Source organism: Callospermophilus lateralis, unplaced genomic scaffold, assembly GCF_048772815.1.
Source record: "Callospermophilus lateralis isolate mCalLat2 unplaced genomic scaffold, mCalLat2.hap1 Scaffold_116, whole genome shotgun sequence".
Classification (NCBI taxonomy): domain Eukaryota; kingdom Metazoa; phylum Chordata; class Mammalia; order Rodentia; family Sciuridae; genus Callospermophilus; species Callospermophilus lateralis.
This window is the reverse complement of record NW_027511893.1, coordinates 1,543,789-1,615,877: the sequence shown is the minus strand read 5'-3', so window position 1 is coordinate 1,615,877 and position 72,089 is coordinate 1,543,789. Positions and strand designations below refer to the sequence as shown.

Below are 72,089 nucleotides of genomic sequence, written 5' to 3'. Positions count from 1 at the left end.
ACCTGGACTGGCAGCCATGGATTTTAGCTCACCAAGTAACACCTTTTCTTTAAGGTATGGTGGAATTCATTCACTCATTCATTCAATCACTTCACCCTTATTTATTTCAGGACCTGATCTGTGCTAAGTATTTTTAGCAGCAAGGACATAAAAGGAACCAAGAAGAATGATTCTATTTAAGGGATGAAGAGAAGCGAAGGAAGCAAACAGCTAATAAATAAATGACTCGATAATAAGAAATCTTCAAAGGACAATTACAAAAATGAAGCACAAAGCAAGATTGTGGGATAGACTGGAGCTGGTGAGGAACTTCTGCAGAAGAGACACTGGGGCAGAGATGGGAGCCATGACAGACAGGAAGTCCAGAGGCCTCACAGCAGAAGAAGCCTGGAAATTTTCAGGAGTGCAAATAAACAAGTCTGCTGGAGTAGAGCAAGGAACAGAGACAGGGGTTAGAAGGAGGGCTGGGAGGAGACACTGAGGCACTGGAGTTGATTCTGCCTGCGCTGGAAGTTCACTTACTCTGCATCTATCCATCACTGGTTCAAATGTGAAGGCATCGAACAGAAGAGTAACATACCAAATTCCCTTCAGAAATATATAGATTCCAATCCTCAATGTTGGAAGATCCTCAGTGCATCTAGAATTATAGAACAAAGAGTTTATTTTGCATAAGAGGAAAATGAGACCCAGAAAATTCCTTCAGAATGCCTCACGTATAACAAATAATCCAAGAATGAACCTTCATTTCAAAGGGTGCATTCTCTGATTTAAATCTTTAGGAAACTGATACTGAACAATGACTTCATGCCTGTCATGTTCAAGGCAGTGTGATATAGAAATTTAATATGATCGAAGAAAGTATAATCTAGTTTGGAAATCAAGAATGGAGACACATGAGAAATTATATAAGAAAATTGTAAAAATATCTATCTTTTCTCAGGTATCTTCCTGTATTAGGTGATAACATATTTCTTTATACATTCAGCTTATTAAATTCAGAGGACTTCCAGTGAGGCAGGGGCTATAATCTTTGTTTCATAGAGGAAGAGACTGAAGGTCAGAGAAATTTGGTGATTTGCCTAAAGTTTCACAGGAACTAATGGAATCAAGATGGAAGAGATCTGTGTGTCTGATGTCAGCTTTTCTCTCCGAGCCCACTGCACAATGGTAAAAATACACCATGTCTGATGAACTTCCAACTGAGTAGAATTGAGGAAAGTATCTTGTTCTCAGAGCTAAGGGAACTCTCAGGCCTGAACTACAGCAAAGGGTGTCTGTGTCTGTGTCTGTGACAATCTGGACAGGCAGAACAAAAGGGGTTAGTATCTCAGGGAAGTGGGAATGGTATAATCGGGTGAGCAAATTGGTAGCAAAGGGCAGTGGACAAGATCCAAGTGCACGTGATTCATCTGGAAGGGGATTCCAGAAGCAGCACTAGGTATAGCGAGCTCGTACGAGGGTACCACTGGCACCTAGAGCAACTAGCTGCCCTCCCTGGATTGGTGGTGACATCTTTGATTCCAGTGGTTGTTCTCTTCTCAGCTGCAAGGACCCACTGACAACAGGGGTTACGTTATCAACAAAATTGAGATTTTTTTCCTTTCTCAGAATACCCACCAGCAGCCAAGACGGAGGATGGTCCTGTGTGCACTGTGGAAGGGACGTGTTTAGACCCCAGCACATTGCATGGCCTGTACACTTTTCAGGGCAGGATGGGTGTACACCCAGTATGGTCTGAGGGACATGGTCCTAGGAAAACTGTGAAACTGTCATAAGAAATTTTACCTGAGTTCTAGGATACCAGGAAGCAACTCTGGAAACCACATTCATTTCTTCAGAAAATCAAACACCCTGATTTCTTCCAACCCAGTTTTCTTACATTTATTTGTACATGTGCTCAGCACATTTGGAAAGAGCTTGTGTCAAAATGAAGATGTTTAAGCTTGTTGCTGGGGTGCGTGCCTGTAACCCCAGTGATTAAGGAGGCAGAGGCAGGAAGATCCCAAGTTTGAGGCCAGCCCAGGCAACTTGGTGAGACCTTGCCCCAAAATAAATAATATAAAGGGCTGGGGGAATCGCTCAGTGGTAAGGCACACCCTGATGTTTAATAAGCTCAACAGTAAAAAAAAATGACATAAAGCAGAAAAAATTTAATTTTCCTCAAGAAAAAGTTTTTCTTGCCTTTTAAAAATGTTATTAATGGGGCTGGGGTGGTGGCTTAGCCGTAGAGCACTTGCCTAGCACGTGCAAGGCCCTGAGTTCAATCCTCAGCACCACATAAACATAAATAAGTAAATAAATAAAATTATAAAAAAGCATTAGTGAAAAATACATAACAGTGGGGTTGATTTTCACATACTCATAAATATATAACATAGTTTGCTCCATTTCAATCTCAAGTACTTCCTGTACTTCTCCCCTCACCCTTTCTGGCCTTTCTTTACACAAAAATATTACTTTTTAATATGCTTACAAAAATAATACCTGTACATTAAATATATATATATCACACATAAATAGGAAGAATGTAAGATTTTCAAGTTCAAATTCCCCACACTTGCAAATAAGAGTCACTAAGATCAACCTTATATTGTTCATTGTGCACTTAAACACACACCCACACACACACATCTGTATCATTTAACAAAAATGGAATCACATCATGCATGTTAGTTTCATCTTGCATGCTTTTTTAAATTTGTCTTTTTTCCTAATTAGTGCCCCACCCTTGTTCTTCCCTCAATCCAGTGTTAGCCACTTGGCCTGGATCCCCTCCAGGCCCATGTAGTCATGAGCACACCCACACATTCACAGGCACACAGCCCATGGTACACTTTCACCCCTTTTGTCCTAATACAACTGATAGTCCTTAAGAGTTGTTTTTCCCAGATCAGTCTCGAGCCCAGGGTCACTCATGGTCATTAGACCTAAGTCTCTTCTAGGGTGGAATGGTCCCACCACCTTTGAGATGCCTGATCTTGACATCCTGGAAGACTACAGGACTCCCACCAGGTTACAGCCGGGTCACACAGGCAGGGGTGGTGTCATTGGGCAAAGACACCATGTCACACAGGCAGGGGTGGTGTCAATCGGGCTGCATGGCTGAAACTGGGCAGTGCTGCCCAGGTGCTCCCCTGCTCCTCCTGGGCCATGGGAGCACTTTGAAGAAGCCAGAACCAAAATCACCACTGAGAACACAGATAGTTGTTCCTTGAGAAGACAAAAAGCATACACTTGGTATTCAAGAAGCAATTATCACAAGGAGATAGAAAGGCCCCCAAACTGTTTTGTAACTTTAGTGCAAAGTGTGCAACTGAGCAGCACACGATGGCAAAAGGGGCAGTGTCCCATGAGCGTGGGATGATTCTGCCACTGCGCATCAAGCCAGTCCTGGAGCCTGGTGCCTATCTCTGCGCCTGCATCCCCACACCTAGGTCTTCACCGTCAGCGCCCACTCACAACTCAGAGGACAGCAGCAAAACAAAGACCCTCTTCTCCCTTCCAGAAATGGGGCTTAGTCACAATCCCCAAAGAATCCAAAGTGGATCTCAGGTCTCCTCTGTACAGAATGGATTTTGAAAAATGTCTGTTGCTGTTAGTGAACTAAAGCTCCTCCGTGGAACAACTTGTTTCATTTTATTTGCTCCATGAATACATGGAAACAAGATGCAAGGACAAGCTCTACATGACATTTTTGCTGGCACTTGTGGGGAATAAAACCCCACTGGAATGAATAACTGAAACTGCCTCCCTCCAATGTTGGTTATGAGGTCAAAAAGTTATGTGAAAGTGTCTTGTAAATAGTAAATTCACAAGTGGGTGTTAATTGTGGTAGTATTAGTTCCCCTTTCCAGTTAGCAGTTCTCACTGTTCATGTTGTTTTTGTTCAAAAAGAAATTAAAATCTTGACAAGAATGACTGCTTCTCTGGAGGATTTCTTCCAGGGGGGTCAGTAGTCTGATTGCTGAATTCCATCTGGAGATGTCCGTGTCCTTGTTTTCCCACAAACATCTGACAACTACACATTAGTAACATCAGAAGCTTGTTCTTATTTTGTGGTTTGTTGTAGTTATTGATTTAAGTACTGAGGATTGAACCCAGGGTTACTTTACCACTGAACCACATCCCCAGACCTCTTTCTTTCTTTCTTTCTTTCTTTCTTTCTTTCTTTCTTTCTTTCTTTCTTTCTTTCTTTTATTCTGAGACAGAGTCTTCCTAAGCCACTGAGGCTGGCCTTGCACTTGCAATCCTCCTGCCTCAGCCTCTAGAGTGGCTGGGATTATGTTCCAGTGTGCCCACCTGGGAATAAAAAAATATTTGTGATACAGGTGATTCCACAAGAAAGAATATAAATAGACTTTCTAAAAATGTTCATGTTTATAACATTCTATCTATCATTCCTACAGTAATTAATGTTTCACATTGAGAGATATTTTAATTTGTTCAAATATAGACTCATTTCTGGGCTTTGAATTCTTTCAGAACAAACATAGTAACATACTTTACTTATTTATATTGTTTTTGGAACAACACTTTCTTTTTAATAAACCAGGACTTTTTTCTACCTTTCTATTTAGCTTTTTTTAGCTACTTAGAGGGCAAAAATCAGATTATGCATCTTTGGTAGGAGTGCCAGGAAAATGAAGTTGTGTCTTTCTTGGTATCATATCAAAAGGCACATAATGTTGGCTTGTCCCAGAGTTGGTGATGGTGATTTTGTAATTGTTAGGATAAGATGACTCCACTGGGTTTTTCTAATATGAAGTTACTATTTCTCCTTTGTAATCAATAATTACAAAAACTATAATGTCATTTTTCTTCATCAAATTTTCACCCCTTAATTTTATTGTGCCTTAATGATTCCCTAATTCTGTCCTCCCTCTTGGCTTCCCTCTCTTCCTTCCTTCCTGCATTCCTCCTTTCTCTCCTCCTCCCTCTCTCTTCCTTTCTTTCCTTCTTGGCATTTTATGGTAAGGAAATGCTTTCCTTTATTCCCTGTTTATTATCTACTCGTTCAGTACATACCAACATATTTAACCCAGCACGGCCTCATACAACTTATGTTACTCAGTGGGTTCTACTCTATTACTGTGAATAGTTATTTTGACATTCAAATTGCTCCAAATGTAGGTGGGCTAGCCTCTTCAGCTAGCTCTGTAACTTGACATTCCCTCAGCACTTGCTTCCCTGCTGTCTGATTCTATCGGCTGTTCCAGGATCGTGGTATTCTTTCCCTGTCTGCCCTGCTACCTGTTATTTCTCCAAGTGTTCTAGTTCCTTTTAATGAGATGTTAGGTGCATGAGTATCTCTGGTTCCTTTTAATAGGGTGTGCATGTGTTCGTGCTCCTCTATTTCCATCTCTATAAAGACACTCAGACATGTTTCTGTGTTCATTTTCTTCAATGTGACAAACCACGTGTTCATGCTGACACTCGTAATTCCAATCCAAACTACAGGCCAACTTCCCTGCTTTTCATTTTCCACATTTGTGGCTCCTTCCTCTGAATCTCAGTATATTTACTGATTTCCTCAAGCCTAGAATACAAAAAAGGTTTCAGAGTTGCTAACTCATAACACGAGGAAAAGTTAGGTACTTATTTAAAGCCCTTTCTTTCTTGTTTAAAAAAATAGTAGACATCTTCTATGGTTTCTATTGCTATGGCTTCTTTCTCATTCAATCTCAAGGTCTCTGTTTTGAGAGTGGCCAGTCTGGGAAGACCGCTTCCCAGAAGTCTGGCTGGAAGGAGGTGTGTCAGGCAGGTGAGACACAGCAAGGGACGTGGATCCCAAATGCATGAAGTGGAGGAAATTAAGCACCCAGAGTTTCCAGAGTGGTGCGGGGTGACGACAGGAGGCCCAGGGAGCACCTGGCAGGGATGAGGACTTCAACCAGCAGGTGCAGAAGAGAAAAGGGAGGAGAGACTGTGAGCTGTGCATGTTGTCCCTTGGGCTTTCCTGCAGGGCTGTGGGTGGGCTAGTTAAACCACACACACACACACACACAAACACGCACACACACACACACGCATGCACACAAAGGGGAGAACTCGTTGACTTGGTGCTGCTGACCCGGAGGTTTTGTGGTGGTCCTAAGCTGAGGATGAGTTGAGTTCTCCCTGTGAGATGAGGCCCACGAAGCTGTATGGAAGCCCACGTCATGGGGAGGGGGAGTTTAACTAAGCTTGAGGGGATGGGGTACCTCGGGATTTTCACACCTTATTCGAGGACTAAAAATGGATGTCAGAGTAGCAAGTCCACTGAAGAAAACCCATTGCACCCTGGGATTGGGAGCGGGGAGCCTGGAATGTTTCATTCAGGCTGACATTGCCCCTGGGATTCTTGCAGGTACCATTTACAGGCTGAAGGAGCTTCCTCTCCTCCTGGTATTACAGCTTGGTCCTGAACTTGGTCAGAGGTGCTTTCCATGCTTGTTGACATGATTAATTTTCCCCTTCGTTCTATTAATATGGTTTATTACTTTGGTTGAAATGGAATGCTAAGAAACAATTTTACATTTCTGAGGTAATCCTCACTTGCTCAGAATGGATTGCCCTTTTTCATAGATCGCTGGAATTGAATTGCTGACACTCACTGAAAATGAATTTGTATCTATATTCACGAGTTAATTGTGCGGTGATATCTTTTGTTTTCTCTCTTTTTGATGGCTGTGCCAAGTTTCAGGGTTCTGGCCTCACAAAACAGGGTGGTAATAACCTCTTATCTATTTTTAAGGTTTTTTTTTAATATAAAGATTGTTGCTATTTCTTTCTTAAATGTTTGAAAGGATTCACCTGTCAATTCATTTAGTCATGGAGTTCTATTGTAGACAATGTTATGATACAAAATTCTATTTATTTAAAAGACACAGAGTTATTTTCTATTTCTTCTTGAATTTGTCTTGGTAAATTATGTTTTTCAAAGAAGTTTTCATTCAATTTAAGCTGCTAAATATATTTGCATAAAATTATTCATAGCATTGTGTTACTGTCCATTGAATGTCTATAAGATCATTTGTTTCAAATATCGGCAAATTCTCAGTCTTGTTGGGGTTATTTTATTAATTTTTTTCCAGAAAACCAGCTTTTTGCTTTGTTAATTTAATCTGTTACTTGTTTTCTATTCCATTTATATTTACCCTTATCTTTATAATTACATTACAGCCATTTGCTTTGAGTTTAATTTGCTCCCATTTTCCTACCTTCTTTTAAGCTTTTACATTTTGTAAGTATTTAAAACTCTAACTTTCCCTCTAAGGTCCACCTTAGATATAGCCCACACATTTTTTTTTATAATTGTATCTCCATTATCAGAGTTCAAAGTGTTTTGTAATTTTCCTTGTGAATTCTTCTTTTATCCTTGATTTATAAAAGTGGGTTGTTAATTTCTTATTAAATTATTTTGTGGTCAGAGAATTTGTATGATTTCAATCCTTTTAAACTTATCAAAATGTGTTTATATTCCCTGTCTTGAAGTCTGTTTTATCTGATATTAATTTAGCTGTTCCTGATTTCTTATATGTGTTATTTGCACAGTATAGGTTTTTCCCTTTTAGACTTTCATTTTCTCTGATACTTTATATAGGGTAACTCCAAATAGCATGGAAATAGGTCTTACTTTTTTTTAATCTGGTCTGGCCATCTGTTTTTAATGGGAACATTTGTACATGTAATGTGATTATTGATGATTGGGTTTAGATTTTTCATTTTTAAAATTTTGTTTTCTATTAGTCTGATCTGATATTTGATTCTGATATTTACTCATTTCTTGACCTCTTTTGGCTTTTATCAAAATTTTCTTCATTGTCCATTTTATTTCCTCTACTGGCTTTTGAACTAACCCTTCTGCCTTTGTGTGTGTGTAGTTATTCTCTGAGCTAAAATATGCACACTTATCATGGTCTTTAGAGTTTAATATAAGTTTAAAAATCTGGAAACAGTATTGCTCTACTTACCCCTATTTCCTGCAATTGACGTCACATAACTATGTTATGAATCACAAAAATGATGATTAATTTTTGCTTTAAATACTCCTGGTTGACTTTCCCTCCCTCTGGAGATGGCCCACCCACATTCTCCCTTGAGTGTGGAATGTGTGGTCCTTGCTTTACCCCAAAATGTCTCTCTCAAAACGTGGCTGGCATTCTCCCTTGAAGATTTCCAAGTAAGTCTGTGTCTCTGAAAGAACAACAACAAACTCATATGTCACTTAAAGACATCACAAGAAAAACCCTTTTATATTCAGTCCCATACTTATCACTCTGATTCTCATTATTCCTTTCCATAGCTCCACATTTCTATCTAGTACCAATTTATTTCAACCTAAAGAAATGCTAAAGAAAGGTTCTCTTTATCTGGGGCTGTCTTGGTGCCTTTACTTCCTAAGGATACTTTGACTGGATTTAGAAGTCTGGGTGATGGGTGCTGTCCCCGAAGTATTATTTCAAAGGTGTTAGGCCTTTTCTTCTAGTGTCCATCAATTCTGATGAAAAGCCAGCTCTCACCTGTGCTGCTGTCCCCCAGTAGGCCATCCCTCAGAAAAAGGGCCTCTCAGGACTCTTCATTAGTTTGATGTAGGACAGAAGAGGCTGGGCACCCAGGGAATTTTCAGGAAGCAGGTTTATTGGCTGCAGGGTCCAGAGGGGCTATGGCCTAAAATTCTGTGGACGCGAGTCTGGAAATTCTTGAAACTTTATACCCAAGTCAGGGAGGGGTTTGAAGGTTCACATGATAGGTTCTTTTCCATTTTTTTTAGGCCAGATAGAGGTTTTGTAAGGTTTTTTTTTTCCTGCAACCCTGGCATCTACAACAAAGAGGAAGCTACACACGACAGTGCCCTCTACAGAAGTTTTTACTGATAACCTGTGTAAAAAGCTTTTTGACAAGAAGAGTAACTTACATGTTACAAATATGGTGGCAGTTTCTGCTTAATTATAGTAAGGGCCTTCTGGGTGGGGGTCTCTGGTCTGCTTCAAGTTTGACTGTAAGGTGTCCAACTGTGGTTTCTTTTTATTTATCTTGCCTAAGCTAAGTTTCAGAACTTCCTAGATCTGTAAGTTTGTATTCATTCTTTATTCAATATGGGAAAATATTGATCCTTGCTTGTATATGTAGTGTGTGTGTGTGTGTGTGCGTGCGCGTGCGCGCGCACAGTACACGCACGCAATACACGCACATATATTTGTATATAGTCCACTCTCTCCCCTCTCATTCTGGAACTCCAATACCACATGTGTTAAACCGCTTGCTATTGCTCCACAGATTAATGAGGCTCCATGTATTCATTTTTTAGAGTTTTTTATCTTTCTGTTCTTCAGATCAGATGGCTACTGTTAGTCTGTCTTCAAGTTCACAGACTCTTTTGATATCTCCAATTTGCCATTAAACCCACCAGTTGCATTTTTATATTTTATTTTGCAGCTACCAATTTCCATTGGGTTCTTCTATGGGGTTTTCCTTTCTTGCTGAGCTTTGTTCATCTCTTGGCTGATGATCATATTTTCTAAGTCCTTGATCGTATTTGTAATCACTGTCTTTTAAAGTTCTTGTCGGCTCATTAGAGCATCTGAATTACCTCATAGTTGCTTCCTAGACCTCGGTTTTTCTCTTGTTCCTGGGTCAGGTTTTCTTGCTTCTTTCTATGTCTAGTAATTCTCCACTGTTGCCAGACATTGGGAATGCTACACTGTTGAGAACAGGGATGTCTGTTATTGCTGTGGCTGGGGTAAGTTTCCACCAAAGGCTCTCTGTTGAAGGCTTAGTCCCCAGCCTGTGGGCTACTGAGAGGTAGTGGAATCTCAAGAGGTAGGAAGAACTTAGGTGACTAAGGAGTGCTCTTGAGGGGATGGTGGGCTCCAGCCCCTTCCTCTCCTTCTTTTTCTTTGCAGTCACCATGAGGTCAGCAGCTTCTCAGCCACATGCACCCTGCCATTGTGCTCTGCCTTGCCACAGGCCCCAAAGCCACAGGCCAACTGACCATCCACTAAAACTTCCAAAACGGGGAGCCAAAGTTAATCTTTTTCTTTCTTATGTTTATTATTCTGGGCATTTTGTTACAGTTACAGAAATTGGACTAGCACGTATATTTAGTTGTTTTTGTTTCTTTGTTTGTTCCTATTGGACAGTCAACTCACTGCTGGAACAGCTTAAGCATTTCAAGTTTTGCTTATAAGGTTTGTGATTTGGGTCAAGAGTGGTCTTCACTCCAAGACTAGAGTAACAACCAATCCCTGTAACATTGCCCTTTTGGCGTGATGAATGTCCAGGGTGTGCCAGGGCTGCTTCTCCTTGCTCAAAAGTCCAGAAAATTCCCTTGGGCAAACAGCTGAGGTGATTGTAGCACTACCCTCATTTTCTGCCTGTTGTACAACTTCTAAAAGCTGCTGCTTCATATATTTTGGCTCATTTTCTAACCACTGTGGAGACAGGGTCTATTCAGTCACCAATTATTCTGTGATAGCCTGCAGTGGAACTCGCATGACAAACTTTTGTCGGTGTCCTGTGATCTCTCCTCGGTTGTGTGCTACCAGGGAAACCGCTGTGTTGAGCGCGGCCTTTACTTCCATGGGTTGATGGACTTCTCAGACCACACCCGCTCCCGGAGGCCCTTCTGATGCTCATCCAGAGTCCCCCACCTCTGGTTCCCAAACTCTGCCACCCAGAAAAAGAGGGCCTACTGCTGGGTTCTACCTGGACCTGGAAGGGTTGGAGGCTAGCCCTTATCCCTGGATTTCAGCAATGTTCTCCCTCCAGCTTGGGAGTAGAAGTTGCAATTAAAATTGGGAGAGGACAGTGTAGACTTATTCAAGTTGTCATTTTTCTACTGAAGTCAACTTAAATCTCTCCAAGGGTAAATACAAGAAGAAAGTTTATTGAACTTAATTCTTCATATTTTTTATTCAATTTCATTCATGTAAAACCTCTGTCCAGGAGTCCTTTTCTTATATAAACTTAGGAGTAAATATTTGAATCTTTAAATATCTCTATTTTAAAGATGGCATTTGAGTGGTGTAGGATTTATTTTTATTTTTTTTTAAAGAGAGAGTGGGAGACAGAGGGAGGGAGGGAGGGAGAGAGAGAGAGAGAGAGAGAGAGAGAGAGAGAGAGAGAGAATTTTTTAATATTTATTTTTTAGTTCTCGGCGAACACAACATCTTTGTTTGTATGTGGTGCTGAGGATCAAACCTGGGCCGCACGGACACCAGGTGAGCACGCTACTGCTTGAGCCAAATCCCCAGCCCGGATTTAGATTCATGTTTTCTACTGAACATTTGAGTCCCTCTCAGAACTCATGTGTTGAAATCCTGATCCAACATTGGTATTTGAAGATGGGCCCCTGGGGAAATAATTAGATCATAAGCCCCTATGAATGGGCTTAGTGCCCTTATAAGAAGAGATGTGAGAGAGCTTAGTTTTTCTCTCTCTCTCCATTTATATAGGGAGATATGTATGTATCTCTCCACTGCCATGTCAGGATTCAATAGGAAAATGAGCATCTGAAAATCAGATCACCTTCTCCAAGAACTGAAAGAGCTGGTACTTTAATCTTGGACTTCTAGCTTCCTGAACTATGAGACATAAATCTTTTTTTCTTAAGTCACCAAGTTTATGATATTTTGTTATAGCAAATTGAACTAACACAACTGTTGATGAAGCCTGGTGTCCTCAACCCCTCCTCCTTGCTTAGCATAACATTCGGCCAGAAATAATGGTAATAAAAACGACAGGTGAGGCAATTCCTCATGTTGGTGAGAAAGTGAAACAGTGGAACTATCACATATCACCTCCACCTAGGCCCTTAGTGCAAAGCACAGGAAGACATGTCCCAGGGCAATCCCAGAACCATTGCTTTAAAAGTAAAAAATCAAAACTAGAAAAAACCTAATGCCCATCAGTGGGAGACTATTTCAAGAAATTGTAGACATTCACACCATAGACATTATATGAAATGAAATAATTAGTAAAATGAAATTATTAGATCTGTAAGAATAAACATGTAAATTTTATTCAATGAAAAGAGAAATTTGCTGAAGTGTGAAAATATCATGATAACTTTTGTGAATTGTAATAGCATATATTACTTATGGTTAAATACATACATACTAAAATTTAAAAGAAAAACCCAAAGGGATGCTAAATACAAAATTGAGAATATTTGTTATCTCTGCAAGGGATGTAGTAGGGGAGATGAAAAAGAGGACACGACTTTAAATGAACACAAAATATTTTACTTCTTAAGCTATGTGATGGGCCCAGGGAGATTATCATGATTTCATTGTGCTATTTTCTGTAATAACTTTTGTATTCCTCCAATATTTCTTAATATACTTTTGAAGGATGAAATTACCATATCACTTTCATACCCCAATTTGTTCAGAAATGAGTAAAAGTTTTTTTTTAAGCAATACATCATCTCAGATAGAAATCTATCCTCTGGAAAGCACCAAATACAAGGAAACTTCCCTTTGACATTTCCTACTCTGAAATTAGCAAGGCCTTTCCTGGGTTGATGAGAAAGCTCTGCAAGCACACCCTGCAGTAGCAACAGTGCCTTGTGTGCAGTGTGAATCTCTAGGGTTAGACAAAATGCAGAAGCTGTCAAGCACAGGTTAGAAGGGATGCCTGAAGAGAGGGAGAGCATGCCTGGTTCACTGGACAAGTGGAAATAAGGTGGAGCACTGAGTCTCACCCACACAGTCAGCCTCCACGGCGGCCCGTCCTGTATGTGTATAAAATTAACACTGTAAGAAAAACTCGCCACCAGCACTCCTCCACTAAATATTTATGATCTTACTGGCAAAAGGGAAAGGGGTAATATAAATTCCATTTTCTTGGCTTTGGTGTCTTAACAATCAAAGAAATGTGGCTATCTAGATTAACACAGATGTTCAGTAAGTTTGAGGCAAACCTTTGGACAAAACTCTCTTTAGACTGAGATTTTAAAAAAGAATATGGTAAGAGAGAAACCAGAAACAGAGAGAGAGAGAGAGAGAGAGAGAGAGAGAGAGAGAGAGAGAGAAAGAGAGAGAAGGCACCTAAGCGACATGAGCAATGTCAGGTTAGGTTCCCAATCATGGGCACCAAGGCAAATCTGGGTATGTTGGTGACACCATCCTTCCTGTTAGCAGGTTTTCCATCTCGGTGACTGACAGAATATATGAGATGGAGATTTAAAAGGAGGACAGATGTATTCGGGCCCAGTTTCAGAGGTTCCAGTCCATGGTCACCTGGCCCCACTGCCGTGGGCAGAACATCACAGTGGGCAGAGCAAAGCTGTTCACCTCGTGGTCACCAGGAAGTGGAAATGAATATACAGAACAAGGAAGAACACAGCTAAGGGTATAGCCCTGGGGAGTGCTGAAATTTAAGGGTTAGAAAGTAGGAGGAGCAAAGGCAAAAAGTCAGCTGAGAAAAAGCCAGAGTGTGGCTCCAAAGAAGCCAATAGAAGGTTCTGTGTTTTTGTTTTTTTAAACCAGGGATCCTTCTGTCCCCAGGGTTAACCACTGAGCCACATCCCCTACCCTTTTTATGTTTTATTTTGAGACATGTCTCGCTAAGTTGCTAAGGGCCTCTTTAAGTTGCTGAGGCTGGCCTCAAACCTGCTATCCTCCTGCCTCAGCCTCCCAAATTGCTGGAATTACAGACATGCACCACCACACCCTGATATAGGGCCAGGTTTTAAAAAAGCTGCATCCTAAACAGTGTTAAAGTCTGCTTAGAAGAGCAGTGTGGAAGTCACAGAAGAATATTGCTTGTGGAAGCTAGGCGGTCTCGCTGTCCTCAACTAGGGAGCCCAGTCTGAAAGGGCTTGTGGGAAGAGTGGGCAATGGGGAAGGCAGGCAGAAAAGCCATAAAGAGTGAAAGGAATTAGAGACCTCCAGGTACAGAAGCAGACTGGCATCTCATATTAGCAACAGCCTGAGCACAATCTTGGGCCCGTTGAGTCAGCACCTACCCTAGAAACCTGGGAGGAGACCTTAGCAACCAGGAGTGACCTCTCTGGCCTAGTCTGCGGGGGAAGATGTCCCTGGCCCATTCTGACGTAATCTGTCCATGCCTGTAGTCTTTACTTAATGGGAAAGATCTTTCTGTAAACCCAAGGCCTTCTCCGTGAAGTCACTTAGCAGCCCCTTGGTGACCACAAAGGAAATGACAGAAACCTATTGGAGAGGTGCCATAATGTGCCAAGAAGCAGCGCTTTCGACTGCTGGGAATGTGCTTTCCTGTCTAACACCACCCTCACAGCCAGCTTCTGTTAGCGTGAGGACACTGTACAAATTAAGCAGAAGGGGGACATGTATTTAGAAAGTGTGCAGGTACTGATTTTTTTTCCTTCACCTTTGCCACTAGCCATGGAATAATGTCACAGGTAGATAGAGAGATTGATGAGATATAAATACGTAAAAATATAGGCTCAGAAATGATCTTTTATTTTTATAGGTAGAAACCAAGGCTTAGAAATTACTCCCCTGTTTTTATTCCCATGGTCTTGTCATTTATTTCTTTTGGGATGTTGCAATTCTTTAAGAATAGCAGATAGAACTGGGCATGCTCAGATGCCAAAGCAAGCCCTAATTGCTAACAGCTCTGGCAAGGATAACCTGGTTATAATGGCGTCAATAGAGGACAACAGCCACTTTCCCTTAGATAGGTACCTCTGAGTGCTGTGTGCACCAGCCACTAAGCAAGCTACCCTCTAAGGCCAGCAGAAGTGACACCCTGGCCATGTTTCTAAGCACATCTCTGACCCATCATGAAGATGTATTTGAAATCAAATTTTATTGCTGTCCAAATTCTAAAACTGACTTTTTAAGATTAAGAATAGCAGTCTTGTCCCTCACCTGAGTGTTGATGGGCTAACCCATTTGACTAGGTTTTCTTCCGGGCTCCCAAACACTGGTGACTGACCCCGCCTCCTACAAATCTCTCATGGGCTTGGTTGCACGACCAGTTGCAAAAAGTGATTGTTAATAAATCAATTTGTCAAAATATCCAAAGCTTGCTTTCTGTTTTTCATAACCCAATGTTATGAATGCTAACATGACATCTGAATGCTACCATAACTGGAAAGAAAGACACATTTAAGAAAGTTTCTTCAAGCTGGGAGCAACTTCTCGATACTGATGAAAAACATGTCAAATATACAGAAGAAAAATTGCAAAGAGTTCTTGCAAAATTCTTTCTTTCTTTTTTAAAGAGAGAGAGAGAGAGAATTTCAATATTTATTTTTTAGTATTTGGCGTACACAACATCTTTGTTTGTATGTGGTGCTGAGGATCGAACCCGGGCCGCACGCATGCCAGGCAAGCGCACTACCGCTTGAGCCACATCCCAAATTATTTCTTAAGAGACAAACTCATGATAGTTGGTTAATTCAATCTATTAAAAGAAACCTCAAAAATTCATAGTGGACCAAATATGCTCTCAGCGGACAAAAATGGGAACATCTGGATGTTGTGCCAGACTTTCATGTTTCTAAGTAGAAAAGGCTGAGGACATTTCAATAACCCCCTCAGGTGCAAGGAGGACACCCAAGGAACAAGCATTTCCGATTCAGAATAGGAGGGGCTGTAAAACTGAAATAGCTGACTCTGAATATTTCCTCTGTTATTTTAAATTATATTAAAATCTGGATACCTAAGTGTAATTGCTTTAAAATTAAGGCAGTTTTTAATATTGTTTCCTATGGAAACCATTCCCTTAGGCCTGGCAACAGCCTTAGCTTAAGAGGGAGTTATTGAGCTGTTTTCCTTCATGGAGGTTTTGATGACACAAACCCATCTTTCATCCCAGTGGATTTATCAAGGCTAAGTCCAGTCTTGGAAAAATCAACCAACACTGCCATAACCACACTCCCAGCTCCTCAACAGCTCATAAATACCTTTCTGTTTCTCCCAGAGATAAGTCTGATGAAGGTCAGGCCCTCAGAGTGTGATGGAAAGTTACAGAACATGTAACCCAATTGTCCAAAGTCTCCAAATCTGCTTAAAGTCAAGTGTCAAGTGGTGAACGAGGCTGAGAAGACACAGAAGCATCACAAGAAGCCTCCCACACTCGAGTGAAGAGCAAGAATCCTCGCTTCACTAGAGGCAGGTTTCTGAGAGCATGTTATTTGTCTTTAAAAATTAAGGAATGAGAAACTTCTACTTCTGCCTGTGAATGAGTAGCTTGTATCAGACTAACTCTCCCACAGACCCAACCAAAAAGGCAGGATAAAACAATCCCAAGTAAAAAGCTATAAACACAACAGATATTCAATAACCAAAGAGCCAGAACTAAATAGGGCCCAAGTCCTGGGACAAGTAAAATGTATTGGGGTGAGGCAGAAGACTCCCCTGAAAATTTGTTCCAGGGATTTTTCTGGGGCTTAAAGATGCAAATAAATAAATAAACAAGATGACCTAGTGGTGCTAGATTCTCACTGGGCTAGGGAGAAGAACACTAGAGTTGGTGGCTAATCAACTGTAAGATTTTGAGAAACTGGCTTACTCGAGAATCGATCCCCACATTCTCTGTAGGTTCCCCTCAAGGTCTTGCCCTACTTCTCAGCAAAGCATGCACAGTCTAATCGGCAAGAGGCCAATAAACCACCTGACAAATAGCTTGCTGATAAGAGATTTAGTGGCCTTGTGGTGCTGGAAGACAAGAGTTGGAGTACAAGAATTCAAAAAAGAGGATTCCTGGCCAGAGTGCCCAACTGTGGGCAACCCCTAAAGATCCACAGCAGAGGAACAAGGGCAGGTAAGAGAGACGGTAGCCTTTGTAAAACCTGAAACGCAACTTCAAACACCTCAGTTCCTGACCAGACCGGGGACCTGCTGCCAAAATAAATTTGAATCCTCTCTGAGAAGGCAGTCTTGATCTACAGCCTCTATAATGTTTATAAGAAATGTCCAGCAGTCAATCCAAAGTTATCAGCCATGCCAGAAAACATGGAGGGTGACCAAAATTTCAAAACAACAGAAAGAGAAACACATACAATCTGGACATTGCGTTCATGATACTCCAACTTTAGGATAACTATGATTGTAATTGTCATGAAGACAAAAACATACAGGTTTTCACCAAGAACTGAAATCTATAAAAAAAATTAAATGGTAATTCTATAAAAGAAAAATATAATAACTGAAGTAAGAACTCAAAATATGTATTTAATAGTTATTAAAAGCAGAAGAATTAGCAAACTGGAAGATAGGTCATTTCAAAAAAAAAAAAAACAAACAAATTGAAGCACAGCGAACAAATTCAAAAACAGACAACGGAGTGAAAAGATGTATGGGACATGGTAGAAAGTTCTAATGTACGTGCAGTTAAAATCCCAGGAGAGGAGAGAGAACAGGGCAGAAATTATTTCCCAAACAGACAAGAACTGACAAAATAACAACAACAACAAAATCAAGACACCATTTTTTAAAGTTCTGTAAACTCTGAGCAAGATAAAGAAAGAAAATCACTTGTAGGCAATGTCACAGTTATATTGCTGAAAATCACAGTTAGAAAATTTGGAATTAGAGAAAAATTATTACCCTCAAAGGGCAACAATAAGAAAACTCTGAGGGCGGCACTGTGTTTCTATATATTAGAGAAAAAAATTAGAAAACAAGACTTAGAAGAAGGGGATAGGAAGGCCATCAGAATATAACAGACACTAGTATGGCAGTATGTATAAACGTGGCTGTATAACCAATGTGATCCTGCAATCTCTACACGTGGAAAAATAAGAATTCATACCCCATTTGAATCAAATGTATGATATATGGTATGTCAAGATCAATGTAATGTTTTGAGCAACTAATAAATTTCTGATATTTTCACAAAAAAAATGAAGACAACATTGTATACAATAAAGGAAAAAATTATCAAATTGACGGGAATAAATGGAATGGAAGATGGGCAAAGTCTCTGCATTGAACACTATGAAACTTCTTGAATGTTGGAAAGGCTTAACTGAAAGTATGTATGATGCTCAAATTCAATGACATCATTCAAATCAACTGACTATTAAATATTGAACAATGATAAATATTTTAAGGGTTAATTTTATTCAAATCAATTAACATATACTATATAATTTGTAGGTTGTTGACAAATTGATTCAAAAGTTATCTGGAAGTGCAGAGAGCCGAGAAGAATAAAAACAATTTTGATGAAGAAAAAAACTGGAAGACATATTGCCAAATATCCAGATTTTTTCTAACATCAAATGAAAAAACGATGGTATATGGGAACTAGGTAACCATGGTAATTATGAATGGAAGATCATTGACTAGTGAGACATTAGCAAATGTGACACAAGAGGCTTGAAAAGAGTTGGTCTGTTGGAGTTTCCCTATTATCAGGTGAGATCAGAGATCAGGGGGGAAAAAGTGGTCTCTTCAATAGAGATTTGGTTTCTAATGGGAAAAAAATGAACCTTGATCTCTTATTTCTTACCCCCAAATCAATCCTAGATAGATCAAAGACCTAAATGGAAAAGAAAAAATCATACAGCTTCTAGGAGATAACACAGGACAAGATCTTGATTACCTTGATATACACCAAGAGCTCTCAAACAGGACATCGAAAGCACCACATGTAAAAACAAAGTAAGAAACTGGATGTTATTAAAAGTTAAGAATTTCTATTTATTGAAAGGCACAATTGATACCTGTAATTCTGAAGCCAGATTTAAAGTTAGGTAGTCAGTGTAGTTAGGTAAATCAGGTCTAATATTGAGTGAAATCTAAAATGGAGGCCATGCTGGGAATGACTCAGGGATAACGCAGGACAACTCATGGAATGTTAATGAAGTCCTGAAAAGGCCCTAGTCCAAAGTCCACCTCAAAGAAATGTTAATGGAGCCCAGGAAACAGCCCCCAGCAAACTTGAAGGTGCTTACTCAGAAGTCCTTCCTGACCAGATTACTTCTTTGGCCCACCTGTGTCCCACCCCTCGGGCCTCCAACTTACATTGAATCACTGAAAAAACTATAAAAAGGGGAAACAACTGCACTTCCACGGATTCCACCTCTTGGGTCCTCTTCTTCCCCCGGGAGAAGTCTTTTCTGCTGTCATTTAATAAACTTCTAATTTCTATTCTGACCTTGCCTAGGCGTGCTTCTTTGTTGTTATTCTTCAACATTGGGGAAGCAAGAACTGGTCACCGGTCAACAGCGGTATCAATTCCAGTGACTCTGGATTTAAAAGGATCACAGTTTGAGGTCAGCCTCTGCTAACCTACTTACTACCTCTGCAACTTAGAGAGACCTTGTCTCAAAAATAAATTAATTAATTAATTAAAAGTGCTGGAATGTAACTCATTAATAAAACCCCCCTGGATTAAATTCCCAGTAACCCCACAATAAAAAAGTACCATTAAAATAATAAAAAGGCAAGTGACAAACTGTGAGAATACACAAATAAAGTGTGTATCCATACACACCCACACACATACATATACACATATACATATGTATAAATGTATATTTTATATATATATATAGTAAATAATGTGTATGTGTGCATGCACATATACTGTTAGTGCATCCTACAAATAATTGAGAAAACCGGTGATCCAATTAAAAATAAAGAAAAATCTTGAGTAGACTCTCCAAGAAAGAGTATATCCAAAAGAACAATAAGCACAAACCGTGTTTGATAGCATTAGTCATTAGGGAAACGAAAACTGCAAGTACAATAAGATGTTACCACTCACCTGCAACAATGGCTAAAATGAAAAAGACTGATAATACCAAGTCTTGGTGAGGATAAGAGAAACTGGGTCACTTATCACTGATAGTAGGAGCATAAATCAATTCAAAATATTATAGCAAGTTAAAAAAATGGCCACAGATTTTCACGTTGTGTATACATTTGCAATCAACACATCCATTGGCTACTGACGGTGCATTTCTCCCTCCACAGGGTCCATTGATCCAGTGTTGAATCTGGGTGTGGCCCTGAGACACGCTTTGACCAATGAGACATTAGAAAATGTGACACAAGAGGCTTGAAAAAAGTTGGTAGGTGGGAGTTTTCTCTTTTGCTGGTCTCCGGAACCATGCCGCCATCACTTGTAAGTGAACCCAAGCCACACTGACAGATGACGAGTGACCCACGGTCCCCAGCTCTTAGCGGCAACCTACTTACTGTCTGCTGGACCTGTGAACAAAGCCACCAACTGCCAGCTGACTGCACATGCAGGACTGAATCCAGGGGACACACGTGGAGTACGAACGAACCTTTCCAGGTGAGTCCAGTCCACTATGCTGACCCAGAGAACCACAGGCCGTTGTGGTAAACCTCTACTTTTCAGGAGACTTACAATGCAGCAAAAACTAACCTGCAATATCAATTTTGAAAATTGTTTGGTAGAATCTGCTATGCGCATATCAAAAGGCATGCACAAGAAGAATGGCCATTGTAGCACCATTCTTCTAAACTGAAAATAAAACAATGACCCATCATCAATAGTACACCAAATAAATTGTTGAATAGTCATGGGATGGGATGGGTAAGGTAATGAATGCGAGCAAATTTTGTGATCCTGTGACCTGCATTGACCTCACAAACACCATGTTGACTTAAAAAAAGATACACAAAAAGAGATCCTGCTATATTATTGTATTTACATAAAGTTCAAAAACAAGGAGAAATCTGCAGTGATGGTGATGAGAGTAGGGTTGCTGTTGTGGTTTGAAGGTTGTTCCTCCCCTTCAAAGCTCATGCGGCAGTTGGCCTCTGTGGTGTTGCTAGCAGGCACGCCTGTTAGAGGTGATGGGGTTGCTCTTCTCATGGAAATTGGGTTCATTCTTTCCAGAGCAGGTTGTGACTATTATTTCCTTGGTCTTAAATATCTTCCCAATCTGTCTTAATAAAGATCTTATGGAAGAACTCATCATGAGTCATAGTAGCTAAAGGTCAACTGCATTTAGAAAGAATGGTCTTACCAAGGTATTTTATTTTATTTTTTACATTCAAACTCAAACTTCAACAAAGTAAGCTAACAATTGGAAATCTTAAGTTTGCCTTTGAAACTTAACAGAGGTGTGTGTGTGTGTGTGTGTGTGTGTGTGTGTTTGTGTGTGTGTGTTTGTGTGTCTGTGTGTTCCATATCCATGGGTGCAAGATAGTACTTCTAAATGATGTGAGTATGGCTCATATGCATACTATTCCATTCCTACTTTGTTCACAGTCTAGAATACTTTTATCATTTATAGAGGAAAACACCTTTTACTCAATCTGTGGCTTGTTTCATTGGAATCTACATAATCTAGGTTTCAGTTTTGTTAAACTCCACTAAATCTTGTCCCAGAAGACATTAGAGAGTTGGGTACTTGGGACCCTGGTCCTTGCTTCATCACCAGCCAGCTTACAGAAAGCAGGTGCATCTACTTGTCTGTGCATGTCAATGTGTTCTGATTGGGTGTCTGTCATATCCATGAAATATTTGTCCTTATCTGTCTTGTGGTGGATCTTTCTTTGGACATGCTGTTTGGAATGTCTGAAGGTTAGGATCCCAGCGGAAGACTGAGATACAGCCCATGTCTCATTCTTATCATTACTAATTCTTCCCTTTGAGGTTGCTTAATTCTCTTTTAATTTTTTTTGTAGTTGTAGATGGACAGAACGCCTTTATTTTATTTGTTAATGTTTTTGTCGTGCTGAGAATCGAACCCAGTGCCTCACACATGCTAGATAAGCACTCTGACATTGAGCTACAGCCCCGGCCCCAGAGGCTGCTTAATTCTTTGAATCAAAATGTTCCACCCCATTTCTAATTACTGCCAGACAGATAAGAGCACTCTGTCTTACACTGTATCAAGTTCCACTGATGCTTCTTCTTTTGGGGGGAGTAGGGTGGGGAATAATGTTCATTGAACCCTGGGGGCACTTAACCAGTGCTACATCCCCAGATTTTCTATTTTTTATTTTGAGACAAGGTCTCACTAAGTTGCTTAGGTCTCATTAAGTTGCCAAGGCTGACTTTGAACTTGCAATTCTCCTGACTCATCCTCCCCAGTCTCTGCGATTACAAGTGTACTTGGCGATAGATGCATTATTAAAAATTGAGTAATATTCATGTTTTGTCTTCATTTTTATTTAATTCAAAATATATTCCAATTTTTCTTGTGCTTTCTTCTTGGACCCATGGGTAATTTAGAAGCATGGTGTTTAAGTTTCAAGCATTCAGGTATTCTCTACATATATTTCTGTTACTTTTTTCCAATTTAATTTCATGATGATCATAGAAGATACTCTGTGTCATTTTAATCCTTTTAAATATATTTAGGATAGTTTTACTTATTTATTTAAAAACTCTTTTGAATTTGAATCTCATTTCTATTTTTTATTGTCTTTAAGAATTATAATTCTTTGAAACCAGCTTCCACATAAAATTTAAATAGAGGTAAGAGGTAATGGTGTCTGTATAGCACTGGAAGTTAGTAATAGTAACAGCCAATCTCACTCCAGGACCATGTTATAGCACAGGCTCGTGGGAAATGGGCAAGCTTGGGCAAGAAGGTAATCCAGGCTCTGTCCAATGGGGTCTGGTTCCATCTGATGCTGACGCCTGTCACTGACAATGTCTCCTTCTAGGAAGTGTGTGTGTGGCTCTCTTGTGATGCACTATCCCCCAGAGGCAAAGCCAGGTCTCTCTTTGACCTTGTAAGCAGCAACGGTCCCTGTCCCTCCTAGAGAAGACAGCAGCGTCTCTCTCTGCTTGTCCCAAGACTTCATGGGTGGCCACCAGCTCCCAGCTCCCCACTAATCTCAGAAAGCACAGGGACCCCTGAGCCTCTTAATCAAAGGCCAAAGGAAATTGGAAAGGAGGAAGATCATGCCTTTTTTTTTCCCTTCAATGCTGAGGATGAAACCCAGGACTTTGCTCAAGCTAGGCAAGTGCTGTGCCAGTGACCTATACCCCCAGCCCAGGGCATGCCAAATTTTAAAACCTAGTTAAAGTGGCACCTGGCACCACTAAATTCAAATTATAACTCTTTGGTTATACATCTAGTAAAACAAGAATGATTCGTTTCAGTTTTTCTTTCAGCAATGGCTATATCAAGTTGAACAGACTGAACTCCTTAAACAACCATTCCCTTTTACATGGTGGTTAATTAAATTCCCTCAAATATGTTAAATTGCCATTATAAATTTAATATATTCAGTTTTCTTTTGAACCACTTTAAGTGCCTATCCTAAACAGCACAGCCATTCCAAGTACTTAGACAATAGTAATAAATCTAGTAAATTAAACCTATAAATAATAGTGAAACTCATATGCACTTGAACATTCAAATACTATTTATAAATTCAATCAAATTTTAAATTTAATTTAAAATCACACTGAAAATCAATTACTTAATTACCCATTGTACATAGGTTCACAAGGAAGGCTGAGCAATCTTTGTTCTAATGTGTCCAATTCTCAGTCTCCTTGAGCTTTGGGCAAAAACTTGAATAGCATTATTTGGTTTGCTTCAGCACCTGTATTGCCTTCTCAAGGTGCCTGAGTTACATATTGGTCAGATGGCCAAGTCGTAGCTGAGACTCCAGTTCTGAGCTTGCTTTTGTCCCAGGTCACCCTACCTGCAGCAGTTATGGATCAGTGCCCAACACATGTTAAGTGTTTTCAACAAAGATGCCAAGAACATGCAATGGGGAAAGGGCAGTCTCTTCAATGAAGCATTGGGCAACTGAATATCCACATGCAGAAGAACAAAATTAGACACATTATGCTATCCACAAAACTCAACTCAAGACGGATTAAACACTTGTGAAACCACTAGAAGAAAACACAAGAGAAAAGCTCCATGACATTAGTCATGAATCCAAAACCCAGGCAACAAAGGCAAATGGGCTAAGGAGATTGCATCAAACTGAAACTCTCCTGCCAGCCAAGGATACAACCAACAGGGTGAGGTCAAAGCCCATGGAATGGAGAAAATATTTAAAACAAATATATGAGAAGGGATTAATATCCAAAATATATAAGTAACAACTCAAAATCAAGAAAAGAAGTAATCTGATTTAAGATGGGCAAATAGACATTTCTGAAAAGAAGACATACATGTGGCCAACAGGTATAGGAAAACTTGCTCACCATCATCAGGGAATGCAAATTAAGGCCTCAGTGAGATATCATTTCATACCTATCCAAATGGCTATGATCAAGATGATGAAAGATAGGGTTGGGGGAACAGCTCAGGGTGCGAGGCCCTGGGTTCCATCCGCAGCACTGCAAAAAGAAATGAGAAGGAGAAGAAGAGAAGTGGGGGAGAAAAAAAGAGGTGGGTGAAGGAGGGGGTACCCTGAACACCATTAGTGGGAATGTAAACTAGTGAAGCCACATGGAAAACAGTATGGAAATTCCTCAAAAAATTAAAAAATAGAACTACCATCTGTCCCAACACCCCCACTACTAGGTACTTAACATCAGCACACCCAAGGGACACCTGCACCCTTATGTTTATTGCAGAATAGCCAACACAAGGAAAGAACCTAAGAGTCCATTAACAGAGTAGATAAAGAAAATGTATACACAATGGAATACTTATTTGCCTTAAAAAGTAAAGAAATTCTGTCACTTGTGACAACATGGATGAACTTGAACATTATAGGCCAGGCACAGAAATATGAGTACCACATGATCTCATGTATGTGGAAGTGAAAAAAGTCTAGCACAGAAGCAGAAGAATGTTTCCGGTGGTCACCAGGAGGAGGGGCAGGGAGGGTGGGGTGCTGGCCAACACAAGGGATACGTATTTCAAAATATGATGTTGCATACATGTTGTATATTTGCCAGCTTACATAAATAAGCAAGTTTTGTACTGAGGATGGTCATCAGCTCCAAGAAGCCAGCGTGTGGGTAGGGAAGCATGGGCCCGGATGTGGTTGATGCTCAGTGAACTCAGCCTCTCTGTTCTTTGTCCCCTGGACCTGACCCTGAGCTGATCCAGTGGTCTTCCCAGGGGGGCATCCCTTCCTCAGTTTCCAGAGTATCTCATCCCTGTGCTCACGCCCACCTGGCTCGGGTGCCATGCTATAGGAGACTACAACATTTGGACCTGAATGTTGAAGCCGTCTGTCTAGCTTTAGTTTCCAAAATGATCATATGGGTTCAGCTTTTCCTTAGGTAAAGAAAAAATAAACAAATTCAGATCAATGGCAAGTAATAGTAATAATTACAAATCAGCGAGACTTTCTCATAGTCTGACACTGGGAGAAAATAAGCCTTTACCTTGCTGAGGGTGTTAATTTTGAAGACTTTGTTAACTGGGTTTGAGGAAGAGCATTAACAAATCTTTGAGAATTTCTTTTAACATTCCTGCTTGATGGGGGTGATGGGAACCCTCACTCCCTTTAGGGTTTTAGTTGACCTCCTCTAGTCTCTCAGAGGAGTGCTGGGTGACTCTTGTCACCTTCCTGCAAGCCAGGCCTCACCCTCACAGGCATTTACATGACATCTGGCCACATACCTCTGTGACTCTCTCTTCCCATCACGTCAGCCTCCTGCACAAAGTCCCTCTTCCACACCCCTCTCTGGTGAGCTGCTCCCCTTAGCAAGCCAGACCCAGGGTGCCAACCAGTTTGTATTCAAACACACACCTGCCGACTTGGGTATAAAAAAGTGTCAGTGTGTTTCCCCTTGTTGAAGATGAGTTTTGCACAACAAAAACGCACCATCAAGATGAAAGAATGTAAGTTACAAACATTGATTCTATTAGACCCCAGTCATGTATTCACTTCACAAACACAGTGTGCCTTACTTTATGCCAGGCAGGGTGGTACAGTGACGAACAAGACCTACCAGCTTCCTGCTGTGAGAGTCGTGACAGTGTCCTGGTAAGAGGAGCCAGACTACAAGCAAGTATGTCCTACCCCTCCCCTGCCACACAAGTCAGGTCTCGGGTCCTCAGGGGGCTCCTGTGACCCAGGACCCCAACAGCAGCGCCCCCCTGGGGCAGCATCTGCTGCCAGTTATAGCAACCTGTCCACCAAGGATGAATGCCACCACCCTGGATGGCTGGGGACCTGGGGAAAAGATGGACAATTCCATGGACAACAATTTTCCTTTATGTCAAAGGGGACAACAGTGTTTACCCTGCCAGTGTGGGTGTTAAAAGAGCCCATGCCATAAGTACTTGGTGCAGTACCTGGAACCAGACAGGTGCTTGGTGAAGATGGTACTGTCTCCAATATGCGCATGTTTCATTTTAGGTGTGGGACTTGGTCAGCTCAGGCTGCAGCAACGAAGTGCCATAGACTTAGAAGCTTAATCAACTTATTTCTCAAGTTCTGGAGCATAGAAACTTGAGATCAGGGTGACATCAGAACTGAGGGATTTTTTTTAATCTACTTATTTTATGCAGTGTTGAGGATTGAACCCAGGCCCCACACATGTGAGGCAAGTGCTCTACCACTGAGCTACCTCCCCAGCCCAGCATGGTTGAGTTCTGATGAGGACTTGCTTCCTGGCTTGCAAATAGCCCCCTCCCACAGTTTCTTCACATGGGGTAAAGCACAGGGGTGAGTGGCTCTTCTGATAAGGACACTAATTAATCATTTTGTGAGGACCCCATCTTTGCCCTCGTGACCTCAGCTAACCTAATCACCTTCCATAGTCCCTGCTCCAATGCCATCCCACAGGCCTAGGGTTCAACATGTGAGTTTGGAGGGACACATTGGTCTATAATGGTGTGTTTCTCTGGGCTGCTCCTGGGCTTTGTTTTGTTCAGTCTCTCTTGAAAACTCTAAATTCCCAAAACCCCACATAGGTGAACTCTGAGGAAGCATGGCTGAGTATCGCCAAAATTGTACTTGAAGTCTTGTTATCTCTGTGTGTCTCCTTCTTTTTTCCTTTTTCTCTTTCTCTCTTTTTTGGTGGTGCTGGTTGGGAATGGAACCCAGGGCCTGGAGCATGCTAGCACTTGCTAGGCAAGTACTCTACCACTAACCTTCAACCCCAAGCCCTGTGTTCTCTCTTGTAAAGGAACAGAATGTTCCTCCAGGGATCGAGAGGGTCCCTCTCCACGGGTGGCCTCACCCATTCATCACTCTCTCTAGCTTTCTCCACTCCTGTGAGTTCTCAAGGGGTCTCTCTCAGCTGGTTTCTGCTATAATTTTGTCAATGGGAGGTAGTGAGGTGCCACAGTCTGGCTGGGCTCAACAGTGAGGGGTCATTAGAGGGCATCTATGTCTGGTTCTGGGGGTAGTGACATTCTTCCAGGACTTCCCCTGTGCAGGAAGCTCCCCCTGCTGGCTCTGGGAAGTCACTGGGCTTCCAAACGCTCAGCCCACCCGCCACCTCGGGCTAATGACAGCTTCCCACTACTGCTGGCCTCTGAGTAGCCCAGCCTCTCATTGCTTCTCTGAAGCCTGCCAAGCCTCTGTAAAGAGTCCCTTCATTAAGGAGACTTCTGTGAACCAGCTGAGGGAGTTTCCATTTCCTTCTGGGACCCTCGGTGCCAGACATCATTATAATAAATTTCAATATTTTCCCATCCAGCCTACTTCCTCTTATCAGTCATCCTCTTAGTTCAATAGAATATTTTTCCTTCTTTAAAAGAGACATTCTGGAGAGTTTCCAGCTGGCACATGTGGCTTCTGCAAGGTCATGATGGTTTAGCCTCAAGGGAAATAGTCATTTTTAGTTTTATGTGGAAGCGAGGTTGAGAAATCCTGTAAAGGAAACCTGATCCTTGCTCGTGCCTTGAATTAAGAAACAGGAAAAATGTTGAGTCAGAAGTCGTCAGCAGGACTTAGCAGAATGGAGCTAATCCTCTGTCTCTAGGAATCCAGCACTGAGCCTCTCTCATGCCCCTTCCAAATCTTGGAAATAAGGGAAATAAAATTACTACCTGAGAGTTCACTTGTACTGAGTCATAACAGAAACACAGAGTGCTCCTAAAACATAAGGGCGCGCAGAGCTGTAGGGCACGGCTTCAGCAGCAGTGACTGCGTCAATGAGAGGAGGCCAGGGAAAGCTGAGCTGCAAGCCTGGCTTCGATGGTGCTCAGTGAGTTTCCCGGAGAGGGAGAAACACACTTAGACCAGCTTAGAGTGTTCTGATACCCTCACTGTAAGTCCATGCCTCAGCTTATCTCAGCCTGATGCATTCAGTGATCAGCTCTTCTCCATCTTTGTGCTCACCATGAAATACTTTCAGAGTAATGATTTTTTTAGATCAAAAGTCATTCATGCCCTGGGTGATGTTAATGCCTTGATAGAGCTGTGTCCATGCCATTTTGGACACACAGAAATACACAAATATACTCATTAATGAAAATAAAATTGTTTGGACCTTATGGAGACTTTTTAACTTGCTACACATTTAATAATTAATAACGGGAATCTTGTATATAACCAGATAGACCTGGACTACAACTAATGGAGACATAGTTTTTGTAGGAGGCAATCCTCTGACACATAAACAAAGCTCGATTACTGCACATTCCTGCCATTTTCATTATTTTGTAATCACCAACACCACTGTTGGAGAATCCTTATACAAATCTTTGCACTTCATTCATCATTTCTCACAGATTCCCAACAGGTCTGGATTCCAAAACTTAACACATTTTGTCAGATTGCTTTCTGGAAGATAGATTGTAATTCTCCCAATGTTTGTCAGATTTTTAAAATTATTTTTTTTAGTTGTAGTTGGACACAATGCCTTTATTTTATTTATTGTTATGTGGTGCTGAGGATCAAACCCACACCTCACATGTGCTAGGTGAGTGCTCTACAGCTGAGCCACAGCCCCAGCCAGTTTGTCCGATTTTTTAGGTGGTAAATCATTATGCTATTATTTTAACTTGTATGTTTCTGATTACTAGGGAAGCTGAAATTTTTAATGAACTTATTCAGGATTTGAGTTGCTTATTCTTTATCTTCCTGTTCATATTCTTTGCCTTTCTTAAAATTAGAATATTGTGTTAGCTTTCTATGACTGTGACAAAATACCTGAGAAAATCAACTTTGAAAGCAGGAATTATTTATTTTGACTCATGTCTTCAGAAAGTTCAATTCAAGGTCAGATGGCTTCATTGCTTTGGGCCAGAGGTGAAGTAGAACTTCAAGGCAGGGGAAGCATGTGGAGAAGATGCTGCTCACCAGATGGCCGGGAAGCAGAGAGAGAAGGAGTGTGGAAGTCCAGGGATAAGATGCACCCTTTCAGGGTAAACCCCCAGTGCTTCCTCCAACTGGACCCCAACTCCTAAGCTTTCTATCACCTCCCAATAGTCTATTCAATCATGAACCTGTCAGTGGATTAACCGGTGGATGAGATTAGAGCCCTTGTGATTCAGCCACTTCTATAAAGCCCCACCTCTGAACTTCACTGCTGTGAAACCAGGCCTTCAACACACGAAACTTTGGGGACCCTCAGATCCAAACTACAACAGTTACCTTTGCCTATCTTACTTACTTACAGAGGTCTTATATTAATAGGGACATTGACTTTTATGTTGTATTGCAAATATTTGTTATTTGCCTTTTTAACAATATGGTGTCTTACCATAAGCTCAGATTCAGTTAGGAAGTCAAGTAACAGGAAACTCAACTCCACAGTCTTAAACATGGTCGACTTTTTATCTCACATAACAAGCATCTCATAAAAAGGCAACTTCTGAAAATGACTCAGTCTTCCGCTTTTCACTTTATAGTCACTAAATAGCTGCTATAGTACTAGCCATCAGGTTTGTGCTCCAAGCAGAAGGAGAAGGGAGGAAGAAGAGACAATGCCAGCTGACTCCTGCCAATATTCTATTGTCCAGAACTGGTTACATGGCCACCTGTAAAGGAGAGGCAGACGAGGATGAAGGGGAAATAGATTGAATGAGAAAACACACTCCATCTTCCATAGAAGAGTTTCTCCCCCTGCAGAAATGAAGATTGAACCCAGGGCACTCTACCATTGAGCTACATCCCTAGAACTTTTTATTTTATTTATTTTATTTTGAGGCAGGGTCTTGTTAAATTGCTGAGGCTGGTTTTGAAATTGTAATTATCATGCTTCAACCTCCCTAGTAGATGGGATTACAGGTGTGTGCTACCATGCTGGACTATGGAGAGTTTTGAGATTGAAGTCATCAAATTAATCTATATTTATTTCCTTGGTTTTATGTTAGAAAGTTCTTGCTCAAGTGTATGTTACGTTAGCTATTCATCTATATTTTCTTTCATTACTTTCATATTTCATTTTAGCATTAGAAAGAAATCAAACACCACCCGCCCAATAATTGACCAAAATAATCAACAACATGCACAGTTCCATCTTTTGGACCAAACACGTCCTGGAATCAGGTTGGCTTGGATGTGTCAGTTACATTTTTGCGATCATCACAGAGTGGGATCTATTTTTCTCTGTTTTGTGTTTTAATTAGTTAAAACTAATAGGTAGGAAACATAAAGATTTTTACAAGACTTCTTTTATAACTGGCCACTTTCCTGGGCCCTCACTTCACCCTAAAAGTTTTTCTTTCTTATTATTTGTTTATTTAATTCATCAGAGCTTCAAAGAGGGGTGGGTATCACACGTGGCTTTCTGATTGTTACCTGGTTTCCCACTAGAGCTCTTTAGCCATGTTTTTCATGACACTGAATTAAACTGGCTTCAGTCTCAAGAGCCTGATGAATGTAGTTTTTCCCTGAGAAGTGAATGAAAACAAGCTCCGAGACAGAGCTGATCTGGTCCATGTTATGGGATGTCAATCCCCTATAAGTTTTCACCTGTCACTCAGTGAAGGAATTTCTTCTCTATCACCTCCAACAAATGATAATACAACTTTCCCTCAGAAAGTCTTTGTGACAGGAAAAAGTATAATTCAAAGTAGTTAATTCCATCGTGGGGACATTTCAGATTTTTAGAAGGTTCCTAATTTGGAGATCAATTCCACCTGTCTAATTTCTGCCAGTGCTTCTGGGTAGATCCTACCGCCTTACTTAGCATCAGTCTCCCCATTGTGCTCTCCTCCAGCCTAAATATCTCTCTTCCCCTCAACCATTTCTTCCCAGGGAATGAGGCTCAGCCTTCCCACCCCCAGCACCCTCACCTGTGTCTTCCTCTCTCTGAAGACAATTCCTCTCATGTTACCCCAGAAGAGATGGGCCTGAGCAGGAGGTGCTCTCAGGTGAAGCTGCAGAGTGACCGCTGTCATTTCAGCCTTGCCAAACAACTCAACTGCTGCCTGTCACAGGAACCCTGCAGGATGAATTCTCTGAACCTGGGTTTGTGTGTTTTCTTGTATGTTTCCCTGCTGAAGTTCAATTGTTTGTTTCTTTCAGTCTATGTAGTGAGGTGACTTTGAGACATTTCTCTTGTTCATCTTGTTCATTAGGTAACTGTGCCTTCTGGAAACTGTCACAGGCATGTCTCATAGGTAGAAGGTGCCTAGGCATCTGTTGAAACAGCACTGCTGAGGACAGAGACCTATGAAATGTCCTTGTTTGTGTCCTTCCAGGTGATACATAAATCCCTCTTGGGGCCTGGGTGCTCAACCAGCTTCAAATACAACCAACTTTTTCAATAATGCTATGAAAGGTGGGACTTTGCAAAAAGGTCTGCTGGAAAAAGTGTAGGACATTGTTCAGGTTATGCTGTTACTCAGAGTTCTGTCTGACCCGTGCGGGATGTGGTCAGTTTGGGGGTAGCACCACAGTGGAGCAGCATCTAAGGAGAAACAGAAACAGGAAAAGGTGACTGCCAAGAGCGGAGTGTCCCGCGGGCCGAAGACAGGCTAGGGTGTTAGAACTCACCATGAGTCATAGTAGGAAGGAAAACCCTCCCCTCCCCTCCCCTCGGTGTGGTGGACCTTAGCTTTCAGAGGGTGTGTGACTGAGAAAATTGGTGGCATGTGAAGGTACATCAGCTGCCTGCTGCCATAGGGCCACCATGTATTTAAGTGATGATCTATTCACATAAAATAATTTATGAGAAAGGGGTGTGTTCCCCATCCACTCCTATTCCAGCAGAGTGCCACAAGGGCCAGTGACATCCACAGCAAGATTGATCTAGTGAACTAGGCAGCCAGAGAAAGCAGGCCTGAGTAGGAGACCCTCCAGGACAGTGAAGGAGCATCAGAAAGAGAAAGCAGACAGACAGGGCATGGCAGATCGGTTGGACCATGCAAAAAAAAAAAAAATGAATTTGCTGGGTGACAGATGACCATCCTTGGGTCTGGTGATGAGCCTGGTGAATTTGCGTTGGCCAGCATAAGTAGATCATGTGACAGGAAACACAGAAACCTCTGCAAAAGCAATGGCCTATGGCTTGGAAGTTGGGAGTATGATTGGCATACAACACATGGTGGATGTCTTCAGGGCATAGGGCTCCTGCTGCAGCACTCTGGGCTACCTGGTTCCTTTAGGAGAACTGTGTCTAAAGCACAGTGTGATCTGAAATCAGGGCTCATAACACACCTGCAGCTGGATCCGTAATTAAGAGGACTTGAGAGAAATTCTTCCTGGATACAAGATGATCAGCTACGTGATTCAAGGTCGCTCTTATTTCCATAGTCATGCAACTCTGCAAAGGCAACCAAATAAGGACAAACATAAAGCAGGGCTTGAAATAGTAAATCTAATTCTACTATACATCAGCTATTTTGGTTTCTCAACTCTACCAACTCAGAATGTGTTTCGGGAACTGCATCTTTCTTCCTAATTGATTGGAATGAAGTAGATTAACTGTGACCATTTTGACTCACCCCTGCCTTCCTTCCACAGCAAACAGTTCTCTTCTCTTAGAATATGAAGAAAAGCTCTAAGCTCCACCTAGGGAAGGGAGCACTGACTTAAGGAGAAGGAAAATTTCCACTCCCTCCATGAAATCCGGTCCTTGTTATTCCTGCTCACCCTCTGGTTCAGAGAAACTGCTGAGTGGAGATGTCACTAAATTTTATTTTTTTTAATTTTTTTATTGGTTGTTCAAAACATTACAAAACTCTTGACATATCATACTTCATACATTCGATTCAAGTGGTTTATGAACTCCCATTTTTACCCCAAATACAGATTGCAGAATCACATCAGTTACACATCCACATTTTTACATAATGCTATATTAGTAACTGTTGTATTCTGCTACCTTTTCTATCGTCTACTATGCCCCCTCCCCTCCCTTCCAATCTTCTCTCTCTACCCCATCTACTTTAATTCATTTCTTTCCTTGTTTTTTTCCCATTCGCCTCACAACCTCTTATATGTTATTTTGTATAACAATGAGCGTCTCCTTCCATTTCCATGCAATTACCCTTTTCTCTCCCTTTCCCTCCCACCTTGTGTCTCTGTTTAATGTTAATCTTTTCCTCCTGCTCTTCCTCCCTGCTCTGTTCTTAGTTTCTCTCATTATATCAAAGAAGACATTTGGCATTTGTTTTTTAGGGATTGGCTAGCTTCACTTAGCATAATCTGCTCTAATGCCATCCATTTCCCTGCAAATTCCATGATTTTGTCATTTTTTAGTACAGAGTAATACTCCATTGTGTATAAATGCCACATTTTTTTTTTTATCCATTCATCTTTTGAAGGGCATCTGGGTTGGTTCCACAGTCTAGCTATTGTGAATTGTGCTGCTATGAACATCGATGTGGCAGTATTCCTGTAGTACACTCTTTTAAGGTCTTCAGGGAATAGTCCGAGAAGGGCAATAGCTGGGTCAAATGGTGGTTCCATTCCCAGCTTTCCCAGGAATCTCCATACTGCTTTCCAAATTGACCACACCAATTTGCAGTCCCACCAGCAATGTACAAGAGTGCCCTTTTCCCCACATCCTCACCAGCACTTGTTGTTTGACTTCATAATTGCTGCCAGTCTTACTGGAGTGAGATGGGTTTTGATTTGCATTTCTCCGACTGCTAGAGATGGTGAGCATTTTTTCATGTACTTGTTGATTGATTGATTTTCCTCCTCTGAGAAGTGTCTGTTCAGGTCCTTGGCCCATTTGTTGATTGGGTTATTTGTTATCTTATTGTTTAATTTTTTGAGTTCTTTGTATACTCTGAATATTAGGGCTCTATCAGAAGTGTGAGGAGTAAAAATGTGTTCCCATGATGTAGGCTCCCTATTTACCTCTCTTATTGTTTCTCTTGCTGAGAAAAAACTTTTTAGGCAGGAAGTGTGATTCAGGCGGCATAGCGATACCAGATTTCAAACTAAACTACAGAGCAATAATAACAAAAACAGCATGGTACTGGTACCAAAACAGGAGGGTGGACCAATGGTACAGAATAGAGGACACAGAGACTAATCCACAAAGTTATAACTATCTTATATTTGATAAAGGGGCTAAAAGCATGTAATGGAGAAAGGATAGCATCTTCAACAAATGGTACTGGGAAAACTGGAAATCCATATGCAACAAAATGAAACTGAATCCCCTTCTCTCGCCATGCACAAAAGTTAACTCAAAATGGATCAAGGAGCTTGATATCAAATCAGAGACTGCATCTGATAGAAGAAAAAGTTGGCTCCGATCTACATATTGTGGGGTCGGGCTCCAAATTCTTTAATAGGACACCCATAGCACAAGAGTTTATAACAAGAATTAACAAATGGGTCTTACTCAGACGTCACTAAATTTTAGATCCAACCATGAGCTGAAGGGAGGAAGGCATGCTCTCTGTCTTCTAAGTGGAATAGCTGTATTTCCCTGAGCTTGACTGGAATCATGAAGTTTGAGAAAGAATCCCAGTGACTGAGCAGCTCAGTATTTTCTCAAGGTGATTTCTAAGGTATACAGGGCCACAAGATGCCCGAAACTAAGGTTCTATGGTCAAATAAGTTCATAGAATTTCTGCCTTATATGCCCTGCTCTTGAAGATGCTGAGAAGCCCTGAAGCCAAGTAACCAGGCTTACCAAATTTATTTGATCACAAGTAAGTATGCGTGTTTCCAGGTAACACGTAACAGCTTCTGGAGCTGATGTACCATGAAACACACTTGGAAGGATGCTGGTCCATTGAATCTTTTCCTCAATTTATAGAGAAAGAAAACAAAGCCTGTATTAAGGTGCAAGAGACTAATTGATCTCCGTTACTTGCAGGACTGGGAACTAGACCTAGTTTCCGATTAAGTCCCGGCTCCTCCTACCACCTTCTAAGTCATTGTCCATGGTGGTGACTCTGAGGTCTCCCCTCAAGCATTCTTTTCATTGTCAGGATTTTGAGGTCGTGTCTATTTGTGGTTCACACAGTAATGAATCCATCAAATACTTTGAATGTTTTAAAAAGGGCATTGGGCCCTGTACCGTTGATCCACTCTACAATAAAGAAAAATTGAAAGGAATAATGGATAGCAGCAACTTTTATTTACTGTGATAAAAACAGACATCTTACTCAACCTGGAACTGTTATAAAATAGGATTCTAAAAGATAAGTAATGAGATACCGCAAGTGAGTAATGAGACTCCTGCTTTGGAAGCCTAGCTTCAGCTCACCCAGAGGAATTATTCTCATTGTTACCATTTATATTGCACTGTATTGATTGTAGCACAGTGCACTCCAAAGTAGCTATGGCTCTGGGGACCCTGCACAGAATCTGGGAAGAATCCAAGCGGCCCAACAGCTGCATATTGCAGAAGCCTCATAGGCTCTCTGGACAGCACAGACTTTCTCCTTATGATGTAATGCTTCTTGTTCATTTCTTTACCTTCCAAAAATCTTGTCACTGGGTATCCTGCTGGAGAGATTGATTAACTACCCTGGAAACCTTACATAATATTTCTATTTCAATCAGAAAGTCTGTCTTTTAAATAAAGTGATATATTTTGGAAGTATTTTATTGTTTTCCTTACAAAAGTAATGTGTTAAAATGCTTTTGACATTCCAGAAATAAGTGAAAATGTTGCTTTGGCTAATGTTTCAGTAATTAAGGCAGAAAATAGAAGAAATACGGATAGAAAACTCACCTTTCCTTTCCCTCCAGGTCACCTGTGTGAGCATGAAATCCAGCAGATCTTTTTCTTCTATGCATGCACTTAATTTGACAATAACTTTAAAGACCTCTGCACTATATTTTTGTCAAGCAGCAGTGAGAATGATTTGACCAATATGTGACCCTTACAGCATTTTAAAAATAATTCAGCCTCATACTTTAAACACAGAGTAAGTGAAGCTCCAAAGAAATGTTTTAAAAATTGATGGGAAAAAAAAGCCCAACAGTGTGTGAAACCAGCTAGAGCAAGGGCTACCAGAATCCTGGGAATTGTAATGCTAATAGATTTCTAGCTGTCAAAATTTGAAATAGAATCTACAGGGACCAAAAATTTTGAAATAAAAATGTGGTCAGATGCATGTCTGGTGGGGACTTTTCAGCTGACTCAAAACAAACACCAAAATAGCAACAGTGTCTATCTCTGATAAACTTGCCTTCCCAGCAGCCTCCTCTCTGCAGGAAGACATTTCTATTACATTTTCCTAAAAGGGACTCAAGCTTACTTTGAAGTGATAGTCCTGCTTGCATTGCATGCAGCACCAAAGCTCTGTAATTTCCTAATCTCTGGTTTCCACACTTGAAAATACTCTGTCTTGCTATTTTAGAACTAAAGTCTCTGTTTTGCAAAGACTGTGCTCTGAATGTTTGCAAGTCACCTGTTTAGAACTTGTATTATGCATTCCCACAGAACAAGTCTAAGTGGGATTTTGAAATTCCTGAAGCAGGCCAGTTAATATGATTGCAGTTGAAGTACCTAATTGTGTGCACTGTGGAAATGTGAGACCTTGGGAAACAAGATCTTTTTTAAAAAATGTTTTCTTTCAGTGTTTTAACTTGGGATGCCTGGAATGTGGTCCTAATCTCAAGTCCTGTCCTTGTGGTTTAAGGCTTCTGAGACTCTGGAAACACCATCTCCCAGAACCTGGTACAAGGCAAGTACCTAGTGTTGGTGTGGAATGGGGGCTGAAATCTCTCCCGGGAAACAAATGCACGCTCTCCAAAGAACAGTTGGTCCCTCCTGTAGTTTGTATCCAAAAGGGATCCTCAAAATGCAAATGACTTACCCTAAGGCTCAAGAGTAGCAACTGGTTTGCTTTACTTTTTCAGTGCTAGTGTATTGGAAAACAAGCTTGCAAGTAGAAAAGAGGGAAACTGTGGTTTAGATCAGGGAGTTAGTATGAAGCCAAATACTCCATTACAAAAGTAGATGGGTCCCTCAGGGTTTGTAGTTGCTGTCAAAACACAGACAGACTCTGGATCACAGAACTCTGCAACTTCTCTAGATTTGAAGGTTCATTATCTCCCTTATGTTTCATATAGTAAAGAGCAATAAAATCCTTAAAACAAAAAGGTTCTGTGCTTCTACTGGGAGACAGCAAAGGAGGAGAGAGTGAAGGAACCTGCACTTCTAGACAAGTGAGTTTTCAGGCTCCACTCAATTGAAAACTCTGGAACTAGGACCAGCAATCTGTGTCTAACATTCCTCTCTGGGTGATTCCAGTCATCAAGCTCAAGTGTAAGGACCACTGGCCCAGTGGATAAGGAAGAGCCTCTTTTTAAATCCTAGTGTCACCCCTTAACATCAAGCTGCATAAGCTCTAGCAAGTTGTTCTTTCTGAGTTTTTAAGAGAAGATTAAATGAGACACTGTATTAGAAGCACTTGGTGCAATGCCAGACTGTGTTGATCAGCTTTCCATCACTTTAACAAATAATGAGATAATGAACTTTAAAAGAGAAAAGGCTTACTTTGGCTTATGGTTTTAGAAGTTCTAGTCCATAATAGGTTGGCCTTGTTGCTTTTAGGCCTGTAGGGAGGCAGGACCTCATGGTCGGAACACATGGTGGAGGAAAACCACTTAGATTGGAGGGATAAAAGAGATAAAGGACCTTTTCAGACCCTGGCATCCTACTTTCAGAGAATCTAAAGGTCAAATACATTCTGTGGGATCTCATCCACACAGAAAAAGAGCAGTATTTCTCAATCCTGGCTGATCACTAGTGCCTTCATGCAGCTTTTATTCTTTGCCCTATCCGGGACCTTCAGAGCCATCATCTCCAGTGGTGGAAGCTGGGTATCTGTAATTGTTACAATCTCCATAGGCAATTCTGAGGGGAAAGCCATTGGAAATCAAAGGTGGTAATGATTGGAGAGAACATTTATTGAGTGTTTGTGCCAGGCACTATGCTACCTTCTTTATATACATTTACTTCTCACTGCAACCCTTCCAAGGTAGGTATTTAACAAATGAGGAAACTGAGATATAGAGAAACTAAATAATCCAATTTCACACAACTGAGAAAGTGGTTTAGGACCTGAACTCATGTTTGAGTTGGTAGATGCATTTAACTGGTTAAAATAATCATAATGATAATCTTAATGCATTCATGTAGTCATTCATCAGACATGCATTTACTATGCATGGCCAAGTAATAAACTGGGAGCCAGAGAATGTAAAAATGAATATAGATCCACATCCCCATCCTCAAGAAACCCACGCCCTAAAGTGATCCGGAAAAAAACAAAACCCAAAACGGCAGAAAGGCTGCTTCATTCGGAAAAATGATGTCATGAGTCTCCCAGCGGCTGAAAAAGTTTCCTACTGACCACTAGACCTGTCCTCTCAAGAGCCATGTACCCATCCGTGCCCGTTTGGCTCCCCGCCTCCTAGGCTGTGAGGTCCAGGCCTGTCTGCCAGCTGTCCACGCTCCGCAGCAGCGCTGGGGCGCCCCGGAGCCCACGCGGCTGGCCCTGCGTGGGCCTCGGCGGTCCTCACTGGGTCCCAGAGCTGACGCAGTCATCTTGCCAGGCATCCTCGCTGGGCTGTAGGCCGACCAATCAATTCGGAGGGAGGAGGCGCAGCCCCACGGAGCGAACAGTGGCTGTCTTCCAGGAGTAAATCCGGTCACTCGCATCAAAGGGACAGGAAATTTCTCAGAAAAGTACAGAGAAAAGACTGAAGTCTGTCTTTACAATCGCGGGATGTTAGCGCGGGCCAAATCACGGTGTCAGAAAACCGAGCCCCGGGTCTCGCCTGGAGGGGACCGTGCTCCTGGCTAATCTGCGACCCCTCACTGCTCCCTAGAGTTAGGGTCGAGCATTCTTTCAATAAACAAAATAATGATTAAAGTCAGCGATCATCACCTTGGGGAAGGCGAGTGACCCTCTCAGGGAGACCCCCGTGGAGGACATCGCCCCGGCTCCCGGTGCGGGGCAGGGGACACTGAGGGCGGTGCTCGCATCTTTCCCGCCCAGCCCAGGAGAAGCGAGGGTCTGGGGACAGCGGCCATACTCCGGATTCGTCTTCAGGTTGCACAGGGGAGGCCGCAGTGGAACCTTTCTCCTCCGCCCTGCTCTAGATTCCACCCGGGCCCCGTTGGCGCCGTACGCAGTGGTGGAGACTTAGACATGGAGACGGCGGGCGCTGGGTCTGGCGAGCCTTCTCATCTGGAGACTCCGGCGCCCACGGAGGATCGGCTTTTCCTGGTTGAAGGTGTGACGTGGGGAGGTGCGGGAACCGCTGGCGGGGGAGGCAGCCCGGAGCCGGGAGGCGGGTCTGCGATCTCTCCTCGCGTGCGGGCTGCATTTCCCCATCCCCTCGGCAGTTTTTCTCCTGCTCTAATTACACTCGCTCTCTTTACCCCCGAGAGAAACTTCACGCAGTTCACGCCGCCACCCGCGGAGAGGGCAAGGAACTGCATCCCGGAATGACCCCTGGAAGCAGAGGTCCTGAGGTCGGGCGCACTTCACCCGAGGCTGCCGCTTACCTTCGGCAACAGCTGCTTAGCCATAATTTCTCGAATTTCAGAAGTAATTTTGAATGCAACTTAAAAAGTATCTGAAACTTATTTGTTTTGAACTTAATTGTTTCTTCTTTTTTTTAATTTGAATCTCCCCTCCCCCAAACTCTTGGCAGGTGGAATTTTCCTTGGTTCTGTTGCCACAGCAGGAATGTTGGCTGGATTTGTTACCACACTATCATTGGCTAAAAAGAAAAGCCCTGAATGGTTCAATAAGGTTTGTGTCACTGAGATCCATCCATTGCATTGTTATTGTTTATAATAAATGGCATCTTTTTATATAAAAAAGTAAAGGAAATGTTGATGTCCTTTCTCATTGTTTTAAGAACTAAGTCTGAGTATACCACATGGATTAAAGAAATTTACAAATTAATTGATGGTCTTCATTTTCATTTAAAAAGAAGTGCTTGATTCGTGGTTTTTTAAATTTTAGCAGAACAAGACTTTGAAAGCTTATCTGGTATAAGTCACAACATGACTTTAAATTTAGGTAACTCACTGTTAGTATAAGAGGTCCAAATATTTTACGTACTATTAGAAAGAAAAATTATGGCAGTTAAGCTCTTGATACTTACTGCAGTAGGATCTCTGTTTCAGAGATGTAATATTGAAATAAAGCACATCCTTGTGTCAGTGAGAAATATGTCAGCTCTTTAAACAGGACGTTCATTCACTGCTATGGCCCCAGCCCCTAGAAAATAATTTAGATGCTCAGAAACTAGTTGAGTGATTGTAACATACTTAAAGCAAAATATCCTTAACTTATTAGCAAGATTGACACAGTTGCTTTTTGGTGTTGTGTACCTCATTTCCTTCACTGATGAGGAATTTTCTTTGAGTTTTCTTGTAGATTCTTGTCTTTGTATTGTTCCATCTCTTCTTCCCACCCCTTTTGACTTATTCAGTACTTCATTGCTTTAACAAATGTTTACTTGGAATCTTTTATGTGTCATACACTGTACTAACTAGGTGCAAAGGATAAAAAATGAACAACACTTCTGCCACTCAGGAATCTTAGAGTCTAGTGAGGTGGACACAGATTAAATATTCACCCAGATTATTACCGTTGTTGAGGAAGAGTGTTGCATGAAAAATCTTAAACCATTTGGATTTGCTTTCTCTTATCTTGGGCATTCATACTTAACTCTTCTGGACACTGTAATGACAAGAGACAAATTTAAAGCATTTAAATTCCCTATGAGGGCTTACATGGAACAACTCAAATTATCGCTAAGAACCTTATGGATCATTTTCTCCCTTTGTAATTGAATATTTTTAGGGCAGAAATATATCTTATGGCAGAAAGCAGTAAAATTTAATAGTGGTGCTTTAACAGTAGAATTTGGTTGATTTGTAAGCTGAAGTGTTTTTATGTTAACCCTCAGCTCACAGACTTAAGAATCTGATGAAAGCTAGAGATTCTACACATATTTACAACTTTGCATTCTGTTTTGCTCTGAGATTTATTCATCACATATGCCCTTCATGGTCTAAGATGGTGGTTTGCAGACTGATCCAGAGAACACTGGTGATTGAAACCCTTTTGTGGGCCTGTAAGGTCAGAATTATTCAAATTCTGATTATTTGAATATTATTCAAATTCTCCATGATTATTCAAACATAATTGCACTCATGGTATGGAAGTAATGGACAGTGAAACTGCTGTGCCTTGGCATAGTCACCGTAGTGGCAGAAAACCATACTAATAGTCATTATTGTGTTTTTCATTTCAGTACATCTGCAATTAAAACAAACAAACATTACATAAGAATGTTATTGTCCAAGCAGTAAAAATTTTAGTTTTAGTAAATCATGACATTTGAATTGTGAGAAGAAATGGGAAATACTCATACAGTTTTTCTTAACATTGAGGCAAGATGTCTTTCTCTAGGAAAAGCAGTGTGTGATTGAGTTCCCAGCTGAACGAGCCACTTTTCCCATGGAATATTTTTATTTGAAAGAACAACTGACAAACTGTTATTTAGAAGGAGGTATATGGAAGACATTTTCCTAGGAGTGAAAAATATGAACCTGTGTTTCCACTGCTAAAATTCAAACTTTCAGTTAAAATTAGGTTTTAGAAAACTTATCTGCCATCCTGGGCTTAACCCCTACTTAGTGGTCAGCAACTTTACTGATGAGAATTTTTATGGTGATATTAAGGATGTTTTAAAAAATATATTGTTTAATAAATCATATCAGTAATTGAAATATGTATATAACTTGGTAAATCAGTATCTTCTGAGTAATCATGTATTCATGGAATAAAAGGTCTATTCAAAGTACAAAATAGACTAATACATTTTAATGTAATAAATTACAAAGAAGTTCATTGACATGACTTCAGATTCCATATTGTAACTAACCTTGAGTTAGGAGTTTTGTCAAGTTTTATAAAAAAGGAAAGTTTTTAAATTACTTCTCTCTTTCCCAGCCATATATCTGTAGGCCAGATTTTATTCATATAGTTTAACCAAAACAACAAAAAAAATTTTTGCAACATGAAGCAGACATGAAAATCCAGTTCTCTTTTTTATTAGATTAGGCATCTAAAAAATTAGCAAGAATGTAAAATTTGCTTCTATTTTAAAATGAATAAAACTTGAGAACTTCTTGGTTTTGATTTCTAATATATTAAATATTAGTAAATATAACCCACATAACTGAAAATCTTTTGGGTCCAAGTATAAAAAGATCCTGAGACCCAGAAAGTTTGAGAACCACCATTCTGGATGGTTAAATATGTAAGTTCTGCTTCCCTCTGGGAAACAATGGAATCAGAGCATTACCATTTTTCCACGTTCTGCCAGTTAAAATGGGTTGTGGAAGAACTCAAGTTCTGGAGCACGCATTTAATCAGTTTGTATTGAGCAAGCACCAATGTAAGAGTATCACTGAGGCAATGAACTTAAAGGTCACCCACCACCAAGAAATCTTCTATTATTATAATAATTATTTTTCCAAACATTGAATACTTACCAAGTGCCAGCTGTTATTCTAAAGGCTTTACCCATTTAACCAACACACAGCCCTATGAGCCGATATTACTGTGTGTTGTTCCCATTAAAGAGCAAGAAACTGAGGCACACGTGAATCAAGCAACTTGCTGGACATAGTACTTTTCTATCTTCAGTTATTTCTGGGAAATAAATTTTGGGGAATAAATCATACCACTTAGTAATATTGTTATTCACATAAACTTCTATCCATTAACCTGGGAATGTAGGTATTTATTATAACACAGGATTGTAACCCAAAAGTACTTTTTAATGACCAACTTTTGAGCTAGAGGCTAGGACTTTTTAATGACCAACTCTTCAGCTAGGGGCTACCTACACTGCTTCTATTTCAGACAGATAATCAGCTCCTTAGTGACCTATTTTCATTTTTAGCTGTGTCTTATGCTAGAAAGCTGGAAAGTGGAAAACAATAATAAGGGCTAAGTAAGCACAGTTGTTTTTCTTTGTAATTTTTTGAATAAACAGGAAAATGCCATCTAAGATGGCCAGAGAGTCCACTCTTGAGCTTCTTTGATCTATTTAAATGACCAAGCTTTATTTCTAAAACTGGTTCTTTTCACATATCAGTTTCATAAAAAGATTGCAAGGTTATATGAGTGAAATTTTGTGTGTATATTTTTATTAATATATACATAAACGTGAAATTTGCTTATCTAAAGTAATTCAGTGCCTTTACTTATAAATGTTATGGCATGGAACAACTTTATCACATTACTGAGTTATTTCAAGATCCATTTATGTAACAAGTAGATTAAAAGGACAGGTTATCATTCATCTTTCTCATTTCTGTAACTTCTGAAAAATTATAAAAAATACCTTTTAAAAGTATTTTGCATACATTATTAAGTTATTCTGTGATGTAAACATAAAAATTTGATATTAGATAAGAATGCTTTATAGGGGAAATTAAACTAGATTGAACATTTTTTTAAAAAAAATCTATATGATTTATGTAAAATCCTAGAATTATACTGAAAAAAACTAAAACGTAGACTTATTCATTAGTATGCAGTTAGCATTCTGACAATTTGCTCTTGATAGTTCCTACGTGTATGAATAATAGATTATTAATTCTCAGAGGCTACTAGGTAAATGTTAGAAGATAAGGAATATACATATATTCTGGCATAGAAGTATTATAAATTCTGAGTTTTCACTTAGAAAATCATTTTTGTTTTATTTTGGGAATACTTCTTAGTGTTTTACTGTAACTGCAGTATGATTTGTTAAATTCAACTTCCAAATACAAAAGCCTTAGTTTTACTTAAAAAAAATGAAGCCAGGTGCAGTGGCATATGCCTGTAATCCCAAGACTCAGGAGGCTGAGGCAGGGGGATCTCAAGTTCAACGTCATCCTTAGCAACCTAGTGAGGCCCCAAGCAACTTAGTAAGACCCTGTATTTTAAAACAAAAAATGGCAGTGAGAGAAAATGCTTTTACTTTTTGGCAAGTTAATAATTTTCTGAAGCAAGTCAGTCAACATTCATTTTGAAAAATTTGAACAGAGTGCATGAATGTCATTTGGCATTTTCCCCTAGAGGAAAAAGCTTGGGTCTACACTTTTAAAACTCAAAGATTAATTTTTAACATCAAGTTGCCACAAAAATTCATTTTCAGAAGCATAATTTATATAGTATGACTAATAATAACTAATTTTATTTTATAATTTATGAGACTGATATTACACAAATATGACCTGCTTTTTAAAAATTCTAAGGCAAAATTAAGATTTTTATGTGAATATTGATGTATCATTAAGATTTATTTTCATGCAGTTTCCTTTTTACTTGATTTAGTAAAACAAATGTGGGTGAATGTAGACTTTACAATATATATATGCATAGGCCAATTTCTGTCCTTCCCAGAGGAATGATGGTTTTTAATCTTTGTTTCTAAATTAATATTTAGGCTAAAGCACTTAAACTGACCCTGGTAAAATAACATTTGGTTAATTCTGGGCAAAAATCAGGTCAATTAAAAGCCAGGGAGTGCATCTATGTGAGATCTGTGGTGTCTAGGGAACCACACTGAAACTACAGCAACATGGACAAGGAATGAGATGGAGAGAATATTGTTTGTATTGTGGAAAATGGTTAAAGAAAGATGTGTTGGTGACCTGGTTAGGTCTAAGAATATCTACAAAAAGTGCCAGTCAATAAGCACTTCATACCTACTAGATGTAGTCATGATGCTATGTACAGGGATGCAGATCAACAAAGTGTAGGCTTTCTGTGTGCTGGAGCAGTGTTAGCAATCTCTAGCCAAGCCTGCATAAGAAAAAGTTGCAATAAGAAAAAGGTTGAGCAATATAAAGAAAATTCTTCTGAAAAAGAAGTGGACACAAATAAATAGAATTTTCTTTCCAGATGAAAGACAGGATGTTATAATCTGCTGTTATCAGATTAGGTAATTATTTTAATGTTATTATAATAAAAATGCCAATGATTGGGGAATAGAGAAATCTTGTGGAATTTTCTGAGTTTTTTTCGGGAAGAATTAACAGGCACAGTGTCTTGTATGCTGAAATGTCTTTCAATCAGAGATATTGACTTACTAAGTAGTGAAGTTGCTATTTGACCTTGGTTTGGCCTGGCCTCCTAGCATCATGATGCTTACATCATTTCAAGCACTCCCAGCTTTCTTATCCTTTCTGAATTGATCATTTTACCCAATCCTTTCTGTCTTCATTACAGGGAAGCATGGCTACAGCTGCCTTACCAGAGAGCGGGTCTTTCCTTGCCTTGAGAGCTCTTGGCTAGGACTCACTTTATGCCTGGTGTGGAGTTGGTGTGATCAGCTTCGCAGTCTGAAAAGCCTTAGGAGTTCACAATGTAAGTAACTACAAACTTATGATTGGCATCTGGCTGTTTTTTCTACTTTCTGCTATCTAAATTTTCCCGGTGTTGGAATTTCTATGTAGTGTGGTCCTGTCTTGGGAAGTAACGGCAAAGAATGTAATGAAATTCTTGCCAATTTCTAGGCAACTTCTCATTACTAGTAACTAATAAAGCTTTTCAACTATTATTATGTAATGACTAATTCATAGCTAATGTTCATTCTATGTAAATTGATGTTAGCTACTTCTTTAATGAATTATTAATTGGAACAACTTTCTGTACTATTTAACATCCATCCATATGTATAAACATTCTTGTAAAATAATTAAAGCATTTTTAAAATCGGTTATTTAAATGATTAATTGTGTTGTTTACACATTATTGAAAAAAATCCTAAGAGCTTAAATATGTGTGTGTTTATGTCTGGGTGAATATGTATGTGTTTATAAAATTTATACCCTAAGCTAAAAAGCTATCCATTAAAAAAGATTGGTTTCTTTCTTTTCTGTTGTTAAGAAGGTCCACAGAATGTCCAAACAACTAGTAGGAAGTTCTGTGTATCAGGCTCTTAATGACAGATGAGCATTGATGGGAGTTTAGAATAGGTGGCAGTAATGGAGTTGATGAAAAGAGGTTCTGGATTTATTTCAAAGCTGGAGTTAGCAAGGTCTTGTTGTAGATTGGATGTGGGATGTGAGAAGAAAGTGAAATCAGGGAATGTCTCCAAGATTTTGGCGTGGGCAACTGCAAAACGGATAGAGACCAATGTTAGGGGATAACATAAGGGGCTCAGTCTGGGACTTGTGTTTGAGATATGTTAGACAGCCACATGAAGAACCAAGTAATCAGTTAGATATAGAAGTTTGGAATTCAGGGGGAGGTTCAAAGTAGAGGTATAAATTTGAGACTCACCAGTAGATGGATAGTGTTTAAAGTCTTTAGACCAGATGAGCTCATGAAAGCAGGCAGCTGGGTGGCAAGAAAGCAAAGAGGTCTGAGGAGGGAGCTCTTATGCATTCCTAAGGTTGAGAGATTGGAGAGAGGAGAAAGTAGCAAAAGTGATATCCTGACCAAAGAGGCCAGGAGAGCCAGAGTAGTAGCTGGGATGCCAGGAGAAGAAAACATTTTAAGAAGAGGCTGTGTTGCATGCTAGTGAGAAGTTGCATAAGAACACTGACCACTGACTTGAGCGTAGCAAAATCATGGTCACTGTTGAAATGGTGGCAGAAAGCCTGAGTGGAGTAGATTCAAAAGAGAATAAAGGAGAGAAATTGGAGGCAGTAGGTACAGACAAGTATTGAGTTTTGCTGTAAAGTGAAATAAAGAAATGGAGTCATAACCAGAAGGATTGGGGGTGGGGGGAGTTAAGAAGGTTTTGGTTTTAAGTTGGAGAATAATGTGGAGATGAATTAATTCAGTAGAGAAGGAGACACTGAGTTGTGGGGGGGGCAACAGGGAGTGGTTTGCTAAATCAACCTTATAAACATAGTTGAGCTTTTCACATTCAGTTTAATCATAACTAAACATGGGGATTATTGTACTTTTCAGTCAAAACACACTGATGGACAAATGATAGTTTCCCTGGTCTGAACAACCGTTATTTTTAAAGTGATTTTGCTTTCTAATCATCCTTTGTAACAATAAATTAGGGACAACTTGGAAAATTCTGAAAACCACTGACTGAAGATTTTTGATGATTGTTATTACTTCAATTTTTTTTCATTTCGTCCATTGTACCAACGTTTTAGACATAGCAGACTATTTATTCTGCCTAATAACAATATAGCATTACTATCCCCCATTTTATAAGTGAGGAATAAGGGCTCAAGACCCTAACTCACTTGCCCAGGATCACACAACTGACAGAGTCAAGTTTTGAACTGAATTCTAAATCTTAATATCTGCGTGTTTTCTAGCTTTACCTCCATTAACTAAGATGGGAAATAAAGGAATAAGTGAAAGGAGCCAGGGGAGGGAGGCAGGTAGTGAATTTGGTTTTGATTGTGACCTGACCATGTTGTTCTTGATAATTCACCAAGTTTTTCTGGGTAAGTGAGGGCCTCATCTCTCCACATGATAATTGATGTCAAGTCTGGTCTAGGACTGGCCATTCTTTACTCAAAGAAGAGAAAATCTTCTTTTAAGCTGTCATCTGCAATTAAAAAATGCCTACAATATTACAGTAAATGGAAAATGGGACTCATAGCTATGTATGATAGGAGAGCGGGTACCTGAAACAAGGTACCCAGGAGGAAAAATGTCAGATAGAAATATGTGAGTGAATTATGGGCATATGAGTGAATTTTTTATTTTGCCTTTACATATTTTCTTTTAAATTATTACTTTACTAGAAATACCTTTTAAAAAATTGTGCAAGATTTTATTTCTATTAGTTTTTACTGCAAAGGAGTTCATAAAACTCCTCTGGCTACCCATGAAATGTACTCTGGGCTTGCACCAAGTAATAAAGTTAAGTGGCTGACAGCCTGTTAGCACTTTCCATTGACAGTGGAATTGATGGGTGATGTTTCCAGTGTTTAGTACTCTGGTTATAAACTCAATAAAAAAAGTTGAGGTATGAAAATATGAATAATCTTCAATTTAAGAGTCATGGAATGATTCATTCTAAATTTTCATAGACCAACAAAATTAGGTTATTTTACACTGGAGAATTTGGTTTTATGGGCTAGATTGTGCTATTTTAGTTTCTAGATTGTGAACTTTGTTTTATGGCACTAGTAAGAGGATTATTGCCTAAATTAAATATTTTGGGGAGGAAAAAATATTTTCTGACTGGCAACACTGAATACAAGAATACACAGATTCCTTTTCTGTTGCATCTTTGTTTAATTATATAGAGGGAATGCAGATACCCTCTCCCCACATACAGGTCACTAGGCACATCAGATTGATCTGCATATTTAAGAAGTGCCACAGAAAAATGAATCCACTAATATTTTCCAAGAGGCACATGTTTTAAGGACAGCAGTGTTTTTAATTTGTTGGTGTGTTCATTTGGAAGTCATTAATGGGTCTTTCGAGAGCCGCACACTATGCTAAGAACATCTCCTCAGTAAACTGTTGTCTAAGCCTTACCATTCCCTTCCCAGGAAGATTCTTACTACCCTGTTCTGAGGCTCACAAACAGCATATGGGATATTTCATCTCTACATTTAGAGAGTTCCTGCATTTAGAGTTTTGATGATGAGATTGACCTAAGTCCAGTAATGAACTTGTGTCACTATCACTTCCTCTTTGGGAAATGGCATTTTTCTCTACCTAAGGACAACAGTATTGGTTAGAAAACGATGAGCAGAAATGATCCATGCACACAATAAATCATTAAGAGGGGACTTTCTAGATAAATGCAGGTAAGTAAAAACCAACTCTAGCATCAAATAATTGTTGTTTAGCTACCTTGAAATGCATTAAATCTGCAATAAACTCAGCCCCCACCATCACAAAAAAAGGTGCCATCTAATGGCTGACTTTGAGCAGCTTGATAAAAGTACTTGTATTTACTAATTTAGTTCACAGCTACATCTACTGGCCTAAAAGGGAACGTGTTAAAATGCTCAAATCAAAACACTGTTCAGATTCTTAAATTTTTTTTTTACTCTATTTATAATTATCATGAAATTTCATATTTCATGGAGCACATGTAATACATCAAATATATCTGTATTTTATATAATGGCACATCATTTAATCAGGGTTCAAAAAAGGAGAGCTAGTGGGAGTTCAGTACCATGCCCAATTAGGGGGTTTTCCCAGGACAAGGTGGGGACCTCCCTGCCTACAGAAATCAGCATAGACTCACGTCTACCCTGCCACCTGGCCAGCTTTGGGCCAGCAAGCACAGCCTGATTGTTCAGTCTAGGTTTATTGGTTACTCTTAATTATTGTATCATTTGAGTAGGACTAAAAATTAAATTCAACACAGTAACTTCATTGTGGAGGGGGGAGATGAGTTTGTCCTATGGGTTCATTGTTCCTAAAGGAGCTATGCACCTGATCCCAAGAGACTGATCATTCAACAGGGGCAGTATGATTAGTTTGTTTTATCAGGGCAGGTACTTCAAGCTCAGAAAATAATTGAGGTAAATGATCTGAGTTCCTGTAGTGGACTAACTGGCAATTCCGTAATTATGGAAGAAAAATAGAAACCATGTCATATACAGTTATTCGTATGTTACTCAATTGCATAACTTTGAATTTATTACTTTTATTATCTATAGTGGGTATTGATATTTGAAGGATTTCTGAAGAGGTTTAGCTAATTTTCAATAGGCTACCTTGGATATTGTTTTCTTCTGTTCAGAGGGGAAACACAGGTATCTCAGTATTCCCTGGTTGATTCAATTGGAACTTTACAGAAGGGAGAATACACTGCTGAGGCCCTGTGCTGTAATTTGTGAGGGGGTTGCCATCTCAAAGAACTGACAGAGTCACCTCTGCTTCCCTTTCCTGTGTCTTGTATAGATGTATTCATGATGCCTGGTATAGTAAGAATTTATAGATAATTTAGAGCAATTGCCTTCCTAGAAACTAAAACCCAAATAAAAACAATGAATGAAAATGTTCTTAGTTATTTTGAATTACTTTAAATTATTTAGAGATATTAATTATAAATGTTTTTAACTTTTTTATTGTGGGATAAGAGATATATTAGTCAGCTTCATGTCACTATAACAAAATATCTGAGAAAATTAATGTCTAAATGAAAAGATTTAGTTCACAGTTTTGGAGGTCCCAGGCATATTGAGTGACCCCATTGCTCTGGGCTCCTGGTGGAGGTGCTAGATAGCAGTGGCAGGGGTGTGTAGTGGAGCACAGCTGCTTGCTCATATCATGGGCCAGGGAGCAAAGAAAAAACTGCACAGTCCCTCTGGGTCACATACCCATGACCTCAGGAACTCCCACAAGATTCTGCCACCTTCTATAATGTCCTTCTTGGGACCAAGCCCAAGACATATAGGTCCTAGGGGGATATTTAAGATCTAAACTAAAGTACACATATTGGTGTTTATTTTTAAAGAAAAATGTATTTAGGGCCTTTTTTAAAAAAATAAAGATGACATTGGTTTGGGGTTAAAAAATATATATATATATATATATATATATATATATATATATATATATATATATATATATATATATTTTCACTGTTTGAAAAAAAAAAAACTCAATGTAGAAAAGTACAAAAAAGAAGCCAGCAGAAATCCCACCAAGTTACAGTCACCATAGTTGGAACACCCTTTTAGACCTATGCTATGATTCATAGAATTGTTCAGAAATGTTGTGTGCTGGGTTGGGATGGAGCTCAGTGATAGAGAGTTTGCTTAGTATGTGGGAGGCCCTGGGTTCCATCCCTCACACTGAAACAACAAAAAACCCCTCGGGCACTGGGACCTTTTTGACTGAACAGTAACAGGGAAATTTTACACAGCAGAGTGTATAAATCTCTATCACTTTCAATGACTACATGGTACTCCATTGCATATTATAATCTACTTAATCTGCTAAACTGTCAGTAGTAGTTAGATAATAGTTTTTCACTATTATACACCATAGTGATCATGTAGGCATACATCTTACTGTACTTTTCTTGATTGAGAAATTTGTCTTAAAGATAGAGGATGTATGTTTTGAAAATGTCTTTGCAAAAAATTTAAAAATAAAAAAATAAAAATGTTTTGCTATCTACTGCTAAATGACCCTAACCCAAACCCTAAATTACCCTCTAGAAAAAAATTTGTTTATAAGGAAACAGCTTACAATAAATCTGACATAACTTTCCTATGTTTGAATATAAATATATGAATACAACACCAGTGAAATTCCACATCATGTACAACCTCAAGAATAGGATTCTAATTAGAATAACTTATACTCCATGCATGTAAATATGTCAAAATACACTCTACTGTCATGTATATATATAGAGAGAACAAATTTTTTAAGAAGATTACAGCCCATGTAAGTTTCCTAGCATCCTGGCCATTTGTGACTTGTATTATTCTGAAACTTTTGGCCATCTGATAGATAGGGAATTATCTCTGTTTTTCTTTTTAAACTGCATCTCTGTTGCTATAAAGGCTCAAATGAAAACAGTCTGTGATTGGAGTTTTTCAAACCTCTTCAGGCCTGTCCTATCTCCTCATTTGCTGATATAGGTGGCTGCTTTCTCAAGATCCCAGGTATCCTTTTCTTTAAAAATAAACAAACAAAAAAGGTAAACCATATAGTAGAACAGCTATCTTTTAAATATTTCTCTAGAAATGGGCCTTTGGCCTTCCTGTTCTGAGAGTTAAAGGAAGTATTATTGTATTCTTCCTCTGAGACTATTCTGGGTGCATTCTAACAACATTTATTTTGTCTGATTCTTTGTTGTAACTGCTGCAAGGTATAACTTTTATGTTAATATTTAGATTTATTTCTTTACTCTATGATCAGCCTGATGGCTTTTGCTAATTATAATTACATATCTTCCTTTGACTCTTTAATTCAGTTTTATTACTATTCTGGTTCAGCTTTTATTAGTACATTTATTCTTAGACTGTTTTTATGTATTCATCTCAAGTGAAGCAGTATTGTAGAGTGACTGTAAGACCATAAATGTAAGTAAAACGAGGGAAAAATCTTAGAAGTCTTCAACTTTGATGATATCTAACAAAGGGAATAGACTAAGTTCTGTTTACTTCTCACTGGTTTAGTTCAAAGATTAAAAACAACTATTAGTCTCCTGGCAAATTGTTTAATGGTAGCCATTTCAGAGTGATCTGCAGGGGAAGTCTGAGAAGTGGCTGAAGCATCTTTCTGCGTCTTCCTAATCTAATTTCAATGTTTCTGATATCTCTACCAGTTCTGCCCTAGGAAGAAGCTTCAGTTTTTTACTCTGATTAACACTCAGCATACTGGCCTCACTTCCTCTTCTTCACAGTGCTCACTAGAACCCCCAGAAAACAGGCAGAATTATATTTCAAAGATTGTTTCATCTGACAATCCCTTAGGCTTTCAAGCAGTTTATGGATTAAGAAATATTTTCCTGGAATCATTTTTAAATGAATTGGAATCATCAGTTAGTAAGTTTGAGGTAAAAGAGACATCTCTGTTGCCCTTGTTTTGCATTTCTTTGCAGCTCTGATGGCTTAACATGGGGCTGGGGAGAGGCACTTGATGTGTGGAGCAATTTGGTGACAGGGGGACTGAATCACAGGTCTTGTTCAGTGTAAAATGGGAGATAATGACCAACGTGTTTTACACTAAGGAAGGAGAAATCTGATGCTGGGGCATATTTACAAAATATTTCTTTAAAAACCCACCAGTTTCCTTTCATAAGTCAAATTGGGCCTCTGGCAATTTATGAAATGGGAATGTGCACTCATTAAAGAAGGCCTTCTTTCCAGAGGCCTGGCACAAATCAGGCTTAGTCACCTCAGGAATGGTCCTAGCCATATTCCACAGGAGGAAAGGTGGCCTTGATCTCACTGAGTTTTCTTTTCATTTTTTTCCTTTGTCCTTATTTCTTATACTGAAATTATAAAATTTGGCCGGTATGAACAGATGTCTCTAAATAAAGCATTGTGGACTGAGAGACCTGATATTGTGCTATTGTGTGCTTCCTCTTAAGCTTCATTTTAAAAGCTACCTGATATTGGTAGTCAAATATAGCTAAAATTCAATGAAACATTGAATTTAATAAATATGTGCCCCAGTTTGGCTGGGCACAAATCACGAGCCACTCACAGCTTGTAGATTCAAACAGCAATTCTTTATTCCCGATCTCACACCGGCCATCTACAAACACGTTCTGGGGAAATCCATGTTCTCTGCCCAAATCCACCTCCACTGGGCTTCTGACTCCCAATTATACTGTCTGACCCTAAGAACTCAAGAGGAACTCAGGCAGCAGGATACGCCCTATTCCCCCGGCAGGAATACGCCCTAAACTTGGATTATCTTAAACCGGGAACACCCTAAACACGGATCCGCCCTGGTCCTTGAGCAAGGTCACTTTCCAGGAGTTCTTCCACTAAACAGCATAGGGGTACACTGGCAAGGAAATTGTCATACCTACTTGGCTAATGGCTTCCAGCAAATATGTTAATATACTTATATACTTACTTGTCAGTATATCAGAAAATGAAGTCTCTCAAATTCAATTTCCCTAATAAATATTACTAAAAATTTTAAGAAGAAATATATATATATATTTATAATATATATATTATATATATATATATATACTATATATATATATATTATATATATATAATATATATAATATATAAATTTATAATATATTATAATATATTTATATATATAAGAAGAAATATATATATATATATATATATATATATATATATATATATATATATATTTTTAATATTTATTTTTTTATTTGGGAACAATATCATCTTTATTTTTTATATATTTTTATATCGTGCTAAGGAGCAAACCCAGCATGTGCTAGGCAAGTGCTCTACTGCTGAGTAGTGAATGGCTGCACTGTCCACTAAGGTGCCCCAGGGGAGAAGCTAGATCACCATTCGTGACCATACTCTTTCTCACCCTGTCTTGTCAGTCACGAAATGCCTCTCTCCTGCATAGCCACAATGGCTGGGGACACTTCTTGTCCAAAGATGATCAAAATGGCCTCTCTGCTCTCTCTGCCTCCCACCTTTCTTCACTGCAATCCTTGCTGCATCTTACTGCCAGGCACTCTGGCCTTCACCTTCCCCAGACTTCTCCCTGCAGCTGTACCATACACTCTACTTGTTACCAGGGACAAAATCTCCTTGGTGCTACCAAAGGCCCACCCTTGCCACTTGGGCAGTAGGTCCCAATCCAGACCGAGCTGCTGTCCTGTTCCTCAGGCTTTACTGATGATTACATTCTCTCTATTGCTGCAGCATGTACAGATGTGCTGTTCTCTCCCATTGGTCTGCTCCCTTCACAGAAAATATTTCCTGAAAGGATTGTATGTGGTGGTCATTTCCACTTCTTCCCCGTTCTATCTCCTGCCAGCTTCTTTCCTTGGGACTGCAGTACTATTGTCCAGGTTGCCAGTGCTCTCCTTCTTCCTAGGTCCAGGTCTTACCTCCGTTCCTTGACCTTCTGGCCACATTTGACCCATTGAGCAACCTCTCAGGAAGCAGTGTCTTGTGGGTCTTGTGGTTTCTGAGACACCTTGGACCTCAATGGTCTTTGCCAGCTCCTCCTTTGATACTTTTGACATTAGTCCATTGACTCCATAGAGACTCTTCATTCTTCATCCATGCACAGACCCTCAGCTCTGTCATCTAGCTCCTGGCATTTTAAATCAATCTGTTCATGCAAGTGGCATCCAGATATATAGCTCTTCAGACTTGCCTCTCGGCTGCACTTTCCATTTTCACTGTGCCTCACAGGCATGTCTAATGACCCATGTCTCATCCAGAGCTCTTGATTTCCTCACCTCCTCCCAATGTATTCCTCACCTACTCTCTCCCCCATTTCAGGAAGGACCACCATCATCCCGTCCCCCTAGTTCAAACCAAAAGCCCAGGTGAGAATTGTTTCAGATTCTCTTATTTCCCTTCATCCCTTCTAATCCATGGGCGAGACCTGTTAGTTGTAGCTCATAGCCCAACTCCTTCATCTCTCTCTGCCTCCATTCTTCTCTTACCTAGTGTATTGAGCATCCTTTTGGTCTCCTGACCTCACTTTCATTTCTCCTGCATTTTTTTTTCTCCACACAGCAGCTGGAGATATTTTTTAAATGAAAGTTAAGTTATGACACTATTTCACTTAAAATTCTTCACTAGCTTCCTTTGGAAGAAGGTTTGCATGGTAAAGCCCCACCTCCTTCCCTGACCTTGTCCTGAGCTACCACAGTTACGCACCCCTCCTGTTGCACTTGGGCCCTGCCAATCCCCTTGTTCCCCCAATACACCAGGTTTACTCCTGCCTAGGACCTTTATTCTAACTTTACCCAGGAAATTTATGACCTGACTCTCTGTACAGCCAGCTCTATTGCCATTCAGAACTTTCACCCAGATTTATTTCACCTCCTCAGAGAAGTATCCTCAAACCATATGGTCTAAAATTACTCATTATCCTGTTTTCTTCACAGCACCAATTGCAAAATAAAATTATTTGGCCTATTTTCTTGTTTTATCAGTTTTTGTAAAAATGTAAATTCTGAAAACAGAGCTCTCCTTTATCTTGTTCTTTGTATCATCGGCACCTGTCACAGTGCCTTCCATTAGTGGGTGTTTTTTAAATATTTGTTGAATGAAATCTGCTATCTCAAGGGCTCCCTTTGCCTTGAGAATGAAATTCAGTTCCTTTAATGGTTTATGCACCCTTCTGTGATCTGGCCCCTGCTTATTCTTTAACTTATTGGTTCTCAACTGGAGGCAAAAATGTCCCCTCACCTAGACCCAGAATATATGTAGAAGATGTGTGGCAGTATCTGGAGGCACTTTTGCTTGTCAGAACTGGGATGATGCTGCTGGCATGGTGCTTCTTGGAGACTTGGGGGCTTCTTTAATTCTAAAATATAATTTTATAACTTTAAAATTACAAAGAAAGCTTTTAAAATAATTTTGTTTATGTAATGCTCTTCTTCCTTGTGAGTTTATAGTCTGTTTCTGATCAGATTATAATGTTAATTAACACTAATTTTTACTCATTTGGATCCTCCCCCCCCCAAAAAAAAATCAAGGAATTCTTATGCTGATTTTTTGGGGGAGGTACCAGTGATTGAATCCAGGGGTGCTTAACCACTGAGCCGCATCCCAGCCCTTTTTATATTTTATTTAGAAACAAAGTCTTACTAAGTTGCTTAGGCTGATTATTTTCTTAATGGTTCCCAAAAACAACATTTTAAATAATTCTAATTTTTAAAAATATTTTCTCTTCCATTTGTATACTTGTTTCACTGTATTTCTAGTAGTATAGATTTTGTTGTTATTTTAACTTGGTTAAGGTTTGAAAAATGCTTGGCTATGAAAATAGGTAAGAATTTATTTTAACTTATAGCCTTGCTAAGAAACCCCAAAGGGAGATGGGCGCAGTTGCAGACACCTGTGGCCTGGGAGGCTGAGGCAGGAGGATAGCAAGTTCAAAGCCAGTCTCAGTAATTTAGAGAGACCCTGAGCAACCTAGTGAGAGCTTGTCTCAAAATAGAATATAAAAATGGATAAATATGTGTGGCTCAGTGGTCAAGTGCACCCCTGGGTTTAATCCCCAGTATCAAATAAATAAACAATAAATAAATAAATAAAATAACCTAAAGGGGCATCACTCATTTTACTACCTCTGTTGTAGCACCAGGTAGATTCTCTAGCCCAGCTTTTCATCTCTTACTCTTCTGTCTAGCCTTACAAATTCAGGTCTGCATTGATTTACTCATCCTTTTCTATCATAAGGATTTCCCAAATTCCTATTCATGTGTCCATCTCTGATCTAGAGGACAAGGATAAGCTAATAAATAAGGTTGATCCCTTTAGAAGTCATATATTCAATATGTATTTCACATTTAATTGTGATAAATCCTGTAATAGAGATAGGTACAAAGTGGTGACATAGGATTTTTAAAAATCCATTCTGCTTGAAAGATTGGCAAGATCTGTGAAAGGATGGGCTGTGGGAACTGGGCTCCTGGACAGAAAAAAGGAGAGTGGGAGTGGGCTGGGAGAGGCCAGGTGGAAGGACAGAGTGACTGAGTTGCAGCCATTCCAGAGACATGCGGTGGTGTGAATTTCCTGCCACCTCCCTCCTGAGTGGTATAAACAAAAGCATTAAAGTGTAATCCTGCCATCAGCTATAATATCACACTGCATTTTGAATAGATAATTTGAGCTAGGTTTTCAATTCAAAAAGAATAATGAGCCACCTAAGATAGAAACCATTAGGGAGCTGTCTGGCTATATTTGGCTTTCCACAACTTTGAGTAGACCTACATCTGCTCTGGAGGTCACTTACATCTCTTCATACTTCCCATTTATCTTGAGACTTATTGTAAATAAAAAGTGGCTTTGTTTGATGTATTTTTATTTTGGAGAGGTTTACCCCCCCAACCCAGCCCTATAATGATTTAGTTATGGCTAGGTGGAAAGACTGAAGACACTGGTCTCAGATATTATATTGCTAAAGAAATTCAAACTCTAGGAAGAAAATTACATAGAAGGAAGCCATCCACTTTAGAGTCTTTATGTCCTTGAATTTCATGCACAAGAGCACTTATCCTGGAAAATGACTTGTCTGGTCAAAGGAATCATTTAGGAAGAAGGTGGGAGCACTCATCAGGTTAAAACATTTCCAGTGAGGACTAGGATAAAAGAAATGATAGCTATCAAAATCTTTTTGTTTCTTTTAAAGGATCCCTCTAAAATATTGGCTACTATTCAAAAAAGATGATTATTTTTAAAATTCAGGTTTTTAATTTGACAAATGGTATACCATAAATCTGACTGCCTGAGTGGAGAGAATTCATGTTCTGATGCTTTTGTGCTTTTGTGTGTCACAGAGCTTGTGGCTCTGTACCATCTAAACAGAGTGTTGGGGTCCCTATGGCTTAGACAGTGCATCATCACAGCCAATGAGTCACATTGAAACAAGGTTGTGGAACTACAATGATTGCCAATTTTCTCCACCCCTCATCCAACTCCTTTGCTTATTGTTCCTCTCTTCAGTGTCAGGAAGAATGAGAACAGCTTTTCATGTCCTGAATATAAATTATTCATTTTGTCAGGATTTGTTATCCCAAAACTGTAATCTTGTGGATTATGAAAGGGCTATATGTACCAAGAAGCCCCATTCTGGGAGAGTAAATCCTGTCTTAGAACAAGAGGGGTGCTTTGAGCAATCCTTACTGGGTTTAAATAACTTATGAGTGGGGAGAAACAATCATAATTGTAAGTGAGGCTTTTGTAGTTTATTGAGTTTATCAGAGGATGCATTTCATCATATGTAAAATGTACATCTCCTTAACAATTTGTAAGGAAATTAGTTAAGAAGACTGCCTTGAAAAAATGCAGAGGAAGTAAGATATACTAATACAGTGTTGTATACTAAATAATTTTCATCATTTTAGTCATCAGTCTGATTTGTGCATTGCTTAAAATTTGTGATTTTAAGAACATTTTAAAGATAAGTTCCTTTTTTGTGACTTCTTAAGAAGTCGTTTTTACTAGGACTCAATCACAGGCCTTCCTTTGGTATAAGAAGGAATGTGTATCCTCTCCTGGTGAGTTTTGACTATTGAAGTAATACACAGGCAGCCCCTTGCCCTGTTGTCGAGCACCTGTGGACTTACATGGGTGTGAGTCATGGTCATGGTCATGGTCAGTCCTTCCTAAATAAAAGGTCCTTCAGCTAGATACACTGGGAAACAGGAGCCCATTTCTCTTCCGATGCTATTAGGAGACAATGCGTAGGCACCTTTGTGGCCTGCAATATAACATATTCACCTGTACTTGATTGATGCATCTTACTTGGTCTGCCTACTCAGAGTAGAAAATCGATGACTCCAGGACTCTGGGTTCACCTGCCAAACGTGTATAGTATGTGTATAAAACGGACTGCAGGATGCCCTCGCTGGACAGGAAGCCCATCCCCAAGCCTTGGTGTGTGCAGAGCTGGAGCGCTTGGCGAAACCTCGTGGGATGGGGGCTTGGCCTGCGAGGCCTGGTGGGATGGGGGCATGGCCTGTGAGGCCACGTGGGCGGGCGGGGCCTGCACAGAGGCATTACCTCGCCCTAGCCGGGTTCCTCTGGCCCTCAACCAACTGTGCCTCTGCGGTGGCTTTCCTCCCTCTCTTCCTCCTGAGTGCGCAGCCATGAGCTGGGCTGCTGGTATGCTGCAGTCCAACCAGAGAGCCAGCGCGAAGCTCCTAAGCCCCGGGAGGGCGCGCAGGCCACCTCAGGCGGTGCAGGTCCCGCTGGACGGCAGTCAGCTGCTCACGCCCGTGTAGGAGATGGCAACCGTGAAGGGGAACCTCTTCAAGAATTTGGCTCCCGAGGAGCACATCCACCACACCAAGGTGTCCATTATAGGGAGCGGGTCGGTGGGCGTGGCCTGCGCCTTAAGCATCTTGCTGAAAGGCCTGAGCGATGAGCTTGCCCTCATGGATGTTAACGAAGCCAGGCTGAAGGGCGAGACCATGGACCTTCAGCAAGGCAGCGCCTTAGCGAAGCTGCCCAGCATCGTGTGCAGCAGAGACTACCTGGTCACCGCGAACACCAGCCTGGTGATTATCACAGCATGGGCGCACCAGGAGAAGGGAGAAACCCGCCTCGACTTAGTCCAGCGGAATGTGGCCATCTTTAGATTTATGATTTCCAGTGTCGTCCAGTACAGCCCCCTCTGCAAACTGATCGTGGTTTCCAACCCAGTGGATATCTTGACCTACGTAGAGGAGAGTGCATCCAGTTTCCACCATAATTAAAGGTCTTTATGGAATAAATGAAGAAGTATTCCTCAGTGTTCCTTGTGTCCTAGGAGAAAATGGTATAACAGACATTATAAAGACAAAGATGACCCCTGAAGAGGAGGCCCGCTTGAAAAAGAGTGCAAAAACTCTTTGGGGAATTCAGAAGGAGCTCAAGCTTTGAAGTTGTTTGGAGACACCATTCTGAAGTTACTGAAGAAAAGATATAGATATAGGATCGTGTATGTCAAGGTTTGGAATAACTTGAATTCCTAAAAATTGATGAAGAGGTTCCCCTCTTTATTTAGCCCTCCAGGTTTTGTTTGTTTGGTTTTTATTATTTAGTATCCAGATGTTAGATGGTACTTTTTACAATTCTTGACTGCAACATAAAGGGGGGTTTTGGTGTCTCTTATTTATCATTACTTTCCTTGAACATCAGTGTCGTTGCTATCTAGTCCAAAAACAAGTCTGTTTGGTTTGGGATACAAAACAAAGATATTGGTGTTTATTGTGTTATAGAAATTCCATTATTTTTGTTAAATACATACTAATTCATTCTGGCTCATTGATAAATATGTTCACTTATATACTCTTTTTAAAAGTTGTAACTTCCTCTAATGTAGAAATAAAATTGTGTACACACATGGTACTTTTTTTGTAATGAATCCATCTTGGGGCTTCCCTCTTATTGCTGGGACAGCCAATCAGCTGGACCATTAAACACAAACATCATGAAATGGGGACTCTGTGTGTGTGTGTGTACAGCACACGTGTGCATGCATGCCTGTGAAGCAAGATCATTAAGATATGAAAATAATGGTGATCAGATGTAGCTGTTATCAAACGTTCAATGCAGGGGGGCTGAGGTTGTGGCTCAGCAGTACAGCTCTTGCCTAGCACGTGTGAAGCCCTGGGTTCAATCCTCAGCACACATAAAAATAAAAAAAAAAAAGATACTGTGTCCATCTACAACTAAAAAATAAATATCTTAAAAAAAAGTTCAGTGCAGTCCAGTAGAATATCTTTAGAAAGAGGCCTGACAGTCACAGTTGGTACAGCTACTGTCATTGATTTGGCAAAAAAAGGAAACTCTTGAATTGTGCTGTTACCAAAAGTAAAACCTGATTTAGGGAAAGCAATTCAGACATGCCTGTGAGAACATCATTTGCTGTCTTGTTAAATCAAGATGCTATTATAAATTGTTCTAGCTGGGCTAGGTCTTAGTACTGTGGGCCCTGGCTCCGAGAGTCATCCCTGTTGCTTGGTTTATTTCATGTGAACAGCTTTTGCTTTTCGGTTGTGCCCTGTTTTTAATTGCTTCATAAGACTTGGCCATCATAGTGAGAATTGCTTTTCTCAGAAAACATTCATTTAAGTTTATATTCTAGACTTTATGGATATGATATACTAAGAGTTTAGGAAAAGTAAAGATGGTTTATCTGTCCTTTACTTAAAGGACAATATTAATAACTTAGAAAATGGAAAGCTGAGATTTAAAAATTCACATTAACTTTCCTAACACCATTGGATATCTAAATGAATAACATGATTATGTTCTAATACATGTCATCTTCAAATCCTTGTTGCAATCAGCATCTGCTCTCTAAGCCAAGCCAGTGCTGGCTGCTTAGTTGAATTTTATAAAACAGATTTAGGACAGCAATCCCTCATAAAAAAAATGGCCCTGTGTATGCTGATCCGATGGATCTCCCATATACAATTTCACTGAAAACATCTAGAAACGTTCTAATTCCCCCAGGAAACAGTTTCATATAAAGGGATTAACTGATTTGCTGAGTTCCCCGAACATGGGAAAACTGGTGGTTTGTTTGACCCAAGTGGGTATAAGAGATTTGTAGGGCTCATTTGCAGAGTCCCTGTACCCTCTTATGTGATAAACTTTCATTCAACTGTGTTACAGTCATAATGTATGACTTTAGGGTATCAGAGTATGCCTTATGTCTGTTTTTTATGTCAGCCAGGATAGGCTGAGTTATGCCACAACGAAAGACAATCTCCCCACAATCTCCCTTAAAATACAGAGGTTTATTTCTCATGTATAAGCCTCAGAGGGTTCAAGTGACTCTCTTGGAAAGCTCTTCTTCAAGTTCTGGCTTAGCACCTCAGGTTACTTTTATCTTGAAGCACCACCTGGGTGACACAGATTTCCAGTACTGCAATGGGAAGGCAGGAGAGGCCTAGAAAGTCAACTCCCGTGGTTAATACTCAGCCTGGAAGTGACAAACATTTCTTTTTCTTATATACACTAGTCACATGTTTATCGAACTTCAAGAAGTGGGAGTATGATCCCTTATCTCCAGAAGTAGATGTATCCTGGTTCTTGGTGAAAATTATTGCTACATCTGTCATACATCCAAAAGAAAATATCCACTATTACAAGAGGTATATATTATGTTTTTAAAAATGTTTTCAGTGAAAGGTGGCACATGGGTGAAAGTTTTAGAGACACTTTGTGTTTCTGGATCATAGAAACAGAGTGACTGAAGGGAGATTCCTAGACATCAGTCAGCCAGGCAAGTATCCTTAGGAGCCACATCATCTCTCTTATTTCTGTTTTTTCATAATAAAGCGGAGAGTCATAATTTAAGCTATATAGAACTTTGAAGATTAAATAATGGTGCTTTGTCCATGCCTGATACATAGGATATCCCAAATGATAAACATTATGATTCCTGTTCAAGTAACACTTTTACAACCTAACGATAATTTTTATCTCCTGATATATTAGTATTATATGGTCTTACTCTGTTCTGTTTTAGGAAGAAACTGAATTACCAGATTCTTGAAAGTTATCATTGATGCTATAATCACTGACATATCTAAAGGCTGTGCCTTCATATCAGTAGATCCTATAATGATCCTGGCAATAGTCCTACATCTGCAAGTGAGAAGATAGAAACTAAGTGAACTCATTAGTGGCAAAAACAACTCAAAAGAGTTTTAAATTTCAATAACTGCCCATTTATTAGAATTGATGCTGTAAGGATTTTCAGAAATTAATTAAACTGAGGTATAATCTGAAGATCTTAAGTATATGGAGCTCTAAAGCAACTAGAGACCCTGTTTATAACTTAAATGTAGACATTTAAGGCACCACCTTGGTGACAGATTTCCAGTATTGCGATGGGAATGCAGGAGAGACCTAGGAAGTCACCTCCTATGGTTAATACTCAGCCTGGAAGTGACACACATTTCTTTTTCTCATATACACTAGTCACATGGTTAAGCTACATATACTTAAAATCTGAAGTTGTTGTTGCTTTGCTTTGGAGAAGTCAGTTCTTTCTGTGTACCATCAATGAAGATTTTCAGAATAAAAAACTATACCAAAAACTCCCACAAAATACAAATAGTAGTCCACCAAGATTGAGGCAACCAGAAATAGACACCCCCCTATACTTCCAGTTCCTTCCAGGGATGAAGTGCTATCTCTAGTGAAAAAAATGTGAAGATTTTAAGTAGCAGAGCTCCATTGTCTAAAGCAACTTGAGACCTGTTTATAACTTAAATGTAGATGCTGGGTTTCCATATCCACAGCTTGAGCATTCGAGACTAGGGCTAAGTGGTGTTTCCCCCACTCTCCTCGGTTCTTTCTCCTGTTTTGAAGCCCTTATATTCCTGGTTGGCTGTTTTCCAGATGATTCCTCCTACTGGTTCAGTTACTTACCTATGACCCTGGGAAAAAGTAAATAATACAGTATGGGGGAAATGAGAGGAAAGAGGAAAACCAGGCCAGGAATGGGAATGGGAGCACTATCCTGCTGAAGTTGAGCAGCTGCCCTTCACTCTCCTACCCTGGCCTCCTTTGCTTCCCACCCACTGCTTCCTGGCAGCTTATTATTCTATGTCACTGAGAAGAGAACGGTAAATGATGCTGCTTGTGCCTTGGCCATCTCACATCCCTTTTGAAAACTGTGTCATTAAGCTAAGCTTTAACATGTTCACCCAGAAAGACGAAGGGAGAGAACCAGGCAACACATTGTAAACTCTGTCTGAGAAGTGCCTGTTTTTCAACTACGAAAGTGTGTGCAAAGTTCCTCAATGGGGGCATGGTTGGTGCTTTGGACAAGTCAGTTCTTTCTGTGTACCATCAATAAGGATTTTCAGAGTAAAAAACTACCAAAAATTCCCACCAAATACAAATAGTAGTCCACTAAGATTGTGACAACCAGAAATAGACACCCCCCCCCCATATTCCAGGTCCTTCCAGGGATGAAGTACTGTCCCTAGTGAAGAACCTCTTATAAAGGGATCATAATAGTGCAAAAACTCTGCTCAGCAAGGAGAGTGAAAAGAAGGGGTGGGGGAAAGAGAGGCATGTCCCATAATGTGTGTATCTTCAAGATTGGAATCTGGGTCTAGAGTTTTGAGATGCTTGGCGTGGGTCTCCTAAGACTATATTGTATCTTCAGTCTCAGAATAGTTCAACCAAAATTATATATAACTAAAATAATGCTTTTAACAAACAAACCACTATAATTATATCCATGTGAGCTTTGTTCTTAGAACACATCTTTATAATGTGTGTGCACCTAATATACAGTAGGTGTGCTTTATGTGCATCATCGCAATCCTCACAACTGGAGGCAGATAGTTATTATCTCCATCCTGCATAGTGGAAACTATGGCTGGAGAGAGTAGGCAGCTTTTCCAGGTGGCGGAACTAGAGTTTGAACGAAGACTCTGATATCACCTCTGAATTTGGAAACAAGGTAAAGATTTAGCCTCAATTTGAAAAAATAAGTATCAACATGAAAAAATATATTAACTAACTCTCAGATAACCACTCTAAGAATGTCTGCATGTTGCTGATGAGTCCAGGGTTCTTTACAATCCAGATGAGGAGAGGAGAAACGGTGAGGCTGTGGTGCTGCCGAAATGGCGTCTTCATAGCAGATCCAGAGAGAGGATAAGCATCCATCAGAGTGTGTAAGACTCTAGCTCCAGGAGCCAGCACTTCCCCTCTCAGCTGGGGTGTAGGCCTTAGGTGGACCAGGCACCCAGGTGAACTGCAGGAATCCTATCAGCACTACATAAGATCTCCCACCCCCTGCCCTGACTCTTGGATTCCATATCAACTTCTGCTGGTAAAACCCCTACCCAGGCTTTTCTACACTGCCTGGCCCATAAGAACTTTCTAATTTATTTGCCATTCATTGATTCATTTGTTTTAATAAACTCCTACTAAGTTTCTTTTCTCCATTCTTTTCCTCTGACCCTAAAATTCTCTCTTTGAATGACCTAAGTATGTTCATTTATTTGGACTGACAGAAATGGCATTCTTTGCTACATCTGTATGTGTGAAAGCCAGCGATCCACACATTCCTCTGATAGCAGATTCATATCCTAGAGGGTTGACAGTGTTGCCTTCCAGACGAAGAATAAAATTTTGTGTTATTTAGTTAATGAATTCATACTTGGAAGAAGAGGTGTGTGCTTTGTTCTGTCGAGGCAGCTGGAATACAGACCTTGGTGGTTATTGGTTATTCCTTTTGCTCTGCGCCTGTGAGCAGTGAAGTGTTTTTCAGTCAGCAAAGGTGCCGTCTCTAATAGTTTCGGCTGTTTCTCCCTTTTTCTGACATTTGATGACCAATTTTTTTTCCTTCTTCTAGATGAAAGACTTTCGAAGTAAAATGCAATCGATATTTCCAACAATTCCCAAGAACTCCACATCAGCTGTTGAGTGGGAAGAAGCACTGAAATCTAAATAGAAGGACATGGGTGAATTCCAGAATGATTGCTGCAGGAAGCCTGATTTTGGAAACACCACCACAGTTGAAAAGGGACTGGGAGCAATTTCCCCATCGATCACCAACAGATTGTGATGAAGCACAGGATGGCAGTGTCGAGGCTCCCTGGCAGGCGCTCTTTCTGTGTGCCTGAGTCTGTCGGGTGGGAAATGTCTTCCCAAAGTTCAGATGCCTATTTAACAATAATAATCATTGGGATGCCTTTCCAGGTGGAGGGGGCCCAAAGGAAAGATGTCTGTTTGGAACAATAAACCAAGGGTTGTACCTGGGAAAAAAAAGAGTTTATAATAAAGTATGACAAAGAATCTTTATAAGCAGACCTGTAACAGCAGTGATACCTCAATGTATTTAAATAAGTGGGTTTTATGAGCCTTTCCTGTCAGTATATGCCTGAGACTATGGATGGTTACTATGAGACAGTGTCTAAAGTGACAGGCTCATTGGTGACTCCCACATAGTGGGAGGCAGTCGTATGGCTTGTGGTCCGGAAAGTCATCTTTGGTTTGCAGCTAGGACACATTCCAGTTGCTCACCTAATGGCCTCACTGGAAGGCCCTGTGAACCATTATGGGTAGGACAAAAAGCCAACAACAGATTATGATAAATGACACAGCTGGGCTAAAATAACAATAATGGGTATAAGTTGTAATTTCTTGAAAAATTAGTTCTGGGTCCTGAATACTGACAATCTATAGTTTTGTCTCAAAGTAAACCTATCTTGAATATTTTTAACAGAATCATCTGAGTCTCAGAAATTGGTAACTGTTCCTTAATGAAGCTAATTCTTACCTACATACGTAACCCTCTCATGTCCTCCAGGATCTCACAGAAAACAGATGGAAAATAATGTCTACATGCAATTATTTTTACTGGAAATTAAAATTCTTTAAAGAAGAGAAAATAATGTGTCAGTATGTCCAGAGAAATCACCCCTGGTCGAACATACTTGTGCAATTTCCTTAGACTCACTTAGGCTCTAATTAGTCAGCAATCAGGTTTAATAAAGCACATTTGAAATTTCTGTTCTAATGAAACCTTTTAGTTGTAAGGGAAATTTTTAAATGAAATGCCAAATGCATAATGTAACATTCTTCTCTAGATCACGCTACCCTATTAAAATTACTGTATTGTTAATTAAACAGGTGTAATCAGTGTCTGGGTTTACATGGTGCCGCAGTCTCTCGGCTGGGCACAAATCACGAGTCTCCACACAGCTTGTAGAATCAAACAGCAATTCTTTATTCCCGAACTCACACCGGCAGTCTACAAACACATTCTGGGGGAATCCAGGTTCTCTGCCCAAATCCACTCCTGCCTAAATCCACTCTCTGCCCAAATCCACTCCGCATGGGCTTCTGTCTCCCAAAATATACTGTCTGACCCTAAGCACTCAAGAGGAACTCAGCAGCAGGATACGCCCTATTCCAAAAGAGGAACACCCTAATCTCCTATTATACTAAACCGCCCTATTCTAAAGGGGAAACACCCTACTCTCCTATTATGCTAAACTGCCCTATTCTAAAGGGGGAACACCCTAAACACGGATCCTGCCCTGGTCCTTGAGAAAGGTCACCTTTCAGAAGTCCTTCCACTAGACAGCATGGGAGTAAGCTGGCAAGGAATTTGTCATACCTACTTGGCTGATGGCTCCCAGCATCTCCCCCCTTCTGATTAATTAGACCATCACTAGCAGAAGGGAGGAGGATACAGAAATGCCACGACACCAAGCCAATTGACAGTTCCTTTGGAAAAATTGCATCATTGGTGACACCATCAGCAAAGATCACTGGTGACACCATCAGCAAATATATGCCAGCATTACCACAATAGCTGCACTAAATGTAGTTACATACTCCAGGCAAGTTCTGCAAGCGGTTCAAAGTGGAGGAATCTATCAATCTGTCCGTCTCCTCCCAAAGTCCGTTGCCTCCCAAAGTAAGTTGGCTCCTTGATTGAGCATACTTGTTGAGTTATATTCATTGGGATGAAGATAGGAATTCTGGCAATGATGCTAAAAAGACATTATCCTGAAAAGAATTATTAAATATAATGAAAAGGAAAGGTGAAAGTAAACAAACAGATCTGTTAACCTACTTAAAAGACAATCCTTAACAGCTGTTTACCTGATTTAAATTAGTAAACAAGCAGATCTGTTAACCACCTTTAAAAAGAATCCTTAACAGCTGTTTACTTAATTTAAATTAAGCCATTTAAATCACGTGAATAAAAAGTAAATAATTCGGATCCATTTTTTCATGAGCGCTCCTCATATATGAAATATGGACATACGCACACACAGACATATAACACAAAACACAAATGTGCAAACAAACGTACAACACATAAGATAATAATAAAGGCCTTGTAGCTTTACCTAGGTGAAATCTCCATTGCAATGTTTAAAAACTCTATAGTCAAAAAAATAAAACTGATCAGAAAAACATTAACCTAGGTTTGTATGAGCTCAAAAAATAAAAATAGAACCTTATGATGTGGAAAAATGCAATAATAAAATAGATATTGAAAAAAGCATCGTGGTTAATCGCTGTTGCAGATCTAAGAATGGCCAAGCTGGAGTTCTAGATATCAGCTATTATGGATTTGAGTCAAATCATCTTCTTTTTGATCTGTAGAAATTGTTTTAGTTAGTCTTTCTGGAATCCAAATCGGCTGCTGTTCTCCTGTGGAAAAACAAACAGAACCCCGACTCCAGAAAATCACTGGGTCAGGATCTTTCCATTGTCCTGTTAGAATATCTTTCCAAAGTACTTTAGTCTTATGTACATTTTTTGGATACATATGTCTTTCTGTAGCACTAAGTCCTGATGAATCCAAATTTAAAAAGTTTAGAGTAAAAAGGGTTATTTTAAGTTTATCTTTGGGGTATATATACCCCTTTCCAATTTTTAAAATTAACTAGGCTTAGAATGACGCAATCTTTTCTCCATCATGAAGGCATCTTAACCACCTTCAAATTAACCTTTTAAAGCCTTTTAATTATCATCTATACTGTACTTTTAAATGTACTTTTTCATTACCTACAGCTTTGCTCTTTTAAACGAGGCTTAGACTCTGTTTAAATCGCTTAATATTAGTTTACATGGCTGCCCTTCAACCAAAGGCCTTTTTTACTCCATTAAGAAGCTTTGTCTCAATCTGCCATGTACAAATACCTTTTTCTTTTTACTTTTTTTCTCACGCTTTTAAGGTAAGTCTAGTTTCCTCAAAAGCTTTTTAAATGGCATTTTACAACTTTTTAATTTACCACACAGAGATTATCTCATCTAGAAACATTTATTTTTCTATTAACCTTTTATATTAAAATATATTTTCACATCTTCAATCTTTTAATATCTCTTTTCTAACCATTAACCCTTTTTATAAATTTACATTCTGAAATAACCCTTATAAAATTTCTGATTTAGACAAATTTCTCCACTTTAATAAGATGAAATACTTTCATGGTTTTTTTTATGGTACTATAATACTGTAATTGAAACCCAACTGAAACTTCTTATACTCTTTGTATGTAAATTACACCTGATAGAATCTTAACACTTAGTAACCTTGTTTCAGCAAAGACATAGACCAAAGCAATATTAAACATTTTTCCATTCACCAATTTATGAAAACACGCATAATGATTAAATATATTATCTTATGTAACTTAATAAGTAAAGAGTACTTGATTTCATATTTAGTGGTTGATATTTTAACACTCTAGTTTTGTGAATTAATCAGATGTCTATAAAAACCAAGATCTTAGACAAGCGTAGTAAACAGAACTAGCCATCTCTTTCTTGTTGAAGAAAAATCCTTCTACAGGATACCATGATGGTCCCATTGAAATATTTAACAACTTCTCGTTTAAAAGCCATGGGCTGCATTTTTGTATTGTATCAACATATGCCCTAGCTGTTCTTGGTCTTATTGGGGTGCCTTTTTTCTCTAACAATTTCTCTTCCTCGGAGGTGAACAACTTCAAACCTTGAGTTAACCATTTTCCCCAGTTTGCCTGAGAAAGTTCTAGGAACAGGCAACTTGAAATAAAAACAAAATAAATCAAAAGGAGAACACATTGTTTTTTGAAATGGTCACCCATTCTCTCGCCTTCCCTCAGGGGCGAGCAATTTCACTTACCCCCAAGCTTCAGGCGTTCCGCGTACGAGCCACCAGATGCCGCAGTCTTTCGGCTGGGCACAAATCACGAGTATCCTGCTGCTGAGTTCCTCTTGAGTGCTTAGGGTCAGACAGTATATTTTGGGAGACAGAAGCCCATGCGGAGTGGATTTGGGCAGAGAGTGGATTTAGGCAGGAGTGGATTTGGAAAGAGAACCTGGATTCCCCCAGAACGTGTTTGTAGACGGCCGGTGTGAGTTCGGGAATAAAGAATTGCTGTTTGAATCTACAAGCTGTGTGGAGACTCGTGATTTGTGCCCAGCCGAGAGACTGCGGCACATGGAACCTGTTAAAAATCCAAGACTAAAAGGAAAGGATTGTGAAATTTATCAGCGTATGGGGTGAGGAGTAGTAAAAAATTCTTCACTCATTTTTAAGTAACTCTTTAAATAACTCTCTCTGAAGAGAAGATTTCCAGCCTTTGAATGCAACGAAGAGGCAGGAGCCAAACCAAGCAGGTGACAGCTGGGTCCAGGCTCCCCTCAGCAGGTGGGTGACCTACAACCATTTGTAGCTAGGATCTCCATTTTCATTTCCCCAGATTGAGAGAGCCTATTGATTTCTGGAAGACCTTCCCTGGGTAGAAGGAATGAGAATCCTTAAGTTGCTGGAGTGATAAAGGGGAGTCATTAATTGTGATTCTGTTGAATGAATTCCTGCCTTTGAGCTCCTTGAGGGTGGGGACTTCCTCTGGGGGGCCTTCTGAACTTGTGACAGCACCTGCTTTGGGGACTGGGTACACTGGACTGATGGCAGACAAGCCCTAGGAAGGAGCCAGGCCTTGGTGGGTGTGCTGCGTTCCCACGGGTCCTGGCACAGAGGAAGCCTGAGAAAGGCATGAAGGTGGAGTGAGGGAACGCTGGCCTGTGGTGCTAACAAAACCCTGTCCTTACACATGACTTATGTCCTCCTTGACAGATGGCAGAGGGACCCTGTAGAAATGACCATGAGTAACCTGCTGAGGGAAAGCTACCTGGGACAGATTTCCCAGAATAGGTACCAAGCATTGGCTCCAATTGCACTTTAAAAGCAAAAACAAAGTAACAAAGATGAAAATTCAAAAAGAAAACAAGCAATATGACTAAAGTGATGTCTTTCCTCAGTCAGAACTCAGATATCAGAAGATTTAGTCTATTCCTTTTATACCAGAGGCATATTGTTAAATTGGTTAATGGAAAGGAAAAATGTTTAACAGATAATGTTATTCTTTATGTGAAGTACCATCTGTGTATTGCATTCTGAATGTTCTGGATGTGAAAGAGAGGAAGTGTTATGGAATTTCAAGTTTGCCTTCTTGCTGTCTTTATCTTGGGTAGAGTATGACAAACATAATCACATTTATCTCCTGGAGCATAAAGAGTTTTAATCGCCGTATTAACCAGGATGACATTTTTCACAGACTTAAAAAGAAATAGAACAGATATTATCTCCCCATAAGCAATCCATTTCATGGAGGCTGAGCACTTGAAATGCTTTGAAGAAGGGATAACACAAGCCATTTCCATTTCCTGTCACAGGGAACATTAAGGAGGTTTTTGGTAAGGATGTGGCTTCCACTGGGTGAGTGTTAAGCTTTACACTTAGAATCACAGTGCCCAAAGGGATGCAAGAGGAAGTCATAGGAGAAAACATGGTGGGCAGAGGTGACTTTCAACACTCGATTCTTTCAAGAGAAATGTGCAACCTGGTAAGTTATGTATCCTCTCCACTGGCTGGTTTTGTTTTGTTGTTGTTGTTGTTGTTGTTGTTGTTGTTGTTGTTTTTTGTTGTTGTTGTTTTTTGAGCCAAGAAAATGTGATTTTTGAACAACCTGAGAATGGAAAGTAGGGACTGGGAAGTATCTCAACAGCCTGCCACTAGAAGAAACAAGGATGGATTCCAGTGATAGGGAGACGGTAAGCAGATGTCCTACAGCAAAGCCAAGATGGGGCAGTGGGTGACCCTCCTCCATCCTCATTCCAACTTGACATTGACAGTGGAAAGAAACTTGCCATGCTCTCATCTGAGCTACTGGGGAGGCTGAGGCAGGAGGTTCCCAAATGCCAGGCCCTTCTGGCAACCCGATAAGACCGTGTCTTGAAATAAAAAGAGCTGTAGCTCAGAGAGCACCCCTGGGTTCAATCCCCAGTACAACTAATCATCTCAA

General features: G+C 40.0%; 2 pseudogenes; both read left to right on the top strand.

The window, feature by feature from the left end:
- Positions 1 to 39,322: 39,322 nt before the first annotated feature.
- Positions 39,323 to 65,725, top strand: LOC143386509 (transmembrane protein 242-like; annotated as a pseudogene).
- LOC143386484 (L-lactate dehydrogenase A-like 6B) lies at positions 59,400 to 60,008 on the top strand (annotated as a pseudogene).
- Positions 65,726 to 72,089: the final 6,364 nt, after the last annotated feature.